The sequence below is a fragment of the Galendromus occidentalis genome, unplaced genomic scaffold (assembly GCF_000255335.2).
Source record: "Galendromus occidentalis unplaced genomic scaffold, Mocc_1.1 scf7180000077478, whole genome shotgun sequence".
NCBI classification, from domain to species: domain Eukaryota; kingdom Metazoa; phylum Arthropoda; class Arachnida; order Mesostigmata; family Phytoseiidae; genus Galendromus; species Galendromus occidentalis.
Window position 1 is genome coordinate 173,982 of NW_003805466.1, and position 60,948 is coordinate 234,929.

The 60,948-nt window shown below is 51.6% G+C and overlaps 8 protein-coding genes across 8 annotated transcripts; 3 read left to right on the top strand and 5 right to left on the bottom strand.

Moving 5' to 3' along the window:
* Positions 1-565: 565 nt before the first annotated feature.
* LOC100901737 (cytochrome P450 1A1) lies at positions 566-3,556 on the top strand. The gene is made up of 5 exons (XM_003745181.2): positions 566-1,286; positions 1,442-1,687; positions 1,848-1,988; positions 2,252-2,437; positions 2,525-3,556. Exons 1-5 carry the CDS (start codon positions 903-905, stop codon positions 3,050-3,052), a joined length of 1,485 nt encoding a protein of 494 aa, XP_003745229.1. The 5' UTR covers positions 566-902; the 3' UTR covers positions 3,053-3,556.
* Positions 3,557-14,023: 10,467 nt separating this feature from the next.
* On the bottom strand, positions 14,024-15,346 carry LOC108864501 (tigger transposable element-derived protein 6-like). The gene has a single exon (XM_018640270.1). The coding sequence runs from the start codon at positions 15,344-15,346 to the stop codon at positions 14,024-14,026; it is 1,323 nt and encodes a 440-aa protein (XP_018495786.1).
* Positions 15,347-34,857: 19,511 nt separating this feature from the next.
* LOC100901882 (b(0,+)-type amino acid transporter 1-like) lies at positions 34,858-38,289 on the bottom strand. Its single transcript, XM_029111997.1, has 7 exons — positions 38,133-38,289; positions 37,811-37,912; positions 37,439-37,699; positions 36,044-36,172; positions 35,877-35,976; positions 35,472-35,746; positions 34,858-35,369 (listed from the first exon to the last, which is right to left on the bottom strand). Exons 1-7 carry the CDS (start codon positions 38,287-38,289, stop codon positions 34,858-34,860), a joined length of 1,536 nt encoding a protein of 511 aa, XP_028967830.1.
* Positions 38,290-39,136: 847 nt separating this feature from the next.
* LOC108864502 (uncharacterized) lies at positions 39,137-40,409 on the bottom strand. Its single transcript, XM_018640272.2, has 2 exons — positions 40,172-40,409; positions 39,137-39,354 (listed from the first exon to the last, which is right to left on the bottom strand). Exons 1-2 carry the CDS (start codon positions 40,407-40,409, stop codon positions 39,137-39,139), a joined length of 456 nt encoding a protein of 151 aa, XP_018495788.2.
* A 738-nt stretch (positions 40,410-41,147) lies between these two features.
* On the bottom strand, positions 41,148-44,134 carry LOC100900175 (protein regulator of cytokinesis 1). Its single transcript, XM_003745169.3, has 6 exons — positions 43,987-44,134; positions 43,639-43,767; positions 43,001-43,529; positions 42,700-42,848; positions 41,796-42,588; positions 41,148-41,694 (listed from the first exon to the last, which is right to left on the bottom strand). Exons 1-6 carry the CDS (start codon positions 44,028-44,030, stop codon positions 41,617-41,619), a joined length of 1,722 nt encoding a protein of 573 aa, XP_003745217.2. The 5' UTR covers positions 44,031-44,134; the 3' UTR covers positions 41,148-41,616.
* A 1,356-nt stretch (positions 44,135-45,490) lies between these two features.
* Positions 45,491-47,476, bottom strand: LOC100902029 (intraflagellar transport protein 46 homolog). The gene is made up of 7 exons (XM_003745183.1): positions 47,464-47,476; positions 47,121-47,286; positions 46,905-46,998; positions 46,361-46,496; positions 45,974-46,219; positions 45,673-45,758; positions 45,491-45,577 (listed from the first exon to the last, which is right to left on the bottom strand). Exons 1-7 carry the CDS (start codon positions 47,474-47,476, stop codon positions 45,491-45,493), a joined length of 828 nt encoding a protein of 275 aa, XP_003745231.1.
* Positions 47,477-48,589: 1,113 nt separating this feature from the next.
* On the top strand, positions 48,590-50,433 carry inaF-D (trp-interacting inaF-D). Its single transcript, XM_029111998.1, has 3 exons — positions 48,590-48,638; positions 48,905-49,228; positions 49,465-50,433. Exons 1-3 carry the CDS (start codon positions 48,590-48,592, stop codon positions 49,818-49,820), a joined length of 729 nt encoding a protein of 242 aa, XP_028967831.1. The 3' UTR covers positions 49,821-50,433.
* A 2,975-nt stretch (positions 50,434-53,408) lies between these two features.
* On the top strand, positions 53,409-56,838 carry LOC100900314 (uncharacterized). The gene is made up of 3 exons (XM_003745170.2): positions 53,409-53,483; positions 54,799-55,534; positions 55,640-56,838. Exons 1-3 carry the CDS (start codon positions 53,417-53,419, stop codon positions 56,472-56,474), a joined length of 1,638 nt encoding a protein of 545 aa, XP_003745218.1. The 5' UTR covers positions 53,409-53,416; the 3' UTR covers positions 56,475-56,838.
* Positions 56,839-60,948: the final 4,110 nt, after the last annotated feature.

Here is a 60,948-nt window from a genome sequence, read left to right on the forward strand (position 1 = left end):
GGGCTCTCTTAGAGCCATGGCGGCGACGGCGGCCGGCTCTCGGAGGGTCTTAGGGTGCGACGGAAGCGGAACGCGCAGCGAGGAGACTGGGAAGACTGAGTCGGTAGTGGAAACGACGACGCCGCCGCCGCCGCCGAGAACCCGAACAACGAGGGAAAGCATCTAAATGGAGTCTTAACATCAAGCTACTCACAGGTCTCTCGAGAGATCTGTACGACTTCTGCAGGAGACATCGACATTCGCTCCCAAATTACCTCTTCGATCTAATTCTGCCACGTCTGCCGACGATCCCAGTCTGTATTTCGTGATTTGTGCGTTCCTCGGGCCGAGTCTGGAATGCCCCGGAATCTGGAAGAGACTGGGCGAAGTGCGTTTGTTCACGCCGCGATGGACCAGCATGTTTTCGATTCGGGCGCCGGCGATTCCCATGTGAGCGCGCGAGGAGCGCCCCACTATTTGGCGGAACGTTCTCCTCTTTTTTCTCTCCCTTACAGTGACGCGGCGGAGCTATGCGTCTATTCGCTCGATCGTTCTCCCACCGAACAGCTGACGTTCCAAAGAGCGCGGCGCTTACCAGTGTTTTGGTCGGCACGGCCGCCGCCGTCGTTGTCGTGGACGACGGCATCGAGCACTCCTCGCGCTGTTCTGGCAGCAGGCCGAGTGACGGTGGCGGCGGCACCAATAGCTGAGGCGCGATTAGCCTGTTCTTGACAGCTCACAAAGTCGCCCACACTCGATTGACTGGTCGAGAGCTAACTTGTTGTTGGTGTTGGAGTCATTCGAACAGTTCGCCTGACAGGTTCCTCGTCTCTCGGTCGCTCGCTCGCTCGTTCGGCCGCTCGCTTGATTGGAAGGCGGTTCAACGTTTGCACTTGTTACGATTACTTAACGAACCCACAAACATGCTCGGGACCATCCCAACAATTCTCTTCGCTACCTTGGCGGTCCTGCTCGTTGCCTTCTGGAGAAAAGTGCGACGTTACCCCAGTGGACCCTTCCCGCTCCCGGTCATTGGGAATCTGTGGTCGATGAAGCGCTGGCCTCAGTGTTTCTATAAGATGGGACCCTCGCTAGGTCAGAAATACGGGGACCCCCTCACCCTGTGGTTCGGTTGGTTCCCCATCGTTGTGGCGAATGATTTGAGCATAATCAAAGAAGCCTCAGTCGGGCCTAAGCGAAGTCATCTTGCCGGAAGGCTACAGTTCAGCGTGGGCACCCTGCAGAAACGAGGCAATGAAGACATTGTATTTGGAAAGTTCGGGCCGGAGTGGGAGGCCTTGAGGAAGGTGAGTTTTTCGGGATTCAAGGTGGATTTCGTCTGCCACTGGAGTCCCGTTCAGATATTCGAGGAACTCACACGCGAACGAGACCACTCCTTCAGAGCTCCGACAGACGGCTCCTTGAAATTCCGATCCGACAACAAGCTCCTCCGATGTTCCAGGTGGCCCATCTTGCCGTTCGGAAATACGCCGTCACCGAGGGCCTCGAGAACCTCGTCACCGAAGTAATTGACGACATCATCGATCACAGCAGCCCCGAAGAACCCTTCGATTTGGATGCGGAAATGTTGGAGGCTCTACATAATATCATAGGACTGTGCGTCTTCGGCCAGAAGTACGAGAGGGACAGCGAGGACCTCCGTACGATCCGCCGAATCAATGGCGAGCTTAAGCTTCTTCTGCCGAAAGTAAGAGATGCGGCCCGAAGCAAAGCGTACCTAGAGCTTCAGTTCCGCCGATATGACGACGCGTGATACCTCGGACAGAGAGCCGATTGCCTATAACGGCGAATGTCTGTAATCAAAAAAAGGGTCGATGCGGAAAAAACGATAAATTCCTGCCCCCCAGGTATTCCTCATCGATTTCATGCCACCTCTCAGACTGTTTCTCTCGCGCTACGAAAACCGCTCGAAAGAGCTATTTGACGAATTCATCGCTCTCGAAATGCGGCTCTACAAACAGGCTCGAGAAACCTTTGAGCCCGGTCAGGTCGGTGCTAAAATTATTTTATAGATCCCATACTCCCAAATCTATCGGATGCCGGCGGATAAGCCGCCGACGAAATATGATCGAAAACCGCTCCGAGGGAATCTTGGAAAATATCTCATCGAATTTCAATCGGTCTCATGAAGCTTCCATGCAAGATGACGCCATTGTGGTGGCGAAGCGGAGAGAAACACTCAGGAGTGATTCTTGTAGAATCGACCAATGATAATTATTCTGAACGGCTGGGATAGAGACTTTTTTCGCAGATAAGACACTTCACCGACGCCATTGTTGCCGCCAAGCTGGAAGCCGAAGAGGAAGCAAGAGGTATAGCCAAATATCTCACCGAAGGAAATCTCACGCAAATCGTTTACGATGTCTTCGGAGCGGCCACGCCGACGACAAGTCAAACACTGAAATGGCTCTTACTATACGCATTCGCCGACGAAAAGGTACGAAGATCCATCAGCTCGGAATTCGGTGTTCGAAGTGTCTAATCGTCCATGTAGCTGTTTTCATCGTTTGCTCGTTCCCGACAGGTCCTGGCTCGCTGTCGAGCCGAAATCGAATCACAGATCGGGGATCGCCAACCTCGGGCGAGCGATCGGAACGAATGTCCCTTCATAAACGCTTGCATCTTGGAAGTGCTCCGTATCCGACCCGTATCACCATTCTCGCTGCCGCACCTCACCACCTGCGACACATCTCTCGCAGGGAGACCGATCCCGAAGGATACCACCGTCCTCTTTAATCTCTACAGCGCTAATCACGATCCCAGGATATGGGAAGATCCCGAAACCTTCGAGCCCGAACGCTTCCTGGGCGATGAAGGCGCTCTGAGAAAAGACCGCGTGGCACAGTTGACAACATTCGGAGTCGGTGCTCGGGCTTGCATCGGTGAGAAGATGGCTTTCACCGTGATGTTCGTGCTCTTCACGAGATTCCTCCAGAGAGTCGAATCTGTGAAAACTCGTAGCGGAGCACCTTTCGATCTGGAGCCGAAATCCTCTGGCTACAGCTGCGAGCCCAAACCGCAACCGCTGACGTTGGTGAAATTCGAGGTCTAGCTGTACGTCGGATCGAGTCTCGATCTCGTCCCTCCGATCCCACCTCTTCGCACAGATATCCTTGTGATGATCCCAAGGAAATACTCGAAAGACATTTGTTGAAATACAAGTGCCTAAAGTCCCGCTTGCAAGGAAACCACTCGTAAAGGGAACCTCTCGTGTTAGCAACCTCGCCTATGAGGAACCTCCCTCGAAGGGATCCTCACTAAAAAAGAACTTCGTGACTTTCCCTATGTGGAAGGTCCCTTATACCCGAGGTTTCTTATACGGAAAGTTCTCTATACGCGTGGTTCCTAATGCGTAAGGTTCCTTATATGCGGCTCGATTTGTGATTGACAGGGTTCCTTGTACGCGGGACTTTGGACCTTATTTGACGAGACCGATGTCCACCGAGCAGCCAAAGTGTTTTTTGCGAGACTCCGGAGCTCATTTCAGCGATGACGCTCTATTTCGCCGTCACAATTTCCTCGAAGTTCTGAGGAGGAAAATAAAAGCAATAGTTGAGTTTCACACATCATTGCAATGCGAAGCGCTACAATAGATGTTTATTAAAATTCATATGTTATGGAGCCAATCACGTTAAATTATGAACCTACCTAAAAGAAAATGGAAATTCGCCTCTACTCTAATCGCGTGCGATTGTCCGAGATTTCTGCCGCTTATGGGGAATTCTCCGGTGAAAACTAATGGGCGACAGCTCGGGGCGCCTCTTCCTCCCAGGAATTCCAGCTCTCAAAGGAACTGGGAGCTTCCAGAGGTCTGATCCGGTAGCGGAATTCCTCTTTGAGGCGTCAGCGTGCAGACACTTGCCACGGAAGACTCCTTCGTCCACCCTCTTGTTCGCGAGAGTTCGCTCTCGCTGCTCCGTGTAAGTGTCCTGGACGGCGAGGGATATTTGTAGCTGCCGTGGCAGAGCAACAATTGCTTTTGATAAGGAGAGTGGAAGGAGATAGTGGGCGGCAGCGGAGAATGGGATCTCCTCACTTGCTCGATGGGAACAGCCAGGTGGTCTGAACTCGTGGACGTCGCTATAGAGGTGTTCGTCTGCGCGTCCTGCTGCTGGTCGACCTGTCCTTCGTCCAAGAGTCTGACAGTTGGTCTGTTTGTCTGCTGGTCGGTCGGTCGGCCTGCTCGCTCTCTAGTCCGTCAGATGGGTCGCTCGAGCTAAAAGGCGACACATCTCTTAGAGGAGACATCAGCTTTCCATTAGGAGCTCTGGCTACCTGAAGGAGCTCGGTGTTCCCCGAGATGCTACAGTCATATCTGATTGTGCTCGTCAGAGACCCGCTCGACGACGACGACGACGTCGCCCTCGTCGTCCCTCCTCAGGACTCGCTGGCGTTCTCGGTCCCCAGCGGGCTGGCCCGAGTCCTCTGAGTCAATCGCGCCGCTCTCTTCATATTGCGTGTTGTGTTCGCTCATCGTTCCCTGGTCGCCCCTTCCACGCCCTCCCCCATCGTTCGCGCCGTCTCCCCATCCAGTAGATACAGGGAGACTCGAGATTCCATCATAGCATCGGTCGAGCATCTCGATACTCAACGATACACGGCTCGTCTCATATGGGTGATCCATTTGATACGCCACCTCTCCGTTCGGCTGTCCGTCGTATACATTTGCGGCGGCGGCGGCGGCAGCAGCAGGATCCGTAGACGAAGAAGTATTACCACTCATTACTGTCTGGAAGTAGGGCTCAGAAACTTGATATCCAGCCCCTTTCGTTCTGTACAAGGAAGCACATTTTCGTACCAAACTCCGGAACTGAAAGAAAAAAGGAAGAACGTCCCATGGATCCTCCCCCAACCAATTATGTTTCCCTCCCCTCCCCTGAAGGGGAGGCTTCGCGAGTCGCGAGAGACACAGCGAACGTCGCTGGACTCACTTTGATTCCGATGGACAGAGCGTTTACTACCGAGAGCAATGAAGCATAACGACGACACAAACAAACTACCGAGTCAGATGAAACATCTGCTCACTGGAGGTTAGTGCTCATTGATTATTAAAACAGTCAGGCCATCAGACTCATAGCGTCGAACATTCGGTGGGACCGCCGGCCCACCGACTGACTGCCGGCTCCAGGACGATCTCGGCTTCTGCTGTTACTGGAGGACGCGGCAGACGGGCGACAGGAAATACGAGCATGAAGGCAAGCAGACAGTCAGTCCAGCTCGCCATCTTGGACGGCGAGCCGAGCGAGGAGCCAGCCGGCCAGACGACGGTGGTCCCCTCACTGAACCGAACCGGTAATGGGCACAATTTGTGACAATTATGCAGATGCTGCCGCGAGGGACAGCGGCTAGTGACAATCGTTGCTGCTGTGGTTGCAAGAGGAGGAAGGGATAGAGGGAACAAGAAGCCTCACCCAGCCAGCTTCAGGTCTTCTTCTACGCTACATACATCTGGGACAGCCAATGACCGCGGTGGATACTACTGTCGCCGGAGGTACAGTCCCTACGGCCGAAGTTGATCAAGCAACCGATTGGCCGGGTCGACCGACGATGGTCGAATTAACCGGTCACCTTAATGAGGACTTTGAGGGGGACGACTGCCGGAATAACAATTACTCCCTTCACAACAACAGCAAACGGTTAGCTACTGATCCAACATCGGGGAAAGGGGGGGGAGCGGCTTCTTTATTTATTTCGACGTCTCTCCTCTACAGGAGCGTGTTTGCGTCTCCTCGTACTTTTCTTCCTTTTGCATTCGAGGACCGAGTGAACGAGTAAGTGAGAGGCGGCTTAGTGGTCACTCCCGTTTAGGAAACGATTGTCTTGGCTTCTAACGAGTTTAAACTTTCGCACGAACGTTCTTTATGGAGCTCGGCTAGAATCTACTCATGGGATGTGTCTGGGGTAGTTGTGCCCACCGCGCACGTTTGCACGTTTTCTACAGGAAAAGCCTTGTAAGCGCTCGGTTGTTTTTCTCCCGCTAATCGGATTTATGTATGCTGCTCGAAGGCATTTTATAACTTTTGACCTCAACCGCGCAGCGCTCTCGGGCTCTACCTCACGCGCGCACCGAATTCAAAGATTCACCCTGAGGGCTCGAAGGGATCCCTAATAAAATTTGAGCTACCCATACGATACTTTCGGGAAGAACAGCAGACAAAGTCACCTTGAAGATGAATTGGGGGGAGTTGCCAGTCGGCGAGTGTTGTGTCGGCCAGAGGTAACTGCCGTCTCTACGGGCAGTACGATCTCTTTCCCGACGGTGCAAGAACGTACACAAAGTTTCATAAGCGACCGACATCGGACTGCAACAGCCAGCGAGCGAGCGAGCAAATAACTCGAAAGCCAGGCAAAGCATTTTATGCTAAATACTCCGAGCATTTCATATTCTAATCCGTAGTTTACTTTTGGAGAAATTTGCATTCGCGACTGTCACAGAAGCTGTCACAAACTTCCTGGCTGCCAGTCCGCTCGCTCGCGCGCTCGTCCGCCCGTCCGTGCGTCCGTTGGTCGTACTACCTCTGCGGGCCGCCGCCACGTAGCGGCGGCCTCCGCCGATCCAGTCAGCCATACACAGTGCAAGCCTTGCGACCGAACTGAATAAAAGTCCGACAATGATTCTCCGAGAGACATATCACATCAAGTCTCGAGAACTTCCATCCCCTCATCTGCAATCTGAGGAGAGTGCGCATCGTTGAAGCTTTCTCTCACTCTCGAAGTCGCCGGACTCGTTGCTGCTGTCGCTCTTGATTATGTCGCTCACACCGACGCGGCGTGATAAGCAAGTTCGCTTCCGGGGCCGCGTGTTTTTGATCTCGTAACTACTATGTAGAAAACGGATCACGCGACCATCCCTTTCCGTGGGTTGGGTTTATGCGCGGACTTCGACGTCGTCGTATCGACAGCTTACGGCGGCGGGAAGCATTCCAACACGGGAAAAGTTTCGTCGTTTTATTGCGCGCAACGATGCTGTACCTCATCCCGGCAATGTCGACACTTGCGCTAAGTGGTCATTTCGCTATAATCTCTCCTTCAAATAACTGTCGGGATAATGCGCAGACCTCACTCGTGTGTGCATTTACCGCTCGGTTACATTGCGAGCGTGCCGAACGAGCAGCGATCGCTCGCTGCCTCGAACGAGTCGTTTCTCGAACACGCACGCGAGAAGAGCCTGGATCCACATGACTTGGACGAACACATTTTCTGCGAGTTCGGGGATCCAGTTCAAAGTTTTCCCCGACAGACTCAGCTCGTCGAACAAAATCCCAACTCTTCCTTCGTCGAACGAATCCCGACTGTCCCTTCGTTCCTGTTTCTACATGTCCCTCGACTCCGCTTTCGTACATTACAATCATTCGGTTTGGTTATCCGAAGTACGTGCTGGATAATTTCGTATCACGCAGCGGGTAAGAGCTGGCTCTTGGAGAGACCAGAGACTTCTGCTCGGCACGTTTTTCATGTTCTCGCCTTGTTGCAGAGACAGATCGATCGAAATCCCGAGGAGAGCATCAGGTTGTAAGCTCAGCCACTGATGTTTATCGTCTAGCAATACTGTTCCCCACGGTCTAATGACCTCAACCCGGACACCGAAGTCCTGACGACTGACGACGATGAGGAGCGAAGCCCCGGGGATCGACTCGGCCGACGGCTATCCGACCGGCCGGAGGAGGCGGTGGGGGCTCTGTCATGCATCCTTATAATACCACTTCCACTTATTGCCTGTTTAATTAACGGCTCCATCGACGGGCTAGCGTGCTGGTCGCGGGTTTGCTATCGCCGCTGGCTCCCCAGCTGGTAGGCCGTCGAGCTTTCTCGTTCCCGAGCGGGCAGGCGGGCGAACAAGCAAGGTCGCTCCGGCGGATCGGAAGGTGGCTTCCTGGTTGCCTTACTCACGGGCTCGCCCACGGATCGACCGACCATGCCACCCACGCATCCACCGGTCGGCCAACTAGCCAAGTAATCGTGCATCCGTCCCAACAAGCGGCCACCGAGCCGGTCTCACGTCGGTTCGGGACCTTCAGGCTGGTTGACAAAGGGAATATTTGAATATTTGGGACGACCCGTGGCGTCAACCGTAAACTGATCCGTGAGCAAACAAGCCCTGAGGCTTCGACATCGACGTATTCCGAAGGTAGTGGTCGGTTCGGATTTCAGCGCACGCTCCGCACATGGCATTCCGCTTCTTTTATTTGCGTTCGGCGACGACGGCAGCGGCGGCGGCGGCTGAACGAAGACTTCCGTCGTTCGAACGTTCGATATAGCTGGCTGAGGGATAATCTCTTTATAATTGACGTTCGCAGTTCCATCTTCGCTGGAATAACCCCCAACAGCCTCCGGGAAACGCTATTCCCGACTGAATCCAGAGCTGCAGCGGGAGCAACAATGACGACGAGAGACATATTTAGAATTAGTAGTCGGAGTCAATGAATTCTAATCTGCAATTAGTGTCCAATCGTGCCGAGCACTCTTGATAATCGCTCGCTCCGAGCCGCGGCTCGACCGGAGCCCTCCGTTTCCTTCGGGAACGGGAGGAGCGAATTTGCATTTTGATGATTTTTACCCTAACGCTGCCAATGTCAATCTTCCCGACAAGTCCAACCGGGAAATGTTTCCTTTCGGAGAGGGGCATCGAGTTTTCGGTTTCGACTCCCCATACCGTCTTCCCGAGTGACTGGCCCACGGAGCTCCACCAGAAGCCAAACCTAAAGACCCGGACCTTATGGCTTCCTCGTCAAGTCGAATCCAGCCGAGAATCTTGGTTTGATTTCTGGGCAAGCTCACAATAGTTGATATTCGACGCAGATGGCAACCGTGTTCTGAGACTTGATGCTTCAGCCCTCTTGCTCGAGAACTTCCGGTTTTTGTGCTGACGGGTCATCCACGACGGTACGGTGAGGAATAATTCTCGAAAATGAAACCGTGGTCGTTCGTCTGCATGGGAATCGAGTTCGAGGGCTCGCTCCCAGGATCTGTCACACATCGATGGCTTCGACCTCGTCCGTTTCGTTCGTCGGTGCCTGAGATGAGTGGGTCCTCCGGAAGGTGAGGAAAGAGATGTAGCCATTCGGCAAAGAGCACGTTCTCTCACCGGGCGGAAATCCATAAACATGAACATATGTGCATAAAAACACTGTCGACTCAGCGACAAGGGACGACGTTGCTTGGGGTGCATTTACGAGAACGTGTTGCATCGGTGTAGCGTTGGTGATTTTTCCTGGCGACTGGCCGTTTCCTGAATATAATTATTGTTCTTCTGGGACGAGACTCGACGCACGTAACTCGCTCCATCTGCTCGTCGTCGACGACTGCAGCAGTTAGAACCCCGAGTACGTCCTGCGACGGATGGCGTGCCGGTGATGCTCTATTGAGTCGAGATTTGCTTTTCCGGTTGCTTTCACCCTGTGCTCTTCCTCGTTTTCCATTATCTCTGGCGACTCAGTCAGTGTTCCTGCAGCGGGCGACCTACGGCAGTGGCGCTGGCCGTCTTATCTGCTGTTGATCCTGAGAGCTCGATCTCAAGTGGACGAGGCTTCTGGTTGGAGGAAGGATCGATGGATAGATGGATCGAACGATCCCTCGATAAACACGGACCGTTCCCCGGTGTACGCGTAGCTTCGACCTCGAAGTAGGTGGTCGACCTCCGGGTTGTTCCTCGTCTCCTCCCCTGCCCTTTCCGCCCCTCCTCTTTTCCCGGTCGTCCCTCGGCTTCCCACCAACATCTCTCGTCACGTCTTTTCGCTCGCTTGAAGGCTGACTCCGGTCGCTCTCTTCTCCTTGCTTATTCCCCGTTGTCGCTAACGTCTCCGCTGCTACACAGCAGCTAGGACACAGCAGCTAGGACACAGCAGCCAGGACACAGGAGTCCATCAGGATAATCCCGGCTTAATGAGGAGTATACCATGTGGCTGGAGCAAGCCTCCAAGCGACCGGAGACACCGAGAGATATTGGACTGAGCTGTTTGCATGCCCGCCTGTCTCTCTGCCGACCGGCCTACAGCTCGAAACGAGGTCGGTCCCAGTCAGCAGCACCACTGGGACCCGAGCAGTGAAAAAATAAAAAGCCTCGACCGATCACTCGAACGAAACCAACAACCCTAAGTTGTCTGGTCACGGGTACCGCTGTTGCCGCTCGGTTCGTTCTCTCGTTTCCCTCCTTGTCAATCCGCGAACCAACTATCTCCCCAGTCAGTCAGCAAGCCAGCCAGCTAGCGAGCGAATCTCCTGCCAGCCGACCGTCCCGCTTGTCCCCCAAGATCCCTGTCGTCCTCGCACCGTCTCCCATTACTTGGTCTTTTCGGCTCTCCTAACCCTCTCCTCTCACTTCGTTAAGTGGGAGAAGCTCACCCGGGCTCGTCTCCCTGTCGGTCGGTCTGTCTGTCTGTGCCCTAGTCGGTGGATCCATCCCTTATCCTGTCTAGTTTTCGGGTGACAGCTGTGTAAGAGGGAAATCTATATCGGCATTGAATAGCAACAGGAGAAGATCTACCTATTGAAATTTCCCACACATCGTCGTTCTAATTATCATCAGCTTCGGGCCGTCGAACCAATTCCTCGTGGGCTTATGCGACAGCGATCTTAGATTATTTCTCATTTCCAGATGGCCTGATCGAAGCTGGACTTTTCCTCGGCATGCGGAATGAACTGCACAGGGGAATGGCTTCTGGGAATTCGGAGTTGAAAAACACACATCAACGAGAGCCATCGAGAGGCTGCTCGAAACTGTTCCTCTCGCAAGATCATTAGCGACTGCATTCAGAGAGCTCTAAGGAGGAACGAAACGCAAGGAATCATGACGGTGCTGTGTCCTGTCGTCGACTTAACCGTGGACAGGTTCATGTCGATCTCCACTCGTGAATCGAACACCAGGTACATCTGCTCGAGATGCCTTTCGGTCGACACGTGATCTCCGCGTTTCATCCTTCGTCATTCGTTCAGCCAGCCTCCCTTGACGTCTATTCCTCGACAGGACAAGCGCGGACGGTAAGACGGGCAGACGGATGGATGGATGGCAACCGAAAAATAACATCGGCGTCTACGACTCTCGTCCCGTCAAAGGATGAACTCTCGCTCGACGTCGCAACAGGGAGGACGGGCTCGGGCACGGATGAGTATGTTCCACGTCCGTCAGCGGATGAGAGGAGGCTTGCATAGAGATCCCGACCGGGAGATAAGCGGTATGCCTCCCCCTCTCCCACTATTCGCTCGGGGGGGGAGCCGAGACTAGAGGAAATGGTCTTCAGCCAGGTCATCATGTCATGCGGGATAAACGGGTGAGCGGAGAGGCCCACGACGATCGAGGATAACAGCGGAAGGCGGATAGTAAGGTAGAGTTGGACGTCAGGGGAGAATACGCGCCGCGCTCCTGCAATTGCTGGCGTTTCGTAGAAACGGATATCCTCCCCTCGTCGGACAGAAGCAGCAAGGGCGGCGACGGTGGCGACGGCGGCAAGTAGTAGGGTAGAGAGAGTCACACAACAACAACGACTCCGTCGACGATGACAACGAACACGACGACGGTCAGGGGGACTCCCCGAGCAGAAAGCGCTAAGTAAGGTCTCGCTATAAAGTAGTCGCTGCTGCTGCTTCTTGGGCTGCTCATGACTTCGGTCGAGCAAAGCAGCCGACCGACCAAGCATCCGAAGCAGCGTAGCAGGGGAACAGGAGACGAGTCGCCACGCGTCCTGTCCGTGGAAAGCTGTAAACGCGGGACGAACGAATCGGCTCTATTCAAATTCACTCGCCGGCGGGTGAGCCGACTCGCAGGTCCTCTTCCTGCTCATCTGTACTGCCGGCTTGAAGCTTCGTTGCTGCGGCTGTTGTTGTCGTTGTTCGAGGGAGAAGAACTGAATTGCCATTCGTTTTATAGAGCAATCTGATACAACTTGCAATCTCTGTCTTTTGTGCTTCTCGGACGTCGTTCCTCCTTTTGCACCGCATGGCCCATGGTATCTCCGGCTTCTCAACGTAAATCTGTCGGTTTTCGGCAATAGCCCCTTTGTTGGCGCGACAACGGACACACGAACGGTCGGGCAAACGAGGGCAAACGGCTCCGATCCTACGACCGCGCTCAACATTATTTATACATTGTACAAGAGCGCCCGCGTGGAACTCAAAGAGGAAGACAACATCATTCCATCTTCTCGAAAAGCCCTCTCTGTTACATTCTTACACTTTCTCGGATCGGGGTGCTTGTCACAAAGGCTCACCGAACTCTCCTCCGAAGCGGGTGCACGAACTCGCGTGGCCTACCCTCATTGCGGGGCTCGTTCCTCGATGAGCTCCACCGCTAAAACCTCTCGATGGTGGTGACCTCGACGCGGAACACGTTCTTGCTTACTTTCTGAAAATCTTGCTCAGCGTGGTCTGCGGTCGCAAACCCGCCGGCCGTGCTCCTTTCGACGGAATGGCAAAATCCTAGGAAATAAAACCGCCGTCTCGTAGATGAGCTTGACGATCTGCCTTCCCGAGACGATTGTCGCACCGCGTTCGGCGATGCATGCAAATCTAGCTAATTCCCATAACTATCACAGGCCGGAATTCTCCGATGGGATTCTCTGCTCCATCTTCAACGGCGAAATTGCGTTCAATGGACCGGAATTCGATGGACTGCATTACCCAGATAAATTGGAATGGAGGAATAAAATAGTTCTTCCGGCAAACCTTACGTACACGTAAAGAATTTTATGTAAACTCATCCTCTTGGAACCACATTCTGCAAGTCGACGGCTCCGTCTCCGTCGGGGAGGGGCTAAGCTTCTTCTGATCGACTTCACGTAAGCAAGTTCATTATTCTTCGCAATTCGATGACTGGGAGAATATGTCAAGAGCTCGAGGCTTCTGGGAAAGAATACCTTCTGCTCGAGGTTTTCTGTCGTTTCATTTTCAACCCGAATAAGCCTGGTCCTCAGAAACTATCAAACGTGGCATGATCGTGTGGCACTCGAGACTCGGAGCTCATCTCTGGGATACTCAATCCGGGCAGAGCGAAGCCGTCTTCAAGCCCTGACAGCAGTCACCGACGGTCAAAACGACGAGAGCCACGAGCTTGACGTACGCCGCTTTTCTGTGCCCGTGAGCAATGCTTCCTTATAGGGTCCGGAGGTGCTGTCGCTCGGCTGAGCTGCTCTCCTCGAGGAAGGCCTCCAGCTGCGCGAGTATCCCAAACCCGGAAATCGCCAGAACCATGAAGCTGAGTGTTCCTGCGGGGTCGCGCCCGCTCCGGTAAAAACGACCGCCGAGAAGATGCATGAAATTCACCTGAACCCTCGCCGTCCTCAGATAGCCTCTTTCTACATCCGACGCTCTAGCGCTAGGATGCAAGGCACGTTTCGCGAATAAGCAGGCCGGCGAGCGTCGGTCGAAGCTTGTGGAAGCTAACAGACCAGATAAGCCACTCTGGCTTCGTCTGGTTGAGATCCCACCTCAACCACCTTGGCCAGATTTCCATGCGGTATCCGCCCCGGAATTGCAGACGTCCGCCGCTAGGTGGTTTCTCCTCGTCCCATCCTCCGGATTCGGCCGCCAGTCCCCGGAGCCTTCCCGCAAGGGAATTCTCCAGTTTGTGTAGGGTAAGCGTACCACTTATGGGACGCTTAGGTACTTATACACTGGAGGCTACCTCTTTTTCGATGACCAGACACTCTTGACCAATTATGGGACGTTTCGCTACCAGATATGGGACATATCTGAATATTCTTGACGCCCTTGACCAATTATGGGACGTCCCACGACCAATTATGGGACGTTCTGCGACCGGCTATGGGACGTTCCGCGACCGGCTATGAGACGTTCCGCGACTGGCTATGGGACGTTCCGCGACCGGCTATGGGACGTGCCATAATTGGTCGTGGGAAGTCCCGCGACCGATCCCGGTCTGGATGATACAGGAGGGGCAGGAATCATCAATAACCCCGGATCGTATGCGTCTGGCGAGACTCTCAGAGACTACACTTCAGGCATGAGCGAAATAGACTTTTTTATTTAAACCTTTCTGGAGAGACTTATGGAATAGGTGAGTCCTCCACCATCAGCGGCGTCGCTGTTTAGGTTGATAGGGCTGTGGGAGACTCAGTATATCCCGGATTTCGTTTAAAGGCTCTTCCACCGATGCAGCGGAGGCGTGGGAGGAGAGTTCCTGATCCGCGAGCGTCCAGATTTCGAACAAGTCCCGCATGTGTTCGGGACCTCGCCACTCTCCCTGCTGATTCTGGAAGAGGTTGAGCTGTTCAGCGGTCATACGCTCCTCTAGCTCAACAATGAACGGCATCGAGGGCTCGGCTTGCGCAGATGTCTCGGCTTGCGCAGATGACCCGGCTTGCTTAGAGGACCCGGCTTGCCTAGAGGACCCCGCTTGCCCCGATGGCCCGAGCGAGTCCGCGGGCCCCGCGAATGAGCAACATTTCGAGTAATCCACGGCGTTCGGGTTCCAGGGATATATACCGGTTTTCCGGAATCCATTCATCAGCCACGAGGCATCGAACGCTCCAAAAGCCTGCTGGATGAGTATCAAGAACTCCTCTATCCTCGTTGAGCGACCACCATTCTTGACTCTCCAATCATTGCCTATTTTGCGCCAGGCATTCTTTACCGCTCTGAACACCGCTACGCCCAGAGGCTGTAGGATGTGTGTAGCATTCGGTAACAGAGGGAGTAGAATGATGCCATCAGCGTCGCAGTAAGTCGTGACCTCCATGGTGAGATGCGACCGGTGGTTGTCTAGGAACAGGAGGACAGGCAAAACGATACCTCTCCTGTTCAGGAACGGCTGAAAGTGTCGCTCGAGGTATTCCAGGAAAGTGACGCCAGTCATCCATCCTGAATTGGACTTCATCAGACAGAAGCCCTCACCGAGGCATTCGACGAACGCTGGTGGCACGCGCTTTCGTTTGAGGATAATCGCACTTGGCGCTAGGAAACCGGCTGCAGAACCGGTCACCAGCATGGTGACACGGTCCTTCTCCGATCCGCCACGGGATTGAACGTTGCGAGAACCTCTCTGAGCAAGCACTTGACCTGGCTGAGGATTTAGAGCGATCCCAGTTTCGTCCTTGTTGAAGATCCGATTTGGATCCTGTAGTACAGACTGGAGATTATTCTCCAAGAGACGAGCTTCGATTCTGGCGAAGAGCGCTCGAATGTCGTCTTCCGTGAGGCTCGCCTGTCCGCAAGAAAGGTGCTCCGGCGTACGGAGCACCAAGTCTGGGTGGCGCTGGAGGAACAGCCGCAACCATTTGTCGGCAGATTTAATCACTTCCGCGCGATGATTCCCGTCTCGAACAGCGACGTTTGCAAGCTTGATTCCGACTTGATGGACCATTTCACGTGTCACCGGAAAGCCAATGCGGGCCATGTTTCGAATCCACGTTGCGATCTCCTGATCGGTCTCTCCCAGAACTGGCTCTGGGCCACGGCGCTCTCTTTGATTTGAACCGCTTGCGATCTTCCTCGACAGGGTTGATCTCGGGACTCCGTATCGCTGCTCCGCACGCCTCAAACTCATTCCTTTACTCACTGCTTCAAGAGCATTGTGGAGCTGATCATCGGTGTAATGACTGTCCTGTAACGTGGGGTTAATCGGAATCCCATTCCTAGAGCGTCTGTTGAGGAGGTCCAGAATTGTTCCAGAGAGAAGACAGGTCGAAGAAAAACTAACCGTAGGCATCTCGAAGAAGGCTCGAAGCGATCCAGACACATCCAACGATTCAACACAAATATTCTCAGTAAAGCATGAATTTTCTCAAGCTCTGAATTCCTCCGAAGCAGACGCGAGTCTCGAATTTCAACAACAAGAACGAGATTCGCGAATGACACAGTGGTGTCCCAAAACCGGTCAGCGTGTCAAAATACGTCTACCAGTTTTGGGACACCCTCGCTCTGATTCGAGTTTCACGAAAAAATCTGACTTCGGGTGGATAACGAACTTAACTCCTGCCCAATGATGAACAGAAACTTATTTCGATCATGAATTGAATAGAACACTAATCAGAGCTAGAGGGAATTGGGGAAATCTCTTAGATTTTCAGTAAGCCAATTTGGAAATTTTCCGCTGTCGAACTTCATCACTGTCGATAGCTGAGCTGGAAGCAGAGGCATCGAGTTTCGGGGCTTAGATAGGCAGCTCGACTCGAGACATCGATCTCCATGTCATCCCAGCCCACTCTCATGCTGAGCGCGCCTCTAGAATTCGCTAAGAACGAAAAGTGTCCCGTAACTGGTACCTGTCCCATAACTGGTACGCTTACCTGGTGCATCTGGTGCACTTCCAACCGATTTTCCCCCATGACTGCGCAACGAGCGGGGCTCTCGCTCGCTCCCGTCCCTCATGTTATCGATCAGTCGATCAGTAGTGTCTTTGCGGACAGCAGCCATTAGGGATGGAAAACCGGAATTTTGAATTCAAAAAATGCCGCCGGATGAGTGACCGGTTCTCTCCCGGAGCGAACGCATGCCCCTCCGAGCGAGTCTGGAGGTGATTGCGAACGAGTACCAACACGGGAATACATACAGCTACCGAGCGTGCGCGTGTTGTTTTCGTTGTCGGTGTTGCCGCCGAAAAAAAAGCCGAGAGCTGGGATCAAACAACGGTGCTTGCCACTCGGAGCCGCATTGCAACAAATAGCTTATTTGAACAAATATGTGAGACCAGCTGAAACGTGGGCATCGCTCCCGTCGCCATCCAGGAGCAACAGCGTTCTTCTCCTGGCTCACTCCCGCTCGGTCGCTTGCCGCTCTCGCTCTCTCTTCCCCGAATGTATATGAAGGGAATCTAAAAGTGGAGGCTATAAGGAAAATGAGAAGACGAAGGAACAGCCTTCAGCGAGGCATTCGTGCTTCACTCCATTCTGAATGAGCCTAGGCGGGAAAACGGGCAAGCGAGCGAGCAGGCGGGCGAGCCAGCAGTCGCGCAGGAAGAACGGCAGACGAACGAACGAACGGACGGATGTGGGCATAGGAGGGTGGGTGAGCAAATGTGTAGTATGCTCGGAGGAGATCATATGGAAATTCGCTGTGATAGGTTATAGTCGAAAGATGGCTGACCACACACCATGGATGGTCGCGAAGCAAGCAGTCGCTTCCAACACCACCATCGTAACGCAAGCTGTTGATCGTAAAATTATGCTGTCTTCGAACGTGTGAGATGTGCTCTCTCGCTCGGAGCAGGACTGAAAAATGATGGTCCCATGCAAATTGTAGTTCATGTCCTTCGCTTGCTTTCATCTCTGCTTTTCCTCTAGTCCGTGACGTAGATGATCTTTTGTTCTGTCGTCGCCGTTTTCGGCAAGCTCCGGAGCGGACACGCATGCATGCGCGCGTGCGTGCTTCTCCTTCCGTGTTCACGGCCCGGGTGATCTACCGATGACGGGGCGTCAGAAGCGTTCTGCTTGTCTTGCTCTCGGCACACAATTCCGTTGGTTCTTTCACTCAAACGAACTCTCATTCTTTCGACTAGTCACCCGTCCGTCGGTCCGTCCATCGCTTGATCTGTACGTTTGCTCCACCGACCGATCGACAGGCGAACAGACAGACAGACAGACAGTCAGACAACCGACGTTCAGATCGGAAGACACGGACAGACATCTTCGGCTGCGAGATAGCACTGCTCCCTAGTCTCTTGTTATCCTTTAGTTCTTGCTGTTCGGTGGCAGTCACATCTCTCCTCGCCAGCGGCGGCAGCAGTACCACCACCAACTCAGTCAGAACAAAAGAGACTTTGTAACAAAAGGAACGGAGCTTCGTTTTCCTCTCTTCACGCCTGAAGATCATTGGGCCGAAACGGAGCTCAGAGAGCCGGATGGTATGGAGGAGTTAGCAATAACAATGCATTTGCATTTTCCCTCGCTACCCCGCTGTTCCTCAGCTCGCTCGCCTTCGATTCTCTCTCGCGCAGCGGCAGCAAGAGCAGCAGCTTCCGTCCCAGGCCTACCAGATTGGCGGACGACGATCCGACCGATTCTCACCCCTTTGCCCCGGGCCGGACTCGTCCCCGATGGAGTTCCTACCCTGCGAGGAATCCCTGGTGCCTTGTTTCCTTCTGAGTGAGTGCTATCGGAGATTGTTTACGCAGAGCTGCCACGAGATATCGTCAAGCTTTATGGGCTATCCCCCTCGTTGTTTCCCTCCGCAGCCTTTTCGTAACTCTCGGCAACACCATTGGCATCGTCGCAGACTCGAGATCCGAATCGGGCGACCGACCGACCGCGCACTCAGTCTTTCAGTCACACCGACAGACCGCTATTCGGATCGGCTGTTTCAGTGGCAGCTCTCAAAGGATTATCGTCAAGCTTCCCTATTCGATCGTTGTCGTTTTTGTCGCGCGAGCAGAAAGAACGGCACGGCGAGCTGATAGACGCGGCAAACAACCTGTCGGCTAGCCAGTCGGTCGGTTCGATTTCTTCGGAGAACGCAGGACTGACCGACTGGAGGCGGGCAGGAGGCCCTGTCGATTGAGGTGAATCCTGGCAGCAGATGGTCTCTTCGACCACAAAGGCTTGCTTGTCGTACTTCTCTAAATAAGGTGGCCCCGTGAACAATGTGCCGCCTGTCTATTGGTCAAGGAGTCAACGATGGATGAACGGTCGCTCCGACGCTTCTTCCATCTGTCAGCCGGCCGAATGGGCAGACGGTCGGACGGCCGGACGGAGGGCCAAAGATACGGACCGACCAACGCCGCGCAAGTACTCACGCGAGATAGGCCGAAAGTGCGTCACTCGCTCGGACGATGAGGACTCCATGAGAGAAGGCTCTGCTGCTAATACCTCCACCGATGCTAACTCGCTCGATTCTCTCGCAGCAACAGTGGCAAGGCAGCAGGGGGTCAGAGTACTTCTAACGATTCTTCTCGCGCTGCTCTCCGATCTGCAGCTATACCTGCTACGACTGCTCCCGTCGTTGCGGAATCATCCGCCTTGATAGTTGTTTGACCGTCACCATAGGTTGTTGTGACGTTCTGTGAGCGACTCGAAAGCTGCGAATCTCGAGGTGGTAAGTCGAACTTGAAACTGTCGTGGCACGGTGTGGTGTTCGCTTATCGAAAAGTATAATTAAAAGTACGCATGCATTACGACAAGGATCTATCAGATAGGAAATGATCGAGTTCCCTGGATTTGCTCGCTCGACCTTGGACCGTCTCAGCCATATATACCGCGGAGTCCGCTGAGACGAGACCCTCAATGCGGCAATCCTCCTCAATACCCAGATCACATATCGGAATGTCTATCCCAGACTGACAGTTGACAGCCATTAAGGAGCCGGAGAGCGCTCGTCCGTCTGTTCCTGCTATTCACCGAAGCTAGATGTGTGTCCATGTCGCAACGCATGATACAATGGTCGTCAGTCAATGTTTATACAGCATGTCGTCACCGGATGTGATTCCAGAGCCTAGCCATACGAGATACACGCACACACACTCTCTCTTACAGACAGACAGAGGAGCAGAAATACACGCAAATAAAGAGGAAGCAAGCCCGACCAGTAAACCAAACGTAACATCAGGAACTCTCGCTTGTCTTGTGGGCGACCGACGTATCCGGAGGCTCTTCTTTTCTGTTTTTTTTTTCTGTGAGTGGCGTAGCCTGAGCAGGACCAAGCAGCGGCAGCATTAGCAGGATTCGATGTGGCCCTGGTGGCGGCAGTTGCAAGCGACCGACGCGAAGTCTAGGGCGGCTGACGCACGGAAACGCCCAGTGTCTTTCACAGCCTACAGAGCCCAATATGGAAATCTGCACGAATGGATGAGGCTTCCTATTTCGTTGTAGGCCAGGGAACGAGTTCCTCTCGTCGACACCAGAGCTCTCCCTTCGATGCTGGTTTGGAAATGCGGAAACTTCCACTGTTGAGGGGGAAAACTTCATCCCAGTCTGCTCTCTGCTATCGACCGAGTACTTCCCCCTTCATCCAGGTAGATGCCATCTGATTAAAAACTTACTCGCAGGGGATTCTGAGATCCAGTGCTCCGATGGAGTAGTATTGTTGCATCGTTCGAATCGTGAGGTGCTCCCCACGGAGCGACCGACCCGGGCAACGAGTAACTTTGCCGAGTCGAATAATTATCATGGAAATCCTTCGATTGGATTGGACGCCGAATCCGGAATCCCCTCGGAGTGCAACAGTAGTGTTAAAATAAAGGGGCTTCCGAGGCACTAGGGACGAATATCGGCAGGAGTACGGAACGAGGCAGCACGCGACCTGGATTCTTGAACTCGTGCGTGGAGGGGGGCGCTCCGTACACGTATGTAATTCTGCCCACCGATATACGGCTCCCTCAAGACCTACTCAATGACGCTCCGAGCTTCACACTGCGAGCGGAGAATCAACGCGACGGAGAGTCAAAGGCGGGAGCTCAAACAACCCCGTCCCTGCAAGTTCCGAGTGGTTCAGACCCCAGACGAAGCCGGTCTCCATGAGTCATTTATTCCTCCGAACCAAACCCAGGGAAGGGAGCGATACTTCTGCTGATAGGCGGGCGTTAGAGATTTCCGAGGAAATATCCCCCGTTGCTGGAACTCGAACCTTTCGGAGGGAGCATCTGCTCATGGTCCTCCGCAGAGGAAATTTTCAGGAGTCTCGACCAAGTGGAGAGAAGAGATGTTCAATCTAGACAAACATCAGTCAGGGAGAGCCGCATTCCAAAGCGAGAGAATTCAGGGCCCGGGTCTGAGATCGTCGGTTCCTTACGCCTCTTCCCTGAGCGAGCCCATTCGGCGGCGACGATCGTAAAACTTATATGCAATGACTGAGATTCGAGGATGTGATGTGAAACAATAGCCAGGTTCCTCAGCGGGCGACGTGCCGACTTCGTCGTGAGGTCAGAACTTCATATCTGCACGATCACTTCGTAAATGGAGGCTTCGAAAAAGCAGCAGAAAATACACGGACTTGAAAGATGCATATTTCCCAAATCGGTAGGAGTAAGGAGCGTGATGAGATGACATCCGTAAATGAGCGCAAGATCATCCTGTCGAGCCCCGAGTCTCCTCCCGAACCTTCCCTCGCTGAAGCGATTCGAGATATAGGGAGCGGATTGGAGCCGGAGAGTGTTTCAACGGAATTTTCTTCGTTCCCTGGAGCTTTTAGGGAGTTGCCGAGGAAGGGTGACTCAGTGAGCTCTTACGCTGAGAGCCAATCTGAATTCAGTGTTCGTCGATCGCGGCTTTGTTCAACAGTACCTGCGCTCTCGCGTGCCCCGGTGTAACGCTCGCTCGACGGGGACTCCGGTGGTTTTCGTCCCCGCGCACCTTGGCTCCAGAGCTCGCGTCTAATCTCTACTTTTCGTAGGCCTCTTCCTTCCTTCCTGCTTGCCTGCTCGCCCGCCAGCCAGCCAGCCAGCCAGCCAGCCAGCCGACCAACCAGTCTACCACTCGGCTGGATATCCCGCTTGCACACGCATCCGGAGTTCGTTTCCGTAGGTGTGTTGCGTACGCCTGGCTCTCTGTGCGTCTTTTTCGCTCTGCTACGGAAAACTTGACGGCTCAGAATTTCGTCTAGTGATCGAACACATTTCAATGAGAATGCCTACCTCGACGCTCGGCGTTCCCCGACGGCATTTGAATAATCGAGCTGCGACAGCAGCACCAGTGACAGCGCACGCTTTGGGCGAGTTGAGGGAACTGTCGCATCTACTCAGTCAGTGTCTTCACCCAGTCGGTCGCCCGCCAGTGCCCGCTCGGTCCGTGGCTCGGTATCGTCGAAAAGTTCAATTTCTTTAATTCAGTGTCTTTCACTGACTCTAATTAAGGCACGAACTCCGTTCGGCCGTTTCCGTATCTGTTGCTGATCGCCTTAACTCAATGGAAAAGTTTCCCGAGCCGAACTACGAAGACGGTCAGGGGCGGATATTTTGGAAATTCGAGGAGGGATCGCGAATCGGACGGACGGATACGTGCGACCCATACGGAGCAGGGAAACCCGCTATGCAAAATGCTCCGAAATATATCCAGCCTGCTGCTTGGAGTCTTCCGCGCAGGCTGGCCAAGCTCGTCGGGCGAGCGCGAAGGCGAGCGATCGGTGGATCGGTCGGTCGTTGGGTAGGCAGGTCGGTCGTGGAGCGGGCATGATCGCAGGGAGGGCGAGCTGGCATTTTGATTGAACTTTTGAAAAGTCCGACTTTTCAAGGGCTTTGGCATACTCGAATGGGATACAGGTTTAAGAAACGTGGCAGCCTAAAACGAGCCGTCCGAGGAAGCGGCCAGGTACCGCCTGATCGCTCGTTCGTTCCTTCGCTCGCTCGTCCGCCTGCCTGCCTGCTCGCCCGTCGAGCGGGTAACTCGTGAGCAGCGAGCGAGTTGAGCCAGGTAATCCAATTCGTTGAAGACAAAGAACAACGAACGCCAGGAATATTGAAACGACTCATGTTCGCTCTACGAGCGGCAGGTGTGGATTCGATGCAGGGGGGTACGTCGGACTAGTTGGCTGGCCTATTACTAAATAATGACACCTCTGCTTTTTACAGCGTTCGTCGTACGTTCCCGAGCGCGCTGGCAGAGGGGAAGAAGAAAATCTTCCTTGCTTTCTCACCGGCGGCAGCTTTCTGGCGCTCAGCGGCGCACTTCGATCCCTACTCCAGCCCTTAATTCCTACTTCTCCGGTCGTCCGCCGCTATCTATCTCTCGTACTTTTTTGCTCGTGAACTTTCTTTTTCGCTTTCGGGCGAGCTGCTACGGCGCGAGCTGGAATTGCTTGGCCTCTCGAACACTTTGAAATCCTCAAGGTCGGTCGGAATAATCTGCAAATATTCCGCGTGCTCGATCGGAATGAATTCGCTTGTCTCGATTTACGACCTCTTACATTTTCGTAGCGCAACGTATGACGTGATCTATCTACATAAGATACACTTGTCCGCCATTCGCTCGTGCAGCGGTTCGCTTCTCTTTGATTCGCTTCTCTGCGATGGTGTCGAAACAAGAGTCTGCGTCGCGGAAGTTCCCGAAACTTCTGAACTCCGCCAGGTATCAATCACCGCGCGAAGGAGTCGAGTTCCAGAGTATGAGGAAATCGACGCTTTCGAGGGAGTTCACGATAAGTCGTGCGTGAAGTGAATGTTCTCTCGGTCCCTCAATCTCAGAGGGAGAATCCGCGGAAGAATCCTCTGGCTCCTCCGGCTCTGGATCTGACTTCTGACTACAATATTGAATGACTCTAATCATTGTGGACCACGCACGGACTGTTGCAGAGCAGCATAGCCATAGAACGAATGTCCTCATCACGGCTGCCGGCATTACAGCTTGAGATAGTTCGTCACTTAAAATGAGCGCACTGCTCGCTGAAGCTGAACTGAGGGGAGAGCACGAGGATTCGGTCGAATACGAGCAGTAAGATGAAGAGAGACAGCGCCAGCCGGAGGAGAAGTTCGGGGATAAGCCAGGCAGCCGGAGGCAAGCGGACAGGGGAGAGACGGGAACAAGTGAGAGAAAGAGAGCACGAGAAGGCGGATGTATGAAATGTTGAAAATTAAAAAGTTCGCTCTGCATATCCCATTGCCTGCTGCGCGGTCGTCGTTCTTGTGCCTTCGCTTTGCCGTCACCAAACGAGCCTGTCTGTCACGCTACATTTGTAGGGTGGAATTGCCTGTCCGGGTCTGCCCCTGTTCCGAAATTCCCGGTTCGTCTCTCTCGCTCGCTTCGACGTCCCTCCCAATCCCCTCGCCTCACAGCATTTCCGCCTTGACGTCGCTCGGCATCCTCTCGCTTTGACTTTTTCCCGTCCGAACGCTGCCCTTCACGTCCGTTCCCTAGGTCTGATGCCCCCTACTCAATATCGTCGAGAAGCGGATGTCGATCCCCGACGTCGAACGCACCCGCCCCATCCCCCTGATCCATCCAGATTCCGAGGCTCCTCGAAATCAGTTCATGACTGGGAGATATATCGACGGCGAGACAAACCATGGAACTCAATCGCTGTATATTCCCCGGCAATCGGATGACCTTCGTACGTTCGGTAGATTACTCGGTCACTTCACGCTCGAGTCTCGGCATCCGCGGCCGAGGAGTCTCCTGCGGAGAATAGTGTGTTGCGTTCAACCAGTTGAAGGCCCCGACCCGATGGAAAATCAGCAAAGATCGATGCATTCACTTACTTTCATACTGCTGATGACTCTTCGGAATCGCTCGAGACTCCCCTGGATGATCGAGGCTCTGCTCGGATGCTCCGTGAAATGAGCAATTTCATCGTGACGACTAGTGTCCTCGAGTAAATCCGCTTCATAAGCTGTCCTCCACGATCTCTACAAATTTATCCCTTTTCCCGCTATAAAATAGCTGTAGTAAACGATTGATAGCGTATTGTTTCCTGAAGGGGACGGCAGTCGCAGCAACGAAGATATTTACTTGTTTGCCAATGAAACTATAGTCGGATATAGGCCCAGATCGTTGGTGCTTCGTCTTGATATGGGGGATGAACCCTGTCTCAGCTCTGCCGGATGGCCCTCCCCTCCATTCCGCTCTGCGGCTGTCACGCAAAACTACGGATGGCGGGCTATGCTCCGTTCCTCCGTTGGAATGGGTTACAGTTTGCCGAACGTCGTTATAAATCGAGACTTGGAGCACTTTGGTCGCCGCTCGGCTTTTATTGACGTTACGTTCATGACCTCGCAGTATATTCGCTAGTTTTGCGAAAGTGGCTTGCTTTGCGCAATTCTTCCATAAATTCATGCGCATAAATAAATTCACATTTGCAAGACGTTGATACGAAGCGGTAGCCGACATCTCTGGCTCGGTGCCACACGTAAAAAGCGCGACCCCCATCCACGAGCGTGCTGGCTGGGCGCGCCACGCGACTGATTTCACGATGATATTCTACTCGCTCAGCACAAGCCCATGAGGAAAACAATTCGTTGGCTTCGATCTCCCCTCGGGCAGCTGATTTGGAAACCGATGCTGGGCCAAGATGCGCTGCTGGAGAAATCGGACGCCCGCTTTCCATGATTGTCTGAGAGACTTCTTCCAGAGGGCGATTCAATAGTACCTTCGTGGTGTTGCCTGATAGGCCACAGGGAATCACAATGGACGGTCACCTCTTGTGTGATATGATTACTGTCTTCTTCCGATCGCCTTGTGGCGGGACCACACTCTTCAGGACTCGTAGGGCGTACTACATTGGAAGTCTCCCGCGGTATTCCGACGCATGCGGGATGCGGGATCAGATGCCCATCTCTCCTGCAGGGACATTCGTCCTCTTCCCCATCGACAAAATCGGATCTAGTGAGCCCACGGGAATGATGATGATGTCAAGAGAAATATTCCGTATGACTGCGGAATTGAGAAGTCTGTGGCAAATCGAGGGGCCGGGCTGGGGGAACTCCTACGAGTCGCTGAAAAATGCTGAGGAAGGACAAGCGGGAATCCCATAGGCGAATTCAAGGAAAGCGTCGTCGACGCATTCTGAGGGACTTGCTGGCGTTCGGATGGAGGAAGAAAAAAATCGGGGAGACTCAGGGAGACCTTGGGAGCATTTTCGAGGGGGTAACTGTCATCCTTTGACGAACAAGCCAAATCAAATATTCCTTCCACAGAGCTCCCTCGCAGTTATTATATTTTGCATCGCATTTTAAAGTCAAATTTCACTCCTCGGTCGACGCAAAACTCTTCCGTGGAGCCTGGCGGGAGAACGGAGAAGCCGAACCAAGGACACGGAGAGAAATGAAGGGGGGGGAGGAAAGATGGCGGGGTTCAGCCGATGCAAAAAACCGGGATGAGGCGCGGGCTCGTGCGCCAGGACCACGACGGCTACGACATCTACTTCAACAACTTCATCACGGAAATTGCACGTCAAGAAATTCGACATCGCGGACTGTCCGACGATAGAGGCGGGCAGGATCTCATTGCGCTTCGTTCGAAGCGCGAAACGTAAAAACGGAGCCGACAGGCGGACAGACGAGCGGGCGGGCGGACGGTGAAGCGAGCATCAAACGTCACACTGTGAGAAAGAGCGACCACTACAGCTACGGTGCGGTGCTGTCGGTTCGTAAATGGAAAAACTCTCGCGGGAGTCCCCGAGGTACAGATATCATCATTATCAGCACACAAATGATTCCCTCATCCATCCGTTTCGAGGGGTGGGAAAGATTCCTCTCGCCCCCTCGGGGTCTCGTCCGCTGCATACGCCCGTGTTCCGAGATTCGGTCTCCGGTTCCCTTCCCACTCGGAGCATCTGGCGTCGTCTATCTCCTTGTGCGACCTGGGCGACTTAATTGAGACAGAGTCTCTCCGGCGCGTCTTCGCTGAGGTGCATCTTTCCCTCGCTACGAGATGACGAAATCGGGCACGTTCTCATCCACCGTGGGAGTGTCGTTATCAATATCTTTCCTTTTTTGATCACCTAGAAGGGTTTCCTGCTCTGACGACTGTTTCGGGATTTTGGTGAGAAACTCCGGGAACAGAACGTGGAGGAAACTCTGTCGTCGTCATCATCATCGTCGTCGTCGTTTATCCCATCCATCCATCCGTCGTCGACGTCGTCATTCGGGATAAGCGACAGCAGAAGAGCAAACAAAAAATATTAAAACTTTGTTCATCCAAGCAGACTGTCTAAACCTAAAACGCGCGGCAGCCCGGATGAATGCACGGCAATATTGCGCTCTCTTCCTCCCGCTTTCTCTCTGCGGCGATAGCGGTGCTCGTCCGCCGCGAAAAATAATCCGCTGCTAGAGGAAAAACTCGACTGAGGCTGCAAAAAAAACCGGGACGAATCAGGCACATCTGCAGTGCTCTTCTCGGGACTGCACCGAACTCCGCTCCAGGGCGGCATCAACGACAACAGGCACCTGCGTGGAGACGTTTTCCGCTGCGGCGAGAAAAAAAGGTCACAAATCCAGCCAGACTCGCAGCTTCATCAGAATGTCCCGACCCGAGTCGGACACGTCCGTCGGACTAACAAACGACGACGACGACTCGGAGGAGACAGCGGAGGGAGACGTCAAAAAGGGGACCGTCCGACGGGAAAGCGAGCGGTCGGGCGAACGATTTGACAGACGTACGATATTTCCGGCTTTCGCCAGACTTTGCAAGAACGCGAATCGCGACAATGCACACTTCCGAATGTCATCAGCGCCTCATCTGCGAAACCACCACAGACGCATACACGGTTCCAACCACGTATCGGTTGCGAAGTATGGTCGTGGCGCCGAGATTCCCGAACTCAGGAACCACCTGGCAATCGGACCGAGCGATCCGACAATCGACCGACGACGAGCACGATCGTCATCTATGTCATCGATGTCCCGATATTCTTACATGGCCATCTGTGAACAACAGGTACCCATCTGAACTATTTATGACGATTGCTGGCTCCTCCGTTTCCCCAAAGTCGACGCAAAATGTCGTTCGCCCCGAGCGACCTGAAATGTTCAGTACGTCGCGGAACACAGCCGGTCGTACGGAGTCGCCGTGCACCGTCTCTCCGAGCAGCAGCGACCAGTAGCAGCAGATCAGCTTGACGAACTGGTAGCCTGTCTTCCGACGGAGGACGTTACGATAAGCGAATGGCAGCCGAGATTAGATACGGCACTGATCTCGGAATCCCTGCAGCAGCCTCGCAGCAGAATGAATTGCCGCAAAGGCTGTTCTTCTTTCCGTTCTTTTCTCAGTCTGGTCTCTTGACCGGCGAATGAAGTTGTCATCCGCGCGAGACCTTCACCCCATCGCCGCTCCCTCCTCTTCCCCCTCCGCTCCCCTGTTTCCTGCCTCCGGGGTCCCGAACTGTGGGTGGCGCAGCGGTCTGAGCGCTTCGTATGGGAACGATTTCGCGCTAAAGGCCTCAAAAAAAGAATCATCGTTACCGCCATCGTTGCCGGGATCAGGAACATTGTCACCATAATCAACATTTATCGCCGGTCGGAAGACATTGTGGGCAGCTGCCGGCCGCACGGTCCGTCGGTCTGCAAGGTCGGCGAAATATTACCTACTTCCGAAAATCATTTCAAAATTTTGTCCGAAAGAGATCCTTTCTGCCTCCGCGGTCATTTAGGCGTTTAACGACTCTGAAGAAGAATCAGCAGAGTTACCGAGCGACCGCCCAGACTACCAACCGACCGAGCGACCTAATGAGGAAGGAAAAGAGCTCGCGAGAAAGTATGTGTCACGGTAATAAGGGGAATGAGCCACTGACCGAACCGCGACCGAGCGACCCACCGAGCAACCGACTGGCATCCGTTCGCCCAAAGGCCATCCGAGGGAGCATGCGAGACAAGCTGAGAAATGTTCGGAAGTAATCATAATCGGCGAAGTAATTTCGTCGCAGCCCTCTGGCTCCTCCGAGGCGGGGGATCCGATTCATGGACGGAGTGCTTGTGATCTAGCCGGATTCGATTTGAATGACATGCCCGGCGGGAGAAATCGTGTCCGTCCATCGCTTCCTTCCAAAATTAAAGATCCGTCTCGAGCGTCCATCGTTCTCGTTTTTTCGGTGGATTCGAAGGATCGTGTTCGGTATATTCCCCACTACGAATCGTGAGGCGCAGGAAAAGTACTTCGGTCGGCGGCTGAAGTCGGTACCGGTCCCTAGCCTCTCTCCTCCCGAGCCTGGACATATAATGTATGGCTTGCGGCCGCTGACGTACGCTGATTCGGACTTTCTGAGCCGATGATCCGTGTCGTTGGTATCCCGACACCGGGAGAGTCGTCCACGGGAAACCGATCAGGGTATTAAGTATTGAGAAGCATCGTACGTTGCTGTGGAAATTCGTTTCAAGGCGATTCGTTGTAAGGAGAGTACACTGTGATAAAAATCTCCGAAGAATCTCACCTACTCCTCTAATGTCCGAGAGAGAAGCGAGACCGCGCCTGGGTGGGACTATCTGGGACATGAGGGATACCTGAGCTCCGACCACAGACCATAACGTGGGACGATAACAAGGAAAACAGCTCGCGGGGGGCCCAGATAGGAAGGATGCTACGAAATTCCCCGTCGTCCCTCCCGGAACCTCGTCGGAAATCCGACGCGGCACGTTTGAGCATTTGAGGACGTTTCTGATTCGAAGCCGTTCCGCTCGCTAGGTATCCTGCGAGCCCGTCTCGGACCCGTCTTCTGAGCATTCGCTTCCGGTTCGTCGAGCGGAGAGCATCCTTCCGAACACGGGTCCGACAACGAGTACGACACCGTCGCCGGCCTTGACCGCAAGGACAACAACACACGATTCTGCTCGGTCTAACCGACATAAAGTTCTCCGAAACCTGGAGTTCGCTGAACTTGAGATGCCTGACAGCAGGGTTCCTATTAAGATGTTATCACAGCGAGGGCGGCGCTGACAACAAAAATCTCTGAAACGTACGAAGACGACAACGCACAAATTCAGTGCCGACGCTATACTGCTACATGGAGGAGAAGTGCCTTGCCTCGAGGCTCACAATTCTCGGACAATGCCAAGTCTCGCGAGATTCGAAGACGTCTCTCGCTCCTCCTCGATATCCTGATCAACCTCGGGAAGATGAGTCCTCGAGATAGCAAGGAGGAAATCATAATCGAAACTCACCCTCTGGGTCGGGAATGCCGGGGGGAGGGCGGCAGAGACTCTTCTCCCTATGCATTGCAGAATTCACTACAATACATATGAACACATGCCTAGACAGTACAATGTATTCTCCTGCTTTCTCTTCACTGATCCAATCGTATAAAATCTCATCACTTGCGATATACTAATTGGAGGAATAAGGATGGTCGAGCAATGCCTATGGTATCTTGTGGGGATCCGATTGTATCAAGCGTAAGGGGAACCACAGAATAACGCCCAAAGAGCGGGTGAATGCACGGCTTTATCGTCCGTGAGCAACGATGATGTTTCAATTGGGCAACGGTCTAGAGATCTGAGGATTCCGTCGGGATGGGAAACCGTTGCTATACTCCGGGAATCTCCGGAGGGGCTCGATTGGTCAATTCGGTGTAGTCCAGCTCTAGTCTCGCGAGATCGACAGTAATCATTGCGATCGGGTGGTGCTGCGGTGCTCCATCTGTACTCGGCTCTTGCTAAGGCGTCCTAGAGGGTAGTCATGGTTGGAACGATTGCCGGCTCGAAGAGAGACTCATGTCAGTTCTACCGCCGAATTCAATGATCCGGGAGTCTCTTCCGAACGATCTATCTGATGTTCCACTTGACTTACGTCATCGTTCTCAGGAAAGATCCTCATGATACCCTCAGTCGGACCTATCAGAGAGCTGCTTGAGGATCGAGTGAAGTTTCTCGCTGACCGAGCTTCGAGGCGGAGACGACCCTCCGAGACGGCTCTAGGTCTCTGTAACCCGAATGAACCTTTCCTGAAAAACGAAATGGCCTTGGAGAGTTCACCACTCTAGTTTTGAATAGAACTGTTCGTGGAGCAAGCGAACACGGCAAGAGTCCGCCCGGACCAAAATTCGGAAGGGTGAAGTCAGGGCGAAGAACGGTGAAAAATTTCACATACTCCGAGGAAGGTAAGTAGCGACAGTCCGATTCTGGTCCCCAAGAGAAGGTAAGGTCCTGGAACGCGGATGCAGTCATCATGAAGATAATTATATTACGGGCCATCAGCGGCCGCTCAGACAAGCTTGCTCTTACCCACAAAGACCTTATTAGAGATCGGTAGGATTTGGCCGTCGGCCGCCCGGGTTTTTTCTCCCATTATGTTCTCCGCCATCCATTTCTCCACTAAGCCCGATTCGACCAGCGAATGTAGGCTGTGAATGAGGATGGATTCAGACGAGCACCGGGACAATCTCTTCGTCAAATGAATACGGAAGTGTATGCAGACTCACTACGGATTAAACATGCGGCCGAGATGGCATTTCTTCTGCATTGCTATCCCTGCCATGAATGTGTAGAGATAGTCTTCCTTTGGCATTCGCACAGATTGCGTCAGAGCGTGTTCGTTGAGGAATGCCCTCAGGAAATTCGATGAGTCGATTATGCAATATCTAAGGAGGTGGGGCGTTGAAAATTAGCTACTCGGTACACGATAGAAAAACATTGAGGGAGTAACTCCACATCGATCGCATCTCAGCTCCTGATCGAGAGTCCGTATCACCTCTTGATCGGAATATCTGCGATGAAGTTATCCTTATCCTCCGTCACTAAGACGGAATGGGTCTTCATATCTCGTCTTATGAGTTCCCCAACTCTGTGTTCATATATCTGGAAGACACGGAGGTTTTCGAGCTGGGTGAATAAATTCTTCCCGGCTCATCACCGATCGGCCTCTCGCCTTCGGAGCTCACCTGGAGCACATCGTAAATCGTCGTGCTGATTTGCGTACCGCAGTGGAAACGTTCCTCACTGATAGCGGTATAGAGTTCATCAGGTGAGTTGACCTAGAAGGAACAGGATCATTCACCAGACCAAGTACTCGCCCGTTCTTATTCCCCCACGTCCCTTAGGGCACTAGAGTTCAACCCACCTCTGTTTCGAAAACTGGCATGGATAGGAGCGAAAATAGACAGGTATTATAGTAATTCGTGAGCCAGAACACGTGCAAGGCGTAGGAGAGAAGGAAAATCCTGTAGGATAGGCGGGAGTACTCCTTGAAGCCGTCGCTACCTGGAGAGGATTGCCAATATCAAATTAGCGTTATCTGTGAGATTTCCAAGATAGGTGAATCCGAGTGCGGCCCACCTTGCTTGACCAATAGAGCCAAAAGGAGCCAAGATCCAGGCGGACCTCCACGAGAAAAAGTCGGTCCCTAGAATGCGAAAATAGTGATAAACCGAGGATCTCTTCCTATGTACCGCATTTGTAGATCCGTAGTTGGTCCGATTCCCGCTTACTCTGAACAGCTTTATGATGATGCAATTGACGAGAACACTCGATACGATCAAGGCCCATGTCAGGCCGTCGAAGGGCCACAGCATCGAGGCGTACGATTCTTTCCTCCGTGGCGCTGGATAAGCGTATGTTATGACATCACTGAGATAAGGCCAGGAAAATCTAACTGCCCCCAATCGCAAATAAGACATGCCAAGCTCCGACATGCCCACATCTGTTTCCTGCGGCAAGAGAAAATGCTGTGACGTCGGGATGTTCTTGTGCATTGTGGCTGAGGATTCTCGTCTCGCTCAGAGTCAGACGACGACAGACCTTATTATAAACCCAACCGATGAGACCGACCCAATTAGCTTGGCCGTTCCTCTCCACTAGGGAACCATACAGCGAGTTCGGCTCAGGGTACAGTTTATATCTGCAAAATGAAATGTGCTCGCTCCATCGACGACAGTATCGATTCCGTAGGGCTCTGCTAGTCAGAACTCCGGATGGAAGTTGGTAATGAACAAGATTTGTAAGGGAATCCGAATGATGAAGCCCTACGTGAAATTGAATTTCCGAGAGAGCATCCTCAGCGCATTGACTTCGCTGCCTTTCACCGCGACGAGTTCCCCAGTGAAGCTCTCTCTCTGGGTGACGAAATGCGGTGTACTCTGCAAATGCATTCCAGCTGCATAATTCCATATCTGATAATTTGACAACATGATCTGGGAGTGTTGGCCTTACATTGATGCATCCGACATGGAGAGTCAATCCGTTCACAGAAGGTATGAAAACGTAACGACTCATGGTGTCGTGTCTGATGAATCCGCATCCTACGCACGCCGCTTTGAAATCAGTTTCTGACATGGCGAACCTCACTCTACTTCGCCCTGCAATCAGGACCTGAAGAGTTTTTCAGACGCCGAAACCAATCCTTCTGAGCTGGTTTCCTTCAGCGAAAAAAGCGAGGAAATAGTGAGAGCACCTCGTGCGCCGAAAGCTCTCGAACATCGTCGGTGGCTACTGCCCCGGAAATCAACAAGGTTTGACAGCAATTCGCAGGGATTGGAGTAGCGAAAGGCACTTCATTCTCCTGAGGATTCATGAAATCGAACTGGTACAGACAAATGAAGTCGACCTTACGTTGCAAGGGCCCCTGAAAAACATGGGCTGAATAATGCTGAGGGAGGTCGAGCTCTGAATAGTTATCCTTCGATGGAGTGCTCCATATTTCCGATTGCCTTCACGTGCAATCGCTCACATAGTTGATAGAAATCAGCATCCGGACGGTTTCGAAGCTCAGATTCAAAGCAATGACTTTATAAGATGGTACGAAATCATCCATCGGATTTGTGAGCGACTTCGTCTCGCCATTCCAGACATAAAGACGCACGGCGCATCCGGACTGGGACATCAAATCTGGGAACGTGAAAGCCGGGTTGCTCCTTGCGCCATGGCTCGCCTTCTCTCATAGATATCAGCAGTAGAAGGGCACGAAAGAAAGTTTAGAGGGGAACTCACGTTCGATCCCGGAGGTATTCGAATCTACGATGAGACTATAGTTGTAGTTGCTGCCGCAAAACTCCTGGATGAAATCGGAAATCCCCGAATACGTGTGCTCACCCGGGTAGCACTTCGGCACAGCTGCCATGAGCAGAAGTGTCGCGTACAACGATATCGATATCGGCAGGCTACCCCGTGCGCTCCCACTAAAGCAATCCAACATGTTCGCTGGTGCAGCGATTCGCTTCATTGAGGCACCAGGATGGGGTTGAGCTGCTCTGACGCCAGGGCTCCTGAACGAAGAACCAAATCGCGGTCGCACGGAGCGATAGCTTCGATATTCCCCAACCACTGAGGACTGCTTAATTATTGATCACGACAAGGATAGCGAAATGATATACTGCCGTTACTGATTCATCGGAAGGAGTGTGCGTGCGAGGGATACAGCCAGATTCCACGACTCGCGAGACACAAGCTCGGACAAATCGAAGATCGCGCGGCATCGCTGTTCCACGCACGCAGTGGCTCACCCGTAACGAATATCCACAAGGAGCTGTCAGCCCCCACGGGGAGGAACCCTGTTAAATGTCCGAAAAGATTTGTCATGGGTACGCGACTGCACGCAACTACCACGAGTGACATCCTTGCACTGATCCGATACACCACCTCCTGAATTGATTCAGCCACTCTTCTACAGTTTGTAACAGAAGTACGCGCTCCAACAGCACGTTCACAGAATTTGTACGCGTTGATGGATACCGATGACCGATGACACTCAGATAGCGTGTTTCTCGAGGTACAAACCCCATGTCCATCGGTGCGAAATAATCCGATCGAGCGGTAGATGCCGAAGCTCGAGGCCTGATGTGAGCCTCATCCTGCTTTCGCGCTGCCTGCTTAGGAACAGAACAGCTGTACTCATAAAGAAGATTCTACGAATTCTTGTTAGAAATCGCGCTCCGCAGTTTCGTGATCTGCTGGGAGTGTATGGCCGGCGAGGGTCGGGGATGAATGGCGGGGTTTTGTCGCGACTCCGAGAGACCCTTGTCATCTTCCGAATGACCATCAAGATCAGCCTTTCCTTGCCGGACCTATCATCTAGATCTGTGATTTAGATCTTCAGCTCCAGGCTCTGTTATACCTCACTTCGAACTCGGTGTGACGGGAAAACTCCAAAATTTGCTTGAAAAGGAAGACATCTTCCTCGGTCATCTGCCGCCAGCTTCCGAAGGCCTTGTCAACGCTCTTCGGGAGACGGAGACGACGGGAACAGATACGTCCATCAACTAAGGGCTAAGGTCTCGCTGGCACCAATGTGAAAAATGCCTATCTGATGAGTCCCTCATCAGCGTAGCTGCAGAATATTCGCCATAAGAGCGGCAGTTCAGTCCTCTTGCGACTGTAGGTCAGATAGATGTCTTCGGAATGGGGTCGTCGCCCGAGATAGGAGTCTCTCCGAGGAGCTCCCTAAGGCCGCGCTGTGGGGAGACTTCACTAATGTGAGGAAGAATATAGGTACCTCTTGCTAGAGCTAACCAATGTCCATAGCTAGTTCCGAACGGACGGAAAACAAGTAGGAGACTTTCACATTGTATTTCCATCAGGGTGCCTTCCTGTACCGATTGAACATTTCTTCATCAGATTCCCAGAGCTCTCGGTCAATTTTCGCGTTTGGTGAGATTCTCCATTATGGAGTTATCGCAAGGGACTGAGAGAAGCAACTTCTGGAGGGTCAGAGCTAGAGCATGCTCAAACGGTATCTGACATTTGAGCTTAATGAAAATTATGTAGAGACTGAAAACGACAACCAGCACAACAGCGAGCGCCGCGTACTGCGCCTGATTCTTGCTACTGCTCACTGTAGCGTGAAATATATAGACTAGTATGGCTAGTTTGAGTAGAATGAATACATATGGTACTCTGAGTGTCCTCTTCGCGGTCGGCATAGTCCATCTGAAGAGAATTAGAGCGAGAATCGTAAAAGACTCGAATATGCATTCGAGGAAGGTTGGTAATTCGATCAACTGATCAATCGTTCCCAGGTACAAAAACACGATTCCGAGTGCGGAACGTAGAAGTATCGTCAGAACAGGAATGCAGCTCTCCATGTGGACGTGCGCGAGAGGAGCCCACATGTGGCCCTCCCGCGCAGCACTCAGGAAGATGCGACCTGTAACGAGCGAGGAAGTTCAGTAAGTTTGCAAGCAGCCAATACTCGGGAAAACTTCAGAGAGAATTCGATTCGAAGACAATCCTTATTGAATTCTCCCACCGTTCAGAATGAAGTGCCCACTGAAGCAGCCGAAGACGCTGATCCCCACGATTAGAGGTACGATTTTCGTAAACGACGGTTGATGGAATGCTTCGTCCGCAAACGTCACAGCGACGGCATCTGAGCTCAAGATCTGGTCGGTGCTCAATACAATGAAGTACGATATATTCGTCAAGATGTAGACGATTGTGACACTCAGAATTCCGACGATGATCGATAACGGAACGTTCCGCCGCGGGTTTTGCACCTCCTCAGTTATGCAAGTTATGTTTTTCCTGTCGAATGGGGAGTCGATGGGGGAGTTGCTAGTTAGCTGAGCGGGTTTTCTCTTGCGCTCCGCTCGCATCGGGAGACCTTTCACGAATGGGACTCCCGGCTCGGCCAAATACATAGTACAATACATACCACCCCGAGTAGGCCCACAACGCTCCGTATATAGTTGACACCAGATCTCTGGGAGATGTTTTTGAACCAGCGAACCAAGTAGCTCCTCGGAGGTGATTCTCTGCGGTGCACAACTATGCGTAGAATTGAGCAGTCTTGCGGACAGCAGTGTAGCTTTTTAGTCTCACCGTAAAATATAGCGTGGTACGCTCCAATCCCAATGATGCCAGCAAGGACGAGAATTTTGATGGAAGACAGAACGTTCACCAACCGGAGCACCACTCTCATGTTCGTTAGATTGAGAGCCATCGTCAAAGCTGAAAGGATTTCTCCACAGTGATGAAATTGGACATCAAAATCTTTCTCTCTCAGAACAATCATTTGCTGACTTCGTGATCGATCATTGATTTTTCATCCCGCCCCCGTTACTCTGCATGTTCTAGGAGCGGCCCTTTCTCGAGGAGCACACAAAAGAACTCCCAAGCGGGAAAGTTCCGGAATCAGCTGAGAGGAACGTCATAGCAGATTCTTTTAATAGAATTCGCTCGCCGCATGGGTTGGAATCGAAAATTTGCGTGCTCACCCGCGGTCGATTCAAACACCTCTCTTTCACGCATCCACATGGAAAAACAGGCACGATAGCTCCTCGACGATCATTGAGAATTTTTTCCCCCAGCGAGAATCGAGGGAGAGGAAATTCTCAGCGAGGTCTCGGATAACATATTGATTCCGCCGAATAATATGTGATGTAGATCTTTCTATAGGCGGAGCTTGACTTTTCGGGTGACTGTGATAGTTCACGGAGAAGGATGGTCATCTGAGATCGAGCAAGAACTCATCGACTGAACTAGTATGCTAGCATCCTAGTATCCTAGTATCCTAGTATCCTAGTATCCTAGTATCCTAGTATCCTAGTATCCTAGTATCCTAGCATCCTAGTATACTAGTATCCTAGTATCCTAGTATCCTAGTATCCTAGTATCCTAGTATCCTAGTATCCTAGTATCCTAGTATCCTAGTATCCTAGTATCCTAGTATCCTAGTATCCTAGTATCCTAGTATCCTAGTATCCTAGTATCCTAGTATCCTAGTATCCTAGTAACCAAGTATCCTAGTATCCTAGTATCCTAGTATCCTAGTATCCTAGTATCCTAGTATCCTAGTATCCTAGTAACCAAGTATCCTAGTATCCTAGTATCCTAGCATCCTAGTATCCTAGTATCCTAGTATCCTAGTATCCTAGTATCCTAGTATCCTAGTATCCTAGTATCCTAGTATCCTAGTATCCTAGTATCCTAGTATCCTAGCATCCTAGTATCCAAAACTAGCAGCCAAGTCAGATGAAGCAGTCTCCTGGAAATTTCCGGCTCCACCTACACGCTCGTCGGGCGAACCCTGGCTTGGCTGTAGGGGACAAAGATGTCAATTCTCAAAGGCTCGTTATCGGGAATTCTCGGTAAGGGGGTCGCCAGCTCCGTCGGAGCCAAATTCGATGAGCCCGTGAGACCCATACACATGACATCACAGCCTCACGGAGAGGGGAGCCAGACATCAGGTAGCTATTTTTCTCCCCGGACACTTACTGATGAAGAGGACGCACAGAACATTGGAGACGCTCTCATCCGGCTCGCATTGACCGTACTTGATGGTTAGAACGTATCTAACGAACGTTTTGGACAGGACAGCCGTGCCCAACGAGTCGCTGATGAAGAGCAAACACCACACGCAAATGAACGGCAGAATGTCCCATGCTGGACCGAGGTGCCGAGCTGCTACAACGAGATATGTGTAGTCGCTGCCTGAAGCTGGCACGACGCTCGAAATTTCCACGTAACATAGCGAACCTAGAAGGAAGACACCTTGGTTCCGATAGAGGGAAGTTTTGCTATTCTACAGAACTTGAAGGGAAATTCCTGGAGTTATTCGAACGCTTTTGTACAGAACTGAATCCTCACCAACGAGGGCTAAGACACCGCAGAATATCCAGATGCAGAGATCGAGGCCAACAGAGCCCGAGCTCCGAAGGGTTTGTGACGGCGTGATGAAAATTCCAGATCCTGTAGGCAAAATGGGAACATACTCGTCATACGGCACAATGACGACACTCCATCCAATGCGGCTGCAGAGCTCGTACTCGAGTTAGAGGTTCTCTGAGAGCGACGATACGGTCGCGTTGCCCGTTCGGACAGACTCGAGAATCCCTGATGGTTTCTCGCCTCGCGTCGGTGCGATGAAAAGGGGAAAACGCAAAAGCTTGAAAGCGCGAAATCAACTAACCAATTATACCGCCGATAGTGATGGCGGTGGCACTCCAAAAGCCGATGCTTCTCTCCAAAGTGATGAAAGAGCCCTTGGATCCCGCACGATCAGCTTCAGAGTTTGAAGCCGGGGTCTGGTCTAGTCTCCCGCTTGTTCTATCCGCCACGGTGCACATCTTCCAGCCTTCTGAGTTCTGAACGACGTAATCATTAGGATAGTCGAGAGCTCGAGGGGGAAGGGGCATCGAGCTCGAGGTCGTTGTCCACCCACTCAAAGTCAACTTTGCACGGGCATTAATTCTACGAATATACGAATTCCTGCGCCACCACTGTCCCACTCGGAGTCTCACATCGAAAACAGAATTTCAAGAGCTGCCGCAGCGAGGGATGAGCTGCAAGCTGCTCAAAGAGTGCCGTGCGAGTGGTAAAGCCGTGGAAGGCTCGTCGGGTCTGCACAAATTCCAAGAAATTTCACACGTGGTCAGAAGTTTCTATAACTCACGCAGGGCGATCGCGCGAAACGCGACTCGATGGAGGCGAGAGAGACTTAGTATGCGCCCGATGTCTCGAGTTTCTCGACAAGTGGCAGCCACCTGTGAAGTCTGTAAGATGATAGCCGGGAGGTCGCATCTGGCTCGGGAGTTTAAAAGCGCTCTCCGCATTTGTCGGAATCGAGTCTGGAAGAAATTGTGTCTCGGGCCCCCTCGACTTCAGCCTCCAGTTCTCCGAAGTGAAAAGCATGAACCTTCAAGGAGGAAGGAAGGTCCCCTACAGCTCAGCCCATCATTGCAACTCGTTTTCCTCGTTGACCTCCATAGCATCCATAGTGACCGGCTCTTTATTGCTTCTTCATTCATCCAGTTGTGGCTGAGTTCGCGATTTTCGGCTAGCAACACATCCGGAGCTTTGAAGACCATTTGTTGGACCTGTATCCTGACCTTCCTCATCCGCTCTACTTCATTATGCAATGAATTTCATGAGTTTTGCGGATACTTCTTGCTGCGAGAAGGGTCGATATTGAGCTCATATGGGCAGTGGGTTCTCGTCGATATACGCTTGAATGACTCTGATCGCCAGAGCTTTGTAGAGCTGAAGAGGAACTTGAGGAGCGAGGCGATAGGCCGCCCACAAAGCAGTGCTGAGCAGACGAGTAACGGGACCCAATCCGGAGAAACTTATCTTGAAGTCGTCGGAACGGTAGAACTCGATGTCCTTAACCAGCGTGCGCTCTTCACTTCTCGCTGCAAAGTAAAATCGCGATGATACCGGAAGCTCGCCTCCACGCGAAATACGCGTGGATTCAGATCGGAATCTTTCCCGCACCGCTGATCCCAATCGGAAGCGGCGCTTCCGCGGAGTAATTCGGAAGAATTTCATGCCCCAGGCGTTTCCATTCGGCACGTATATATCGAATGTGAATCGCCTGAATTCCGAAGGGAAATGGCCGATATCGACGGATCTCTTTTTGTGTCATTAGAGTTATCGAATGGAGTAGTCAACAGCTTGCACGGAAGTTATTGGGAACAGGTGCCGAAGGATTTGATACAAGCTGTTCTATCCGAGCGATCAGATTGACCAAAGCAGGCAGGATAGTCTGGTTCGATCGCTGGGGATTTTCCTAAGTCATATGACTGAAATTAATTTCCCTCACCCTTCCCACGAGGTGTACATATCACGTTTACGCTGCACTACCACTAAGTCGGCCCGCCGTGCTACGCGGGCATGGGCAGAGTAGCTATTCCCGATTCACCATATAGTAACGTAGATTGATGTCTACGATGAGTCGAATACTTGACGGATGCACGAAACCTGCGTTCCGGACCGAGTTCGCTTGACTTGCGGGAACGCTTCTTCTAGTCGACATAACTGCGACCAGCCGCGCGGCATCGATAATCATGTCAGAGAATCGTCTCGAGAATGTCGACGGAATGGCTCGAAGGCCGAGGAAAGCGGAGCTACAGCGCATCGGTACATAGTACGTACATAATAGTTATGGAGGGGCGAGCTTTCATATAGGCATCAGAAACCTCATCCCCGAAACTAACCTCGTCAACTCACCTTCCGCAGGGACTTCGACGTAAAAGAACTGGCCGAAATAGTCACTGGTAATGGCAATGATGCCGTAGGCCAAGTATCCCGGGAAAACGTAGTCATACAGGAATACATAGTCGACATTCGATACCCCGATCCTGAGTTTCACGAGCTTCGGATCCGAGGCACAGTCAACGCTGATCAAACCATGCAGCATTGTCTTTGACGCGTTGTACAGTCGGGGATTCTGGAGAACCTGGCGCATGAGATCGAAATAGATGTTGATATCAATTCGAGAGAATATTCGGCTCCTGATATGGAATACTATACCAATGTCTCATTCGGGACTTATCTATCGTCCCGCTAAGACGACGTCGCTCACAGTCGGGATTCAATGCCGGAAAGGGTGGAACGAGACTAGCGAACGAAGCCATCTAAATCGAGGGAGGCTCAGAAACGATTTTCAACTCACGAATAGCGCTATATTCTCTACTCGATTCCCAACAAAGTTAGGTTCGTTCTTCGCGAGCGATTCCCGGCTCCGTTCAAGCAAAGCTGAAGCCAGCCTTGTAACAAACACATCTCCGAGGCAAATCAGTCGCTCTCCGGTTCCCACTTGGCAGTCAGCGCTCACGAAGCAAAGACATATAATGGAAAGTTTCCTCATCTTCGAAGAGGTTCGTTTCAGAAAGGAATCATAGAGGCGACTCCTTCGTTCGCGGCATTGAAGTGAGGCAACGGCGAATCAGGTCAGGAAAGCAGAAAAAAGAATTCTTTCCTATTTGATCTCTGATAGCCCAATTAGAATCGTGATCTCACTCATTATCATAATGATGACTTGATGATTGAGCCGTGGCGAATGGCTTATTCTACGATTCTCGCGACTCGATTACACTAGGGGCGTGGGTGCTGATGCTGCCCCGAACTCTATGCAATCAATATATTCCAACAAGCCGCGGTGTGCAGTATCTTCTGCGTGGATGATTTTTTTATTACTGTATTAGGTATTCGCCTCAGCTGCCCGCCATTATCTGCAGGATACAACAGATGAATTGTTTCCCAAGCTTCGATTCGATACAAGCCAAGACAATGCGGGCGCGAATAGTTTCGCCGAATTTGAATGATAACTTAAGTAAATTATAGACTGCGAACCCTTGTGAGAATTCACAAAATTTCCGGGTTTGCGTCTGAATTTCTCATTCGGGAGTACTTGCTGGATTTTGACCTGATCCTCTAAGGGAGGCCGATATCGGTGGCCACGTACACATCTTGGCGACCTGCGACGCAACAGTATTTTTCTGGATTCGAGTGGCTTACTCAATATCAAGGAAGGCGCATGAAGTTGTCGGATGATTTTTTTTACAAAGAACCAAATAAAATCGTCGGAACACAATGACGGGAGCCGGCTCGGGGCCAGTTACACCGCTGTCTACAAAAACTCAGTCACTGTTCGCCAACTTATTCCGTCATGTTCAGAACAATTTACGTTTCCTTCCGTTCGAAGATTGCAATATCCGAGTTGACTGCCGGTCATTTGCATTCATGATACTCTGCGAAGTCAAAAAGAAATTAATTAGGAAAGCCCGAACGGGGAGCGGTCTTTTTTGAGCCATGTTTCTCGGAGATAATCGATCTCGAAGTCGAGTTTTACCTCAAAGTCCCCGTAGGATGTTGACTTCCGCAGAGCTGTCTTCACGGTCGTCAGTTTTGTCGTGCTCTTACTGTTAGGACTTTTCATAGTCATCTGACGGGTGTAGACTTTACCAACGGTATCTGGGGCCTTCCGACCTGCCGGAGTCCTCAGGCTGCTGGCCTTAGGCTTGAGCTCCGTGTAAGTGCCAGCTCGCTTCAACAGGCCGGATCTTGTGGTACTCGGCTGGTACAGTCTATTCGTCGTCGCGGGGGTAGATGGCGTTGTTCTGGATGCTTTCAAAGGGGTGAACGAGGTTGTGTTGTTTTGGCGCGACTTCTTCTCCTCGAGAATGCTGATCTCATCGCGGATGGGCTTCCCATCGATATTGACGGGACCATTTATCGGCTCATAGGAGTCCAAGAACTTCACAATTTGTTTCACGACGAGCGGCAGATTCTTATTCACGCGCTCTCGCTTCTTCGTCTCGAGCAGAAGCGCGCCACCTCTGTTCTTATACCTGTTCGGGTCTTTCTGCGCTTCCTCCAACTCGTGGAGCATTTCCATTAGCGAGGCTTTCTCGTCCAGAAGTTTAAATAGCGGAGTTAGTTTCGCATGCTTTTCCTTGAGGCTTTCGATGAGCTTCTCGTAGGCTGCAACCAACTCTTCGCTAGGCTCTCCCGGGATCGGCGCTAGAGCTTCTCCGGTTCGCAGATTCTTTGTCCACTCTTCTGCTTCTAGTTTAAGACGGTCAACGAAACGACCCATATTTGCCTTCTTGAGTTCCTCGTATTCCTCCACCATGTCTTCGAGACTGAAATCGATTTCGAAATTAATGAAGCCACGATACTGGATGCAATGAGTTAATAGAATCCTTGAATCAACTTTGACCGTCAACAGATTCCAATCGAGAGTGGGGACTAACCGTCGGATACTCTGGTATGTTTTGGCTTCCACATCAGCAAGAAGTTCGTCCCTCTCGACCTGCGTGATCTCCAGACGGTCAAAAAGTTTCAGTAAAGAACTCCGGAGTGTCGCGTAACGCGCCTGAAGTTCTCTCTCTTCAGCTTCCAACTGAAAGTTATGGGAGATCTATCTCAGCACGATGAGGGACCGCTTGTTGTCACACGGCAACGACTTCCGCTCAGACCTTACACAAGTTTTTGAGCTCAATAGGATCGCTGTTGCCATTTTTGCGCTAGGGGACAGGATATCGTGGAAATTACCTCTTCGAGAGTGTCCGCAGCTAGCTGGATATTGGTCTGCGTCAAATCCCACTGGTCGGACGGCGTGCAGAGAATTCGATCCTCGATCTCCTTATTGGGAATCTTGCCCATGGACTCCATGAGCCTCGAGGCGGCGTCCAGGATCGGGCAAAGTTTGTCTAGGCGCATACGCTTCTCCTTGCGAGCCATAGTCACGTGTGTTTGGAGCTCCTGAAGCTCTCGCTCGCTGGGTATAATTTTAGATTTCGGCAATTCATACACTTTGAGGTCGGTCATGGTGGCGATGATGCTTTTCTGGGCTGAGAGTAGGTCGTCGAGCTGAGCCAGTCTCGCAACACGGATCTCGTCCATCTTCGAGGTTGTCACGTCGACCCAGTCTAATTGCTGTTGGAGGTTCAAGTTTTCTGGTTTCTTGGGTCCATCGATCTCTAGTTGGAGAGAAAGCTCCTCGAGATCCTTGAGAGCTGTCTGCACCCGCTCTCGTTTCGCTTCGAGCTCTTGTAATTCATCATCGATTATGGTGCTCCATCTGAGGGATTCAAGCGGAATCGATAAAGAGAAGACCGAGGAAATGCGGAGCACGGCTCAGCGATCATATGTCCTACGGAAGTGGCCAGTCTTCCGAAATTATCACTCACCTCTCTTGGAACCAGATGAATAACTTATGCATGCGGCTGTCGAGTTTACTCTGCTCGATGCCACAATCTTCCCATATATCCTGCAACCGCAGGATGTTTTCTGCACACGAATCCACATACTGTGTGAATCTGTTAAAGAAGAATGAATTCTCAGAGAGAGATTCGCTGCTCGACTTAATCTCAGGACACGTCATCTCTCATCTATGAGTGATGCGCAGCACCTCCGGAGCGTTCGGATACGATCCGATTCAACATATGATAGGAGTTTCGCGCGACCGGTTTTTTCCGTTGTCAACGGTTGACAAGGGCAGGCTCTTCCAAGTTCCAGTCGGTGGAGTCTCTACTTACGTGTCTCGGTATTTCAGCGGCACAAGATCGAGTTTAGACAACATCCTTCCAGAATGTACAACACAATATAATCACACAAACGATTTCATTAGATTTTCCAGTTTTTCGCGATGACTTGCGTACTGCTTTCCGCTCTGTGGTCTGTTTCAACGGCTGGAGATTTAAATATGTCTCTGCTACCGCTCGCTGAGTCAGCGGCGGGCTTCCGGATAAACCTGCCCGAGGCGCTATTTTTCGACCTCGTTTCTCTAATGAACAGCTGGATGCACCTGACGAGGATGATTTCCGAGCCCTAATAGGGGGGAACACCTATTGGATCGGGGAAAATTTCGTTATCCCTGTGGGAAGCATCAGCATGAGCGAGGAGGTTGCCCGCCAATTTGGCGGGATATCCGTGGCGCTCTTGGGCCGCTTCAGAGCTCCGAGAGTGAACCTGGGGAAGTCCCTCCAGAGTGCGGGGTCGAAATTCTGTTAGCCGCTGGAGAACCCCCTGCAGAATTCGCTCGAACCTCCCGTTCTTCATGAGTCCGGGTGATCGATCAAAGTTCGCCGTGGTGCTGGGACTCGAGCTGTGAGCCCCCCGGAACCGCGCTTCAGCTCGAGCTGAGACAACATCTACCGCCCGACGTCGGCCAATTGGGCGAATCCCTCACATCACACACTGAGAAACGCGTTGCATGTTGCATCTGGCTGCCGAATTGCCGACCTTCCATTGCCGAAGATTCCAAAAATTCCCCTTCTGGATGTCAAGGGGTATAGTGATGCTAGGGATGTTCCCTGAGCATTTATTTCGTCCTTCTCGACGCGCCAACGACATCAATGTCGTTGTAAAAATGGTGACCACTTCAGATTGATAGGTGGATGCAGAAGCTACCATTTAGAGGCTTCACCTCCCGTGTATTCCCTCCCGGGGCATTCGGAGTCTTCGTGAACTCGCAATCTGTCTGGAGATGCGCCAGCATGTAGGAGCTCATCCGACCCAGAAGCTGGAGAAGACCCCAGAGCTCAGATTCTATGGAGGCATTTTTTTCGCTTGGGCCGCGGGAGACAACAATTAGCAATGAGAGTCACTGACATTTTTCTGAGTCTCAAGGAGTCACGTCTTGCGAGATCGACAGCTCGGCGGTGGAATGGGGTTTTGTGATATGGAAGGCGGAAGGGTGCAGGGGAAATAATTTAGAGCAGGACGAACGCGAGCCTTTTCCCGTTGCCGGATATACATTTTGTGAGATAGATCATGAAGATCTCTCCTTTATTTTGGAAGAAAAATAGGTAACTTCAACGGCAGTTCCATTCTCAAAATGTGGAAGAACGAGTTTTACCAACGTCAGTGTCCCCGAGGGAGATCGCAGGGCTGCAGCTCCGATATCTTGGTCCGGACCCTGAGGCTCATTGTGCGGGCTCATCGACTCGCTTGTCTCCCGTCGCCCACAACATGTCTCCATTTTTTCTGGTTTACTGCATAAAAAACGCTTGGTACGCATCCGTCGGTCCTCGGATCTTCTCAAAGCACCAGACGATCCGTTGGGTCCATCGACAGGGCTTTCACAGCGTTGTCGATGCGATTGTCCATCGCTAGGGCTCGGAAGTGCTGGAATCGGGACCTCGTGATGAGCTTGCGGCCTTGGAATCGATAATGTTAGGACAGGCAGACTCTCGGTCGGGAACGGTGCCGGAATAACTCACCTGACTGTTTTTGAACTCGTAGTAGAGCGTGAAGAGGACGTGAAGCGAATGGAGCTTATTTTTGTAGACCGGAATGTCCAGTATCGCTGGGGAATAGCACACTCCTTAGCTGGGGTATGATGGACTTCGAGACTTGAGAGTCGATATAATTCCGCTAGCCAATTATCATCACTGACTATTTTAAGACATGGAAGAGACTCCGAGCCTCTTGGGACCAGCTTTCGAACTCGGGTCTTGCTGTGAACTGTCAATCGAGAGCTCGAGGAGTTCTAGCCTCAGGTCCATGGTATTCAGGTCTTACCCATTATAACATTGACGTATTCCTCCAGGGAGCAGTTCAACTTTGCTGAAGGCAAGGAAAGTGTTTTCAGAGCCTCTTCGACCTCGGGCGGCCATTCTTGCATCAGGGATTCGACATCCGGCATCGGACGAGAATAATGAACCGTAGGAGTCGGTCGACTTTGGTGGAGTTTTTCGATCGAGGTCACCCACTCTTCGATTTGTTTCGGGTGCTCATGGGCGTCTTCAAGACACTTCACCAACAATGCTTCGATTGAAAAGAACAGAAAGAAAAAATCTTTGACTGGGGGAAAGCGGCTTCATGGGAAGCTCCTATCAACCGAGGAAAGGTTCGCAGCTTCATTGAGGGATTCTGAATTCGATGCCAGATGTCGCATCGGATACCCACTGGCAGTTTTTGCTGAAGATTGTTTCGTCGTCGCTCTCAGCTGCATGTTCAGAACGGTGGGATCGCTCTGTTTCGCACAAGGTTCATCCAAAACTTTGAGACCTAGGAAATCATCGTTTTTGTCCGGTGGGGGGATCTGTAATACTCTGAACGGGTGATCGAGAGTACAGTAGATAATCTTGATCAAAATTATCTGCCGCTAAATCTGGGCATCGCATTGTTCGAAATCGGATACACTGCGAAGAAGCAGATATTCCATTTGGGCGACTCTCTGCCTCGGCACCGAGAAATTTTGGATTCTCCGGACTTAAGACGGATCCGCATTGCATTTCCGAAAACCGCTCGACGGATCCTCCGAGGAAGAGTGCGAGTAATAGATCGCGTATTCGCGAATGGCGGGTATCTGGCCGTCCACGCAGAAGAGTTTCGGCATCCACAGAAGCAATCGTCAAGGGTCACGGTTTGGGAATGGACAGCTTAGGGGGCCGTATGAAAGTATCGCGATGCCTGTCACGGTTTTCGTTTCCAAAGAGATATTTGTTACCTTGATGAAGGCGTCAATGTCTCCGACAGCCGGAATGAGGTCTGGGATGAATGGTCGAAGCTTGTTATCGAGTTCGATCGTTTGCGGCGTGTAACTACAATGGGAACAGTCTTATGTTTATTGAGCACCAGAATCCACTCTCTTAGAATTCCAATCCTCGAAGAGCTAGCGACCGAGAACGACAGACGAAGCATTTGGAAACGTCGGGTCAGATACCTGTTGATGAGCTTGAGGAGTGTTTTCAGCTCAGCGGGAATGGCCAAATTTTCGTAGTGTTTGGGATCGTAGGCGTCCGGAAGCGGCGGCGTGTCTTTATCCTGGGCGTCTTCTTCATTGTCGTTGTTGTCCAGCGACGTTTGCATCGGCGGCTGTTTGAAAAACTCTGCCGAAAATCCAGCAATTTGGAACGCGTCGAGCAGTGTGAGACGTGAAATTTGCCGCAGCGAAGTTTCGACAGGGGCGAAAGCTGCTGAACCTCTGTCAGAACGACTCTCGGTGGTCCCGTTGAATGAGGCGGAGCCTCCTACTTATTTCCCCAATCGATGTCGTCGGAACTTACTTGCAAAAGACATTCTGACCCACGGTTAGTCTCGTACTCCCGACATCGGTCACCATGGTCACCGAGTACACAGGGGGAGCCTCGCGGAGTCTGGGCCGCCCTGCTCGATCCCGCGAATGTGCTGATTGCCATCTGATAAGCCGGGATGTCGCGCCCGGTTACAATGGAGAGCTTGCTCCGCTAGATACGGAAGAAGAAATCGGCTCCGCTGCTTAGCTGATTTAACTCACCCACATCCCGGGAGCCGGTGGAGCCAGGCTGCTAGGATCGTTTTGATCCGAAGTTTCCCCGAAATTTCCTTTCGGGAACGTGTCGATGCGCTTTTGTGAAAAAGATTCTGCGGATGTTCGCACATCCAAAATGAGCATGGAACGATTCATCCAGAGGCTTTGCTTCCGCAGACCTTTGTTCCCGCCGTTATTCTTCTTCCAAGAAAACTTTGCGCCAGAAGTGGGCGTTTCGACTTTACCAGCCCTCGTTCAACAGCGGGAATCGTCGTTGAAAGCGAATTTCCTCGAGGGCTGGACGCGAAGTCGGATCTGCAACTTTTTTTTCTCGTCAACTTATATAACTTTCGCCTAATTCAGGATTCGGGCGATATTGAGTCTTGACGCTTTCGGTGGAATTCGGGCGCTCCACGAATATTCCTGCAACGATTTACGCCATCAGAGAAACGATTCTGTGGCCCTGCTTTTTCCAAGCGGGGAGACGATGGAAGTTCTGCGATTCCGGACGATTCCGGGCTCTGAGGGAACCAGCTGTCTCTCCGCAGGTCTCGATCCCAGGTATGAGCGTCGGGTAGCACAGGGAGATATCGTTCGGGTGCCGGTTGAAATCGAGATCGGCGGGGAAAACGTCTGTCGGACCGCGGTCGGTGGAGGGCGCTCTTCTGAGAGCCTCGCTGGTTGTCCTTTCGCCTTCCTCTGGCGGACCTTCCCCACGAGGGAGAACGTTAACGACGACAGTCGAATCTATGTTTACATTTCTCGATCTGTTCACACCGTTACACTCATTCCGTTCCGCACCTTTAGGTAGCCAATCGAGGCACAGAGACACGTTTGTTTCGATTCATTGGTTCACTAATGAAGTAATCATCAGGCAATACGAAACTCAATCCGAGAAGAAAATGCAGCCTGTTAAGTCGCTTCCAGAAATGAAAATTTTCGACCATGGAGGTGAGTTCGAGAAGAATCATCCGGGAAAAGTAATAAAACCATAACCATAAGCACAATATCCGTATCGATGGATGAGGGGACTGCCAGAGCCAATCACTTGACATTCATTGGAGCCTCGAAATTCTGATTCCGGGCAGGGGACTCAAAGTTCCCTTCGACCCACCAACATCGACCATGCGTCGTCCGACGACGAGAAGCCGAATACCGGGAGTTTCTGACTCGCAATCGATGTCTTCAAATTTTTTCCTTCCACAATTCTTCCGCAGGCACCATGGCTGGTGTTTATCCGTCGGAGAATAAGTTCGCTGCACAACATAAGAAGCTGGTTCGAATGCTCACAGTGGTGGGCTATCTCCTCTGTGTGTCCCTCGCTGCCATCCTCCTATCGCTGTATTATTTGTTCCTCTGGAACCCTGACATGAACAAAGAATTCCCCGAAATCCAATCAAGGTTGACTAAGGAACTGTGCAGCACCTCTTCCCAGAACCCCCAACGTTTTGTCCAGAAAGACGCCCCTCCGTCCCCGGCACTCCAAGTGGTCAGCAGCAGTAACAGTCCAATTTTCATCATATCTCCTCCGAATTCGAAAGGTGAGTCGGAAGAATCACCTGAAAGCTATCCAGGATCCCTCATTTTGCTTTGACCCGCTTCCCTCTCTTCCCTTCCTTGCGGTTGGGATGTGACAAGGGAAGAAACGCTGAGCATGTTCGGCTCTCCGTGCTTCCCGACCTGCTGCCGCTCCCGAACTCCCTCGTGGGAGACGGTCAATGGGGGGAAAAGAAAAAGAATCATCTCTCAGGAATTTTTTCCTTTGCATCCCTTGCAGAAATACCCCTTCATCAGGGCAATCTGAAATCTGACGTCGTCAATCGGAGAACCTTCGTCCCGTATCCTGCAACCGTTTCCCGTGATATCATATCCCGTGCGATGTCGAACCTCTCCCCGGATCGAGGAGCTCTCGATGTTTCCATGAATCCGGTAGCCCACGATATAAATGCTGAAATCCATGCTGACATCTCTTCCGGTTCTTCCGATACCCAGCACACACCCAGCTCCACTGAAAGCCTATATGACGACTCGAAACGCTCATCAAGCGTCAGCCAAGAGAACAGCCAAGAAGTTCTGACCTACCAGGACAGCAGCGCCATGAACACCAGCAATGTGACGAGTTCGGAATATTGATAACACTGATCTCGGAACGACCCTACGGAACGGACGGATCGGTTCGGGCTGGAGGACGCGGCATGTTCTATCAATCGACTCCTACTCCGCTTCTGAGCTACGATTTCGGAAAATCCCATCAATGAAAAACGCGGGTTTCCTTGAAGATTTCATCCAGTTTTTCATTTTTCACGTTTCACCTGCTCTTCTCTGGGCCGCCACTCAGCGTGGTCTTCGGGCTTCCAACACGTGGAAGACTGGCTGTTTTCACCCGGTTTCGCGCCCGACCCAATCTCATTCTTCCTTCGCGAAGGTTCTTGAAGATAGGCAGTGTTCCGCCACTGCTGTCGATATGCTTGTCAGACTACTGTTTGGCTGCAGGGAATGTGAAAGGGTCGACAGTCAACCAACAGCCTGACCGCGTGCGGCGCGCCAAGGGGTGAGCTTGCTCACTTCCCAGTTTCGGAAATTTTCTTCAATGCTCCGGCTGGTAGCGTTCCCTTGCATCCGGCAACGTCTGGACCGTATCGCATCGATTCACAGAAAAGTTTACGTTTGCCTCAGGTCACTGCAGCGCTTATTCGTCAGTGAATCGTTCCTTTTTTCTAACCCACAGTGGAATCCGTCGACTGACCGAGCGATAATCCGTTCCCGATCGGTTTCTCTCTCGGTGAGGCATTCGACTGGATGGAAAATCTGTGGACGCTACTGCTTCCATTGAGAGCCTAACAGCCCTCGCTTCTCAATTTTCACTCTGGCTCATTGCTTCTAACCGCCCCATCCGTCGGAACTTGCTCGCAGACGTACGGATGCGGAAGATTCGTTTGACAGAGATGAATGTCAAAAACATGACGTGATGTAGGCAGCTTGCGCAAAAATCCGAGTGAGATTCCCTCTACGCAACGAGAACGCAGCGTTCCTCGAATCCATGTTCCTGTTAATTCGATTCCTTGGACCATCTCAACCTCTATATCGTCGAAGAGGAGAAGTCTCCACGCCGGTTTCACTTGTTAAGTTCGCAGCAGCATCTTGGGAACAAGATGAGACGGAAATAAATATTCCTGGTATTGACCTATGCGCCATGTATCATCTATCAAAAGCGAGGTAGGAAGCAGCCAAATGCCAAGGAATTCAAAAAAGGTCGATCGTAGTCATTAGCTTCAACTTTCGGCTCTTATGCTCCGTCGGGAGCTCGGTGACCTCGGCGCGTATGCTCTCACGCCACAATACTCGGCCGCCAGACGGTGGATTGATATTGCTTCGCCGCGTAAGCTGATCATAGTCAGAGCTCAAAATTCCTGTTCCCTTTCCGGTATCGCCAAAAATTTATTTATACTGAACCTCAACTATATCAACCTTCACGAGTCGCCATATCGGGGGAGCGCAGTATCGAAGAGCGAAGCCGCTCATTTTTGTGGAGCTTATAGATATAGGGGCGGCTTTCTTCGAAAATCCCCAGTGGACGAATATCGGCGAGTGAAAGAGGATGGCTATGGCCAGAGGATTGTGGATTCCCGGCGATATATTTCCGATTCGCCATCCCCGAATGCCGACGTCTGAAGACGCTCTTTGACGGAAGTTGTGCAAGAAAAATGAAACCTGGAATGAGCTTGAGATGGATTCACCTTTCAGAAGGTTTCTTGCAGAGCCGCAGTTACACGCTTTGTTCGAAACTTTGCTGAAGATCTTCTCTTGCGGCAGAATCTTCTAAGCGGCTGGAACTTGGACCCGGCCATTGATGCGCGTCTGTCATCGAACGCTGAGCCAGAAAGCCTGCCTGAGACTATTCTCTTCGGAGAAGATGGGCATTCTCCTGACGAGCGATCATGACGAAAGGTTATGTTTAGAAAATCAGGGAGCGAACGAGCCGCGAGCGTAACTCACAAATACTCCCTTTGGTCGATCCTGTTTAGAGCAGAGCTGGAATGAATTTTTTGCACAAAATCTCTTACGTAATAGCATTTGTGATGTTCAGTATACATGCTTATCGCGGAGGGTCGACCGACGCCGATTCACGGGCGGAGGGAACGCGACAGACAAGCAGATTTGTGGACCGATCAAGCGTCGGACGAGGGGCGGTATGAATACAGGCTTCGATCCACGCGACGCGAGCCCTCACTTGATTGAAGCTATTCAAGAGCTTATAGTCCATTCACACAGACTAGAAATTCTTGCTCAGTATTATAATCGCTCTTTTCGCGCTCGATCTCTTGATCGGACGCACGCCGATTGGAGAGCTCCACTCGACTGAGAGAGTCGAATCACGCTAGATGAACTTCCCGCTCGGTGGATTTGTTCCCCTGAAAATTCAATGATTGTTTTCTCGATTCCGCCAGGCTAGCGCTGGATGAGTTCACAGATGGTAATTTGGAAATCGATCGTGAATAAATACGCGATCAGAAGTTGGCTCTACAGTGACATTTGCCTCCTGTGAAAGGTTACCTCCAGTACCGCTAGTTAGACCGGTCTGATATCACCTTGTATCGACGTGACAAGGACGTTATCCTGAACGAATATACGCAGGTGCACAGCTGCTCGCTGCTAAATGGAAGACCCACGCCCGAGGCATGTGAACTAATCAATATGTCTGCTCTATCTAGTTTAGAACCCTGCCGGTGAAATACATCAGACAAACGGAACCAATGATTTCTTCCCTCTGGTTCACTCCCTGATCGGCGGGAAGATTCTCTCTCCGTTCATTGGGAAGATCTTCAACACTCAACGTCACAACTTGATCCGCTCGTCACCGCGGTGCGTGATTCGACGCAAAAGATCGCCCATCACTGATAGATCGCGTGAAGTGTTCCGCATGTTCGTATTTTTTTCTCCAATCAAATTTTAGGAGATGTGAGCTCGAGCGTGAGCTCGCCCGATCACGTGGAGTGGAAGACGAGCCAGTTGTTAATCAGGTCATAACCAAACACCTAAACCGGAGTGGTTTCCACGATCGACGATTCGGCGTGAAATCCGGTGATCTTGAAGATTTCTTTACACGTACGGTACGAAATTGCTGCGATGCGCGCCTTGGTGGTCCTTCGGGGAGTACCTCAATGTACAACGACGAACATGATTAATCGTCACGGTGTCAAGATTCGAGCTTGGGCTCGAGGGTCTTTCGAAAGTTCCAAGCCGTTGCAGCCGACGCGTGCCGGGCATCGTTGCTCGGGTTTCGGTTCGGTCTTCGTTTCGCGTTCCGCTAGACTCGGCTACCATTTGAAAAAGCGAAACTCTGAGCTTTTGTCTATTCTCTCGTGGATTCCGATATCCGTTTGAACATCTAGAAGAAGAATGAGTGTGACATAACCGCTAAGCCGCGTAGACAGACGACGGCGACGACGACGATCGCTTCAGAAGTTCCTTCCGGGGTATTCGTTTCGTTCCGAAGCTGTCTTCGACGGTTGCCAGCCGAACGGTCCTTCGGACGCTTCTCTGCCAGCGAGCCCTTCTGCTCGCTGGTTTGTTTCTTACCGCTCGGAGAGGGTTCTTCACAGACACAGACGACGCGCAAGCAGCAGGCTACATAGTGGAAGAGTAGTTTGTGTAGCGAGAAGGTTTCCACCCTTCCCCTTAGGCTATATGAGGCTTTCTCACCGGCATGAGAATGTCATTCGTTTGCGATGTTACAACAGTGGATACCGAAGAACGCGGTAGCGGGCATTTTCGTGCTCTCTCTTGTGGTGTACGGTAAGTTCCTTGGTCGTGTGTCTTCGCCCCGCCCCCATCGATCATAAGATAAATCAGACAGCTGTTTATATGATGCCATGATGTCCCGCCATGAAAAAATGAATTGCGAATGTGTGTCTCGTTATCGGCGTCGGATAAGGCTTCCGAGTCAGTCTTCGGAATGGCGGCGGGACCGTGGTGAAACTGATGGCAGCGTGAAACTCTGATAGTTGACCACTCCGAAGGGAAATGGCATATTGAGATGGTTTGTTCCACTATAGTGATCGGCCCGTGGTCCTCTTGACCTACCTCAAGTCATCACTTTTGCTACCTGGGATTTTTTTTGAACTCATAGGATTGTGTGCTCGTCTTCATATCATTATGGGTGGATCTCCATAGAGTCTCGTGTGCAAAGTTTGTGGGTTGATGATGGGTGCCGAGATAAGGCCTCCGGGTCATATTCATTTTCTATCAACGGAGAAGTAGTCACCGATCGAGGGGGTCTCGCATCTCTATAGAGGACCCCCTTCCTCCCTCACCCCTCCCCTCCCATCGGTGTGGGAGGGTGGCCTACCTCCATGAAGGAGAATTCCGGGGGTCGGCACCCCGTCGCCTGATTTGACAACTGATTCACGGACGGAAAGGATATCAAATTCACATCCCGATCCGCCGTCGTTTTTTATTGCGTTCTTCCGTCACTGAAGCCAGCCAGAGCGCTACCTATTCAGATCGGCGTAGATGGCAAGCCGAACGTCGGCTCACCCACGGCGCAAGCGGCCGGTCTGCCGGCAAGTCCGCCGCCATCGGCCAAACCCAAGCTGACTGATTGCTGGGAGTTGTGACTTGAACCACAGTTGGATTGAGAATGTTTCGCAAATGTTTTTCGGGTGGCTCTTGCGGCACGGCTTTCGCTTGGGGCGAAAATGCGAAGATGCCGCCGCCGCCTCCTGCCTCCCTTCTTTTGAAATACTGATCCGGTTTGTCGACGGTGGCTGCGCTGGTGACGGCGACGACAAAATTGACGCTGGCGATGCATTTTTCGGTTGCTGCCGGGCCAGATTCGAGCTCCGCCTCTAACAATGCGTCTCATCAAGCTCAGGCGAGCCTCTGATCTGCGAGTTTGCCTTCGATGGCAATGATTCGGCGTTGATCCGGCCCATGATCCGGCTTCGAACCGCCCCGCATTCCCTTGCCGGTCGCTTCCGTTGATGACATGAAATTCGATTCATCCATGGTCTTCCCGGAATGAGGATCGATACGCTATAGGTCTAATGAGCGACATCGGGGTATGGGGGGGGGAGCAGATTCGATCGCTTCAAAAATCCTTTTCCCCCAGGTATTCAGGCCACGACCATCTCGAGTCGTCAGAAGCGTCAAGTCAAACAACTCGAGGCTGACGTAGAAAACGATGCCGAACTCTGTAAGGGACGATCTCCGTCGGAATACTTCCGTCTGACCGCTGATGAGGACTGTCGAGATGTCGTTCGTTGTTCCGTACAAGGTCTCTTGGCTCTCCGCTGTCCCTCAGGACTCGCGTTCGACATCGAGAAGCAGACGTGCGACTGGAAGTCCAACGTCAAGAACTGTGAACAGCTCGAGAAGCCTCGGCTGGTTGCCCCGCTGCTGGCAACCGATGAGCCTATCTGCGAGACTGGGAAGTTGGCCTGTGGGAATAGCGACTGTATCGAGAAAGAGAAGTTCTGTAACGGCACCCCAGACTGTTCGGACGGATCCGACGAGAATGCCTGTACTGTAGACAAGGATCCCAATCGCGCGCCGCCTTGCGATCAATCGCAGTGCGTCCTTCCCGACTGTTTCTGTTCCGTGGACGGTACCCAGATCCCTGGGAAGCTCGAACCCAACACCGTGCCCCAGATGGTTACGATAACTTTCGACGATGCTATAAACAACAACAACATCGATCTTTATGACAAGATTTTCAAAGAAGGACGAAACAACCCCAACGGCTGTATGATAAAGGGAACCTTCTTCGTTTCGCACAAATATTCCAACTACTCTGCGATCCAGGAGATGCACCGAAAGGGTCACGAGATGGCGGCTCACTCAATCACGTAAGCATCATTTCTTCCCGTAACTTTCTAGTTCGAGAAGAATATTCGATTTTTTGGTCTTCCATCGATCCTGTGCCTAACTGTCGATTCCCATCTCCTTTCCAGGCATAAGCACGATGAGAAATACTGGTCCGAGGCAACAGCCGAAACTTGGGCTAAGGAGATGGCTGGGGTTCGTCTTATCATGGAGCGTTTCTCAAACATCACCGATAACTCCATTGTCGGTGTGCGTGCCCCTTTCCTCCGAGTCGGTGGTAACAACCAATTCTTCATGATGGAAGAACAGGCCTTCCTCTATGATTCTACGATTGCCGCTCCTCTGTCCAACCCCCCACTATGGCCTTACACTCTGTATTTCCGCATGCCCCACAAATGTCATGGTAACGGCCAGAATTGCCCGTCCCGTTCCCACGCTGTGTGGGAAATGGTCATGAACGAGCTCGATCGTCGTGACGACCCATCGTTCGACGAAGAGCTGGCTGGTTGCGCTATGGTAGATGCTTGCTCCAATATCATCTCAGGAGAACAGTTCTACAATTTCCTGAACCACAATTTCGAGCGCCACTACAAGACTAACCGCGCTCCGCTCGGTCTCTATTTCCACGCTGGTTGGCTGAAATTGAATCCCGAGTATCTTGACGCCTTCATCCAATGGATCGACGAAGTCCTCGACAAGAACGACGTGTACTTCGTTACCATGACTCAAGTCCTCCAATGGATCCAGCAACCTACTGAAAACTCGGGCATCCGCGATTTCGCTCCCTGGAAGGAAAAGTGTGATGTCAAGGGTCAACCCTTGTGTTCCTTGCCCAACGCGTGTCCTCTCACTACCAGAGAGCTTCCAGGAGAAACAATCCGTCTCCATACTTGCGTCGAGTGTCCTCAGAACTATCCCTGGCTCGAGGATCCGACCGGGGACTATTTCGCCTTCAAAAAATAGATGGACGAAGCCTTGCGTTCCGCTGAATAGAACGTCAGTAATCTGTAGGATAGCATATGTCGTAGGAAATGTTGAAGCTACGAAGAACTACAAGATGGCGCTGCGGAGTTGAGACTTGATTCAGAATTCCGTCCTTCCCGGTCTGACCTCATCAAAACGAATGCAGCATTAGCACACAGCCATCGAAATAGAAGCAGCACCTCAGTTGAAACAGCGCCTGATGAATGATTAAGCCTTCTCCTCTTAAGACGAAAGAGGTAAATTATGTTTCCGAATCGTGTAAATAATGTATATATCGAATGATCAAGCCGACGTATCGAGCCCGAGAAGTTTGGAATGATATCTGAGCTTTTCAATAAAAAATCGTTTTCCCGTGAAATATGAGGATTTGATCGGTGATTGGTGAAAAGTTCTTAGGATACGTGATTATGCTGGTCTGTGATTCGAATCATGCCATTCAAACGGATCGCTCTGTCACAGGAGAGCTGCGCGATGTCGATCGTTCTTTTCATGCGTTCGAATTTCGAACTTCATTGAGGGAGCTCCCTGTGACGAGGAACATACCCTCTCGGAGTATCATTATTTTTTCATCGTAGCTGCAAAACAGTGATCCGAATCCGATGGCTCAAATATATGCGGCCTCGGAGTCCGCCTCCTCAGGACGAGGCTGATTGCAGTGGTTCGCCGAGCCGCCAAAGATGAATGCAAACTCCAGGCAGGGTTCTGCTCCGATGAGAGAGGCGCGATCTAGGTTTCGTATATCACAGAAAGCCTAGAAGGATTCACTGCCTAAGTTTTGAGCGAAAATTCATTCGAGCACTCGCGGTCCCGCTCAGGACCAGAAATCCTGGCCCCAAGATTCGTCAGAAGGGACGCAGACGCTTCGTCCGAATCCTATCTGACTCGGCTTCCCAATCGTTTCTTTAGATCATGAAATCATAACTCTTTTCTGGATGTTCCGGTCTCCAGCACCTTTTTAGTCGCCGCGGGATGGCGATCCTATGAATATCAGCAAGTTTGCCCGCTGCGGGTACACTCCGTCACAGTAGTTTCCGACCGGGAAGATACACTCTGAGCGCGTCGTGACAACCAGGCCTGCGGCCCGAGAAACCTGGAATCAAACCCCAATATTTGCCGTGCAACATGTTCGAAGTCGTTAGAGGAACCGGTTTGAATTTCGATGCTCAACGAGGGAAGTCCTCGCGATTCGGAGCAACTCAGAATTGATGACAAGGTTCGTATTTCCATCATTGATTTTTACATTACGTATCTTTATTTTCGCTCTTACAGAATAAATTCGAACGAAATTCACTTCAAGGGAAATCATTTTCCGGGCCTGTTTGTCTGTGTATCGGTGAAATCTTGTCATTCTTTTCCTTTCTTGCATTCGTCATCCTCTCTAAAGACTCTTCCGGAGGTTCTTCGTTTGGTATCAAAGTCCTACGATTCAATTTCTCTCTTCTTGTGGGCGGTCGCCGGTTGCGTTCAGCGTTCGACTCCCAGTTCATTACTCACATCTCAACTTTCTTCATCGCTTCCTTGTCAGGTTTGTTCTCGCGACAATTGAGACAACAGGATACAAATTTTTTTCTCAGTTTTCATCGAAAATATTCTCGTCACAGGCTAAGTGGATCGGTTTGTGGATGTCATGGCATCGATAAAGAAGTCGAACACTGGGGTGAGGTTTTCATGATCGATGAGAAAAGTTTCATTCCATTGCTCTGGTGGAGAGAGTGGCTCGCATGGATATTCGCCCATTAATTGATTGATGAATCCATTGGTTACGGATAGTTAGATAGCTAGCTAGATAGATAGATCGATTGATTGATAGATGGATACATAAATTGCTTTCATCTCACCTTCATCTTTGAGAAACATTGATTGGTTGTGTATTGAGGTTCGTCTCACAGAACGGACAACAAATAAATTATGCAGAATTGAGAGGAAAGAGTGTATCCTATGTAGAATTTCCATATATATATGTATATATAAATGTATATTTCAAAAAATAATCGTGGTAATCATTTCATAAAAGTATAATGATAATTATAATAGTAGTTGTATTTCTCGATTTCATCATAGTGTATGGATTCGCGGTTTGGGAACGAAGACTACGCGCCTCATTTGTTCAGTGGTTCCAGCCGGCGGTGAACATCTTTCAATGTATAATCTACATCCATAAGATCGGTCGTAACTGATTCGTGGCAATGATGACCTCACAACATTCTATGATCTAAACGTAATGACTTGTCAACGGTAGAGCGACCACTCGAGGAACAGCCGGAACTCCACTGCACCATATTATTTTCTTCATACTGTGTCACGGTGGGCTATCCACTCCGAAACTATACAGTCAGGAAACAGAGCCGTAGTTGGCGATTGCGTTCACTAGTTGTTGTAATTTTTGTTGAATAGTTCGTTCACATCTGGCAGCACAATCATCAAACGTAAAAACTTATAAGTACGCTTGTCGGCGGCTCGCTTCTGTCTCGTTAATCGCGCTCTAGCGGCCGACGGGCAGCAGTATTGAGAGGCTGGTTCAGCTTTGATTCACTCTGTCGCCGAAAACTCTGTGAGTAGTCAATACGTCCTCATCCCCTGGGTTTCCGTGAAGATTCTTCCCCGAGTTCTCAAAAGGAGATTCAAGGCCTATACCGGGTCCGAAGTCCTAATTTGGGATGCTGATACTTAGGAGGCAATCGTAATCGAGCTCTCACTCGAATTCCATGCTGTCAGGAACACAGATCGATTACGATTTGTCGATGAGTATATCAGAGGAGAACTCCGCAGTTTGAACTCCCATACATAGAGCGCTTCCCTCTCTTGAGCGTGAAGTCAGCGTTCGAAGTGCGAATTCGAGAGTTCCCGGAAATTCTTTCACGCTCCACGCGGGACACCTGTGTCGTCTGAGTCATCGAGAGTGACATCTCGGGCAGCGAGCTCCGAGCGATGATATCGCGCCGGAAGAGCTCCCGATCTCGACATCAGATGCTTCACAGTAGTGGAAATTTCCCCGATTCTAGAAACTAGACGAGTTTATAATGAATCGGAAATTCATTGATGGTTCGAAAAATATTCTTGTATATTCTCGAGAAAAGTGAATTTGTAAGCTTCAGAAGGAGCATATCTCTTTTCTGATTTCTCTGCCTCTTCCTGAGTTGTTTGTCTTCCAGCTGAGAGATCTCCCGTCCTCCGGTCAGAGGATAGGGCTTTGCGAAGTACGGCATGCCTTCTCGGATGTTCGAAACTTTCATCGAGGTATGAGCAATCGTGAAAGCTCCCTGCCAGTTTACTTTCCTTTTTCGCTGGTTGCTCTGCTCGGGTGTTTTTTTTCTGTTCTTGCAAGGTATCGGAGTACCTATACGTAACTGCAGCTGCTCAGGCCGCTACCGAGGATTCAAGTCGAACTAATCCCGCTGGTCTCCTCAGAGACCATTCTATTCGTCGGTGCGAAACGAAGAGCTCGGGAGGAACGCCGACCATACTGCGAGAAATGGGGATCAACTCTGAGGCTGCCGACGTTTGCGCGATCAATTACCGGGGGGACTGGCGTACGGTGAGTCAAACTCCATCATCACGGTTTCGGTAAGAAGAACCACAAACTTCTATCATCGTCATCGCCATCACTCAAAAGCCAACAACATCCAACCTTCGTGAAAAGATCAGATAATAACCAACAGCACGCAATAACTGATCAAGAACCCTTTGAGCTGGCGACCTCAAAACTTGAGACCAATCTTCTACAAAATACGGAACAATCTTCAATCGATCTCTGACTCCATACTTCTACCTTTGACCGAGTAGATATCACAGCAGTACACTTCAAATGCCTCCAGTCTTCCGACTGCATGGCGCAGATCTCTGCTCTCGCTATTAATACCCTCATATCGCCGTCTTCGTCATACCTTATCACACTCCGCCGCTCCTTCATCTGCTTTCTGCCTGGTACCAATCCCCGAGGTTCGAAACCCAGGCTTCTTGCTCAACCTCTCATCTCGATGCCCTTCCCTCAAATTCCCGCTCTTATCGCAGTCCTATTGACTCACCTCTCACTTTTTCTCACTGCTGTTACCGAAACTTTCTGGCTGTGGTCTCTCTCTCTCGTCTCCCTATCTGTCGCTCGAGTCTGTTCGTCTCTCCCCATCCTTCCGAAACTGTTCCACTGTGTATCGGGTCCGCTCGCGATCCGGTGGTTGGACCCGTCCTTTTGATCCATCTGTCTATGAGTCTTTGTTGCATGTAGTCTGCCCCGCGTTCCCCAGCTTCGGATCCGTAATTCTCGGTGGGACAATGCTCCGGGAGTATGTATATCTGTTCTAAAAGTCGCTCATCATGTCTCCAGGCAATCGTTACGATTCCATCACACGAAACACTGTTCGTGCATCAATGAAGGGGAACAAAACGCGTGTTGAAGATCAAGAAAACTCAGGAGAAAACGATTGATGTTCTTTCTCATCCTGCTACCAACTCAAAA

Coding starts and splice junctions, on each gene's coding strand:
- LOC100901737 (XM_003745181.2), top strand. CDS start 903: ATGCTCGGGACCATCCCAACAATTCTCTTCGCTACCTTGGCGGTCCTG. Junction 1,688..1,847: donor TTAAGCTTCTTCTGCCGAAA/GTAAGAGATGCG, acceptor CCTGCCCCCCAG/GTATTCCTCATCGATTTCAT. Junction 2,438..2,524: donor ACGCATTCGCCGACGAAAAG/GTACGAAGATCC, acceptor CGTTCCCGACAG/GTCCTGGCTCGCTGTCGAGC.
- LOC108864501 (XM_018640270.1), bottom strand. CDS start 15,346: ATGGCCCGCATTGGCTTTCCGGTGACACGTGAAATGGTCCATCAAGTC.
- LOC100901882 (XM_029111997.1), bottom strand. CDS start 38,289: ATGTGCACCGTGGCGGATAGAACAAGCGGGAGACTAGACCAGACCCCG. Junction 36,173..37,438: donor TCTGTGCGTCCTCTTCATCA/GTAAGTGTCCGG, acceptor AAATCCTTTCAG/CTTTGACGATGGCTCTCAAT. Junction 35,747..35,876: donor TTGTGGGCCTACTCGGGGTG/GTATGTATTGTA, acceptor CCCATTCGACAG/GAAAAACATAACTTGCATAA.
- LOC108864502 (XM_018640272.2), bottom strand. CDS start 40,409: ATGCGCCAGGTTCTCCAGAATCCCCGACTGTACAACGCGTCAAAGACA. Junction 39,355..40,171: donor CGTCGAAGTCCCTGCGGAAG/GTGAGTTGACGA, acceptor TTTACTTTGCAG/CGAGAAGTGAAGAGCGCACG.
- LOC100900175 (XM_003745169.3), bottom strand. CDS start 44,030: ATGTTGTCTAAACTCGATCTTGTGCCGCTGAAATACCGAGACAC. Junction 43,530..43,638: donor TTCATCTGGTTCCAAGAGAG/GTGAGTGATAAT, acceptor TGAATCCCTCAG/ATGGAGCACCATAATCGATG. Junction 42,589..42,699: donor ACATACCAGAGTATCCGACG/GTTAGTCCCCAC, acceptor AATCGATTTCAG/TCTCGAAGACATGGTGGAGG.
- LOC100902029 (XM_003745183.1), bottom strand. Junction 46,999..47,120: donor CTCCTCAAGCTCATCAACAG/GTATCTGACCCG, acceptor TTCCCATTGTAG/TTACACGCCGCAAACGATCG. Junction 46,220..46,360: donor ATCTTCAGCAAAAACTGCCA/GTGGGTATCCGA, acceptor TTTCAATCGAAG/CATTGTTGGTGAAGTGTCTT.
- inaF-D (XM_029111998.1), top strand. CDS start 48,590: ATGCAGCCTGTTAAGTCGCTTCCAGAAATGAAAATTTTCGACCATGGA. Junction 48,639..48,904: donor GAAAATTTTCGACCATGGAG/GTGAGTTCGAGA, acceptor ATTCTTCCGCAG/GCACCATGGCTGGTGTTTAT. Junction 49,229..49,464: donor ATCTCCTCCGAATTCGAAAG/GTGAGTCGGAAG, acceptor CATCCCTTGCAG/AAATACCCCTTCATCAGGGC.
- LOC100900314 (XM_003745170.2), top strand. CDS start 53,417: ATGTTACAACAGTGGATACCGAAGAACGCGGTAGCGGGCATTTTCGTG. Junction 53,484..54,798: donor GCTCTCTCTTGTGGTGTACG/GTAAGTTCCTTG, acceptor CTTTTCCCCCAG/GTATTCAGGCCACGACCATC. Junction 55,535..55,639: donor ATGGCGGCTCACTCAATCAC/GTAAGCATCATT, acceptor TCTCCTTTCCAG/GCATAAGCACGATGAGAAAT.